This window comes from Durio zibethinus, chromosome 14 (genome assembly GCF_047325235.1).
Source record: "Durio zibethinus cultivar Kanyao isolate XHJ-2024 chromosome 14, ASM4732523v1, whole genome shotgun sequence".
Classification (NCBI taxonomy): Eukaryota; Viridiplantae; Streptophyta; class Magnoliopsida; order Malvales; family Malvaceae; genus Durio; species Durio zibethinus.
Window position 1 is genome coordinate 8861332 of NC_143175.1, and position 72089 is coordinate 8933420.

At 30.4% G+C, this 72089-nt stretch overlaps 3 protein-coding genes across 21 annotated transcripts; all 3 read right to left on the minus strand.

Moving 5' to 3' along the window:
- Positions 1-1245: 1245 nt before the first annotated feature.
- On the minus strand, positions 1246-6277 carry LOC111294754 (uncharacterized). The gene is made up of 8 exons (XM_089742890.1): positions 6003-6277; positions 5175-5741; positions 3725-5059; positions 3316-3640; positions 2893-3154; positions 2589-2805; positions 1825-2189; positions 1246-1607 (listed from the first exon to the last, which is right to left on the minus strand). The coding sequence occupies exons 1-8, from the start codon at positions 6114-6116 to the stop codon at positions 1394-1396; spliced, it is 3399 nt and encodes a 1132-aa protein (XP_089599016.1). The 5' UTR covers positions 6117-6277; the 3' UTR covers positions 1246-1393.
- A 2118-nt stretch (positions 6278-8395) lies between these two features.
- On the minus strand, positions 8396-18981 carry LOC111295747 (putative E3 ubiquitin-protein ligase ARI8). Of its 12 annotated transcripts, none has more exons than XM_022889440.2 (16): positions 18826-18977; positions 18538-18746; positions 16659-16783; positions 16293-16398; positions 16054-16144; positions 13759-13931; positions 12884-12988; positions 12664-12752; positions 11826-11933; positions 11379-11469; positions 11171-11260; positions 10914-10961; positions 10027-10098; positions 9855-9954; positions 9653-9779; positions 8396-9250 (listed from the first exon to the last, which is right to left on the minus strand). In XM_022889440.2, exons 1-16 carry the CDS (start codon positions 18938-18940, stop codon positions 8977-8979), a joined length of 1923 nt encoding a protein of 640 aa, XP_022745175.1. In that variant the 5' UTR covers positions 18941-18977; the 3' UTR covers positions 8396-8976. The 12 variants fall into 12 exon arrangements, 11 of the variants coding, with proteins under 11 accessions (XP_022745175.1, XP_022745177.1, XP_022745178.1 ...); XM_022889442.2 differs by having other exon boundaries at positions 18538-18736; positions 18826-18963; XM_022889443.2 differs by having other exon boundaries at positions 18538-18733; positions 18826-18956.
- Positions 18982-55295: 36314 nt separating this feature from the next.
- LOC111293609 (CMP-sialic acid transporter 4-like) lies at positions 55296-69158 on the minus strand. 8 transcript variants are annotated; one of them, XR_016327485.1, is made up of 17 exons: positions 69002-69155; positions 68670-68837; positions 68429-68545; positions 67113-67169; positions 65957-66034; positions 65690-65734; positions 65276-65335; positions 65012-65134; positions 62452-62529; positions 62114-62183; positions 61731-61838; positions 60350-60483; positions 60059-60138; positions 56721-56797; positions 56559-56607; positions 56378-56443; positions 55296-55639 (listed from the first exon to the last, which is right to left on the minus strand). XR_016327485.1 is itself a non-coding variant. In XM_022886405.2 (16 exons), exons 2-15 carry the CDS (start codon positions 68823-68825, stop codon positions 56393-56395), a joined length of 1206 nt encoding a protein of 401 aa, XP_022742140.1. In that variant the 5' UTR covers positions 68826-68837; positions 69002-69158; the 3' UTR covers positions 55296-55639; positions 56378-56392. The 8 variants fall into 8 exon arrangements, 6 of the variants coding, with proteins under 6 accessions (XP_022742140.1, XP_022742151.1, XP_022742146.1 ...); XR_016327484.1 differs by having other exon boundaries at positions 56559-56797; XM_022886405.2 differs by lacking the exon at positions 56721-56797 and having other exon boundaries at positions 69002-69158.
- Positions 69159-72089: the final 2931 nt, after the last annotated feature.

Consider the following 72089-nt stretch of genomic DNA (forward strand, 5'->3'; position numbering starts at 1 on the left):
TTTGTGTGATTCATTAATATAGTCGCATGATTAATATATTTATTTGTGTGATTTATTAATATATTTAATTACATAATTATTAATATATTTATTTGTATGATTATATTTAATTTGGTTGCATGATTATTAACATATTCAATTACTTGATTATTATCTATTTATTGGCATGATTTATTTAATTGCATGATTATTAATATGTTTAGTTATATGATTATATTTTTTTGCATGATTATTGATATATGATTATTAATATGTTTATTTGTGCGATTTGATTGCATGGTTATATATATTTGCATAAATAATTTTTATGGTAATATATTATTGCATGATTTTTACTTGGTATTATTTTATATTATTGCATGATTTTATTTCATGGAATGATTTAATATTTATTGCATGATTGTTTGATATTTTGATAAAATTTTTGCACTATCATGTTTTGTAAATAAATAAAAGAATTGAAATTGATTTATTTCCATAATAAAACTATTTTTGATTAAGGTTTAAGTAAAATAACATTTAATTAATTAATTACTAATTTTGAGCAATGAGTGCTAATACCTTCCTTGCACGTAACCAACTCCCAAACTTTTAATTCTGATGATGTAGACTATAACTTATTCTTTTTAAAAATTCTTAGTTTACACTTAGAATAAACTTAAAGAAAAAATATTCATATAAATGATTTATTACACCTAACTAAAAAAAATTAGTGGTAATTCTATAATTTTTGTATCTAATAGAAAAGTTCTCACAACCTCAACGTTATTACAAATGGAATTCATAGATGTATTCAATATATTAATGAATTAAAGTAATCTTAATTGAATTAATCGATTTGATTTATCAATTTTTTTAAACATTATAAATTTGTAATTTGTAATTTTTTATATTTTTAAGTTTATTTGTATAAATTTAAAAATAAAATATTAAATTTCTTTACATATAAATTATAAATCATAAAAATACACTTAAATTCAATTTTTATCTCATGAATAAAAACAGAACCGAATAGAAATATTTACTACCCTAACTAAATATAATAAAAATCGATTCGTGCTTGTTCGTATCAAACACTACAGTTCAAATCTACTTTCTATCTCCTCAATTTTTTTTAGCTTGGCCCTTGTGAGAGAGTTGAATGATACTCTTAATCTCTTTTGTTTACAAAATGTTATTGTTAAAATAAAAAGAATTGGTGTAAAATGATGTTTTAGAACTGAATTGAGAGGGCTTTAAAATGTTGAGACTAAACAACGTAAAATTTTTTAGTTGTTGAGAGTGCACAAAAATACAACTTGGAAGAAAAACACTTGAGAGTTTGAAGGAAGCTCTGTTTCAATTACAGGCCTTATAGGAAGAGGAATATGTAATATTTGAAGGAAGCTCCCTTTCAATTTTCTTTGAACATCAGAAACTTGAAAGCGATGACAACGATCACAACGCCTAAGAGATAAAAACTAAAGGAATTGATGTTGCCACTTGCATGCACATTCTCCACAAATTCAGGCACATATTTTGACGAGCTCTCCATGCTTTCATCTCCATGCCCAGTACCCTGAGTGCGGCTGTCCTCCACTTCCCATTTCATTGGAACAACCAAATTCCTGTGCAACCAAATTCATTTGTCACAGAAAATGTTAAATGGGATGCGTTTGATCATTCATTAATGAAAATTTATTAAGGTGTTAATAACTTAAATTGTGTGAAAAATCAAATGGCAACACAAAATACATTGACAAAAGTATCATGCTGTACTCATATTGTTAACACATGCTTAAAACAATCCACTTTCCAATGAGTTAAAAGAAGAATATGTCTTACCCTTCCAGACACTGATATTTGCAGCGACTAATCTTATTTTCTGTGTATTCTCCAAATAAGATCCGTAGATTCCTTTCAGCTTTTGGTATATCCATCAATGGCAAAATATCCCAAACCTTCAAAACTTGGATGAAGTTTGAATTTTCCTTAATGATGTCTACACTCCAAAGGAGATTCAAGGAATCATCGACTGGATACACTTCCAGCAGGCCAAAACAACCCCCAACCACAATGTGGTTTTTCTGCTGATCGGGAGTTTGACGCCAACCACTTGAAAGCTTTTCTAACAGGTTAAGCATTTGCTTATATGACTCTATGTTGTTGATGCTCGCCAAAGATTTCCAAAAGTCATTGCTGAAGCAAACCTGTTTTAATAAGATGACAGGACTCAGTTTTTTTTTTTTTGGTTCTTAAGAAGACAATAAGTGCTTGGTTATCAAAGAACTCTTTTTTGTTCTTGAAAAGACAGCAAGTGCTTAGTTATTAAAGAACTCAAAAGGGCAACTGTAATTACAATCTAGGTATTCATATAATATTTTACATAAAAATTTATTGATATAATTTTTGTTTATACGAAAATATGAAATACATTTTTTTATTTTTTTAAATTTAAATATGAATTTTATTAAAATTTTAAACCATATCACCTACATATTTTTTTGTATTATATTATCTTTTCATGTTTTAAATTGTCATATCTTATTGTCCTTTAGCCTAAAACACAAATAATTAAAACAAATGAGAAACAAAATAAACCACCATACCCTCCATCTAGCCTTCTTAAACAGTGGAGAATCCATGCTAAGCAGGGTATCAAATTGTTCAAGCTCAATCAAGGTAGTAACAATAGCTTCAGCCAAATGTTTGTCTTCATCAGCATTAAAGAAACAACCCCTTCTCTTTGCATCAGTAACTAGTTTCTTCCATACAGAATTACTTTTAACAAAAGTAGCTTCATTCCCCAATACCCAAAGGCAATGCCTACAGAACAGATAGATCAGGCAGCAAAGTTACTAAAAGGTCTCAACAAATAGGAATAATTTTCATGGTTGACCGATATATAATTACCTCGCACGTGTCAATGCAACATTTGCCCGTTGGCGATTGGACAGAAAACCGACTGATCCATTTATGTTACACCTGACAGTAGAGACGATAACCACATCCTTCTCATTCCCTTGAAATCCATCAACAGTGGCAATGCTAACAGCGAAGCCACTGTCAGCATAACCGGTGTATTTCTTTTCAAGCTTCTCTTGAATTGCAAGAACTTGAGCCTTGTAGGGCGATATAACACCAATACAAATTCTTTGTTTTGTGCCAGTGAACTCTGTTAAGGAAAGAAGATATATTAGCCCCAACACAATTATAGAAGAGTAAACTGAAATAATTCCACAAAGTATGTTCCATCTTGGTGTAAACTTTTTCAATGTCTTTTTCTTTCACTTCTTTAATGAATATGAAAACTATTGCTAGTTCATTAAACAATACCATTGAAGAGGCTAGCAACTATCTTACAAACCACAGCAACCTCAACCATATTTTTTCGACCAGGCAGATGATCTAGTTGCTCCTTTCCACTGGCTACATTGATAAACGAGTAGGCACCATACATGTTTCCATGAAGAAAACGCTTCTCATGGCTTCTGTGTTTTACTATTGCGGCATCCAAAATTTTCCCATCATAGAATTCGTTATTTGGAAATGAGCTTATAGCTGGATGCATCCTATACTGGACATTGAGTAATTGTTTCTTTTGTCCTAGTAAGACAAGCCTTTCAAACAAACTTCTTCCAAATTTAGCCTTACCAGAAATCTGTTGAAGGTACGAATTGATAACATCAGCATGTGAAAGACTTAACAAGTCGAAAGCAAGAGCAAGAAGGAAAGAATCCGAAACCTTGCTGTGGATCACTGCAGGAAGTTGGCGCTCATCTCCTATAAGAACAGCATGGCGGAGACCTGGAAGTTGAAAGGGAATTGTTGATTCACATTCTTTAAGTTGAGCAGCTTCATCGATAACCAACAAATCCAGTGGTCGTGTTCTTTCTGTACTTAATTTAGAAGAGCTTGATGCGGTACAGAAAAGCAGGCACGCATTATCCAAACAAAAATTATTTATGAGGAATTTTTGAGTAAACTCTGGAACTGAAAATGACAGAGGAAGCGATTTGAGTATCTGCAGGCAGTTTTGTCTTATGACTCCTAACTTTGCCATGTCACTAACTTCACTTCCTTTTTCAGTATCTGCAAGTGCCTCCCTAAAACCTTCATCACCAAAATTAAAACAATTAAACAAAGTTTCAAGGGATCTGAGCATATCCAGAGCCATCATCATGCTCTTCACCAGTTCTAATGAAATAAATTGAGTTGGTAAGTGAGTGTACAAGTTTACAGTACAAAACTTCAACCGCTCATTGAAGACCGAAAATCTCTCCTTGACAAATTCCTCTAAAGTTATAGAATCGTCCATACATGTTTCTGCTTCCTGTGCATTGGTTTTCTCCAGGGAAGCTCCATATCTATCCTCTTCTTTTTCAGGCTTTGAATGATTTTCATTTTCATGAGTTACCTGTTTTTTATTGGTTTCTTTCTGTTTCGAGGACTCCATGATAACTTTTTTCCAAGGATTCCTGCTCGTGTCTTTGAGGTTCTCATCACAGTTTTCATTTTCCATTTCATTGTTCGCATCACTGTTTCCCAGCCCTCTATTTGCTAAGTATCGACCGTACTGCTCTTGAGGATCTTCAAGCAAATTTATCATTGACACTAAACTTATTTTCCATCCAGAGAGTGGTGAAAAACACTTATCCAATATCTCAACACGATAATCGAGAAAAACATCAAGGAGATCCTCATGATCATTAATCCTCATCCTCTCTATATTCCCAAATAAAACTATATCTCCAAATCCGTAAGTGTCATATTCAAGTGTCCCTGCAACTAATCTCATAAGCCGAGATGTCACTTCCAACGCCGCAATGTTAGTTGGAGCACACGTAATTGTCCTGCATTTCATTCTAAGAAGAGACAACAACAACAAACCTGCTATTTTAGTTTTCCCTGTCCCTGGAGGACCCCATACGAGTTTAACAGTATTTTGATGATTGCAACACCAACTATTAATGCAACTTATAATTACAGCTTCTTGGGAGTCATTTAACCCGTAAGATTTAAATGAAGGAACTGTGACACAGTTCTTTTGATATAAGCACATGGCACAATCTTCTTCATCCTGCAAAGAAAGATAATGAAAGAGAGATTAGCCAAATAAAAAAGACTATAAGCATAATCACAGGATTCACAGCTAGAAATAATACACATCACCTTACAGAAATCAAATTACTTACAGCTCCATTCATTTCAATAACTTTGTTTATCATCTTCAGGTTCCCTCCTTTAAGGTCCGGATGCAAAGCCTTCCATATACGAATATTGGTAGTCATATTAATTAAAAAGACAAAAAAGAGAGTATGCTTCTGTTGAGATATATTTTGAGATCTTTGTCCCAACAGCGTCTTTTGTTCAGTCATGACTGGCTTTGATGATAATATGGATACATTATCACTGTCTACAGCTTGGACATATGCAAGAAGATAAGAAAATTTAGGCCCGTTCAAATCGCTGATGCAGTCTGGTCTTACATTTGTTAAAGCAACAAGATCTCCCGTCTGTGGCTGATATGTTACTAAATGATCACTCCCATTAGAGTCTCTCCTCAAAACAATCTTATAAAACAAGTCTCTGGGCGCTTTGTAATCCTTATCCCTTTCAACAGAAAACACTTCACGTGATGGTGCCCGAGCCAGCCTTGTCATGCTTGAGAACAAGTCTGCATGCGTTTCCTCAATAAGAGGAGCAAGAAAGGAGTTCAAGTACTCTGCAGTAGACTTGAATGTCTCAGGGATCTTCTTCACCTGCTCATTTCAATTATCACAAAAATGAAAAATCCAACAATGTCTCAGGAATACTTAATTAATAACAATTTAATTACCAAATCTATTGAACACAGCATTGCATATAACATACATAGTTTTAGGCAAAAGAAAAGAGGAAGTTCCGAGAGGAAATGAAGCACAACAAAAATAAAGAGAAAAAAAAAAAGAAAATGTTACTGTTTGTGTATCCTACAAAGATTAAACAAAATGATGAATTAGTTGGCAAGTGTATATGAATACCAGGGCTTTGTAAAGATTTGTATTGAGGACATCTTGAATGGACCATGAAAACACCAAATCTATCAAACTAATTGAGCTGCTACTGCCACCATCACTTCTTTCTTTCTTCTCCATCACTTTTAAGTTTCTGATGTTGTATGAAAACTGAAGCAGGGCTTCCTTCGATAATCTTTGAATTTGTTACCATAGGCTAAAGACTTTTCTGGTTTTCTCAATTGGCCGTCGTAGTCGTGGGGGAAGTATTCAGCAGCGAAGGAAGCAAAGCATATGGCATCAACTTTCCTTGCATCTATTGGCAAGTCGATATATTTGCATGGGGAGTTTTGAGTTTTCGGTCATTGCTGGCCTTTTTCTATATACTTGAAAGAGGAATATCCAATATTTGAAGGAATGATAATATTCGGTCATTGCTGGCAAGTCGAAGCTATATGCTTTGCTTGATTCAATGCTTACATTCTTAATCTTCCAACGACCACGACTGCCATCTTTCTTTTTCATTTATCATTAACTGATACTTGGAGTGATGATTGTGAGTTGTATTATAGGGGGAACGGAGGGACACTAAAGATTTGATTGGTAAGAAAGATGTAACAGGAGAGAATGAAAATTTTATTAATCTAATTAATTATTAGGTCTTTTAATCACCTTCTTGTTTTGTAATTTAATTATTGGATTAATAAATTTTTTATCTTTATTTTTTTTCATCTTTCCTATCAAGCAAAACTATAAGATGTCATTTCAATTCCTTTCTTTTTACTTGCATACGCTTCTTTAGTATATCTCTGCCATTTACAAATTACATTTCCATATTCCAAAAGTTGGAATTTCATTTCTTTTTAATTTTCAGTGCAAAATCACTATGTACAATGTACAAGTCAAGTTAGAGCATAGGTGACTATACGACACAACACTTTTCTTTAACTAGGGTTCAAATTTTGATTTTAACGGAATAAACTACTCAAATTGATATAATTTGATTAATTAGTTGATTATCGAATTAATTTTATTTTATTATTAAAAATAATTAAAATATTTTTTTGATTAATTTGATTCAAAAATTAAATTAATTGAAATTTTAACTAAGATCTAATAAAACTCAAATGTAAAAGTAAAACTATATAAAATAAATAAGTTTATTTTATAAGTTATTAGAGTTTTTAATTTAATACTTTTGTATTTAAATATTTTGTTAAATGATTTTATTTAATTTATTTTAAATATGATAAATTAAAATTTTAAAATATAATGTAACTTAAATATAATTTATTATTTGATTATTGAAAATATTAATTGAATCGATCAAGTTAAATTCGATCCGTTAATTTTTTAAATTAATAAATTTAATTTAATTAATAAAAATAAAATAAAATAATTTAATTTTTAATAATTTAATTTAAAATAAACCGAATGGAGCTAATTAACATTCTATTCTTAACTCTCAGCCCTTTCTCTTTTTACGAATAATATTTCATCCAATGTGAGCATTGGCCTACTGTTGGCTAATGTAATCTGCAAGCCGTGAAAATATTTAAATAAGAAAATCAAACTATTAAAAAAAGACACTGTTAAAAAACAACTATTATTAAAAAAAAATAAAAACACGTCATACTCATAGCCCTTGCGGGCTGGTATATAGATGTCTTTCAAAAAATAAAAATCTCAAAATGAGGAGAAAAGTTTCAAAAAAATTTTGTAATTTGATTATATAGAAGATTGTTTTGGAAGGCGTACCTCATCTTTTTGGGTCATATTTTATTTTCATTATCCAACTATCAGCAATAATTTAAAAGTTAAGAAAGGGCAAATATAAAATATCAGTAATAATTTAAGAGCTCAAAATAAAAGACGAATATAATTGTAGGGAAAGATCGCACTTTGACCGTAATGAAATGGGTCGCATTATAGTCATCACTGACAAACTGTTTCGTAAAATACTTGCACGATATCCAAGTATCTAAGCTTACTTAAATAGAAATTTGTCACGGATCATAATGGACACGGTAGCCTAACTGAATGATCATTGATGCTATTTGCCAGCGATTTATCACCTTTTCCATGAGGAGTCTATGATGATGTTATCCTGTGCAAAGGTTCTTTTTTTTTTTTATCTTTTTCTTTTCTGAGAAAATTATATAACGTCTGCTTTAAAGTTTTGGATTTTCTTTAAAATTCAGTTCTTCGTTTGGCATTTTCGGGAAGCCTTAGAACGCTCGCTGGAAAATGAAAAATGCGAATCAAAATCCACAAAATCACTCGAATAGACTCTGAGATTCATGAAAACTAAAGGTTTATAATGTTCACACGACAAAAGACCAACGACCAATCTGCAATCTTGCAAATATGCAAGTACCAAAGAAGAATACATAACCCAACAATGGGAAGCGACCAAAAAATATATATATATATATATATATTTATATATATTTGCTGATCTCTCACGAATCAAAAGATAATGACCATTGCATACATTCAAGCACGTGGGGAATTGGGTACCTAGATCAAGAGGTTACAACAATATATTTATTCTTGCAGAGGGCCAGAGCAGCCTATCTTCCGCAAGCAGTTTTGTTGCAATCCACCTAAAACCTCAACCTTGCTACAAATCTTTTTTCTTTTTATGGGTAAATTATAACCGTAGAAATTACTTATGAATACAATGGAAAGACGGCTACCACTTGGAACAAGTCAAGTTGAAGGGTTGGACCTAGAGACAAGTACTATATACAGCTCACACGTGGCAACAACAACATAAACATACAGTGAACTCTCTTTCCCCCTTCTCCCACCATCCGTTTCTCAATTCTGCAGCGCTGTATCATGGCAAATTTGATTTAAGAGATGGAAAGAGCAATGGAAAACATTTTTTCTCCCTTTGGCAATGCTCTAAAGGCCTATGCCTTGGCAACCAGACATCAAGAGGCAAAGCCGATGCCCGTTCATCCAGGCAGATAAATCTGGTGTAGGTCATGAAAATTTATCTACGCTGCTGGCACATTTGGCAAATGGTGGCTGACTTGACATTTGCAAAGGTGCAATATTCACAGGACCAATGGCCAGAATCGTCAATATTTCTGCTAGAGCCACTGGATTTGGAGGTTGAACCTTTGCCCTTCCCACTTCTTCCCCTACTGCTACCACCTCCCAAGTTCTTTGCGCTCCCCATCCTGCTGCAGGCTCCACGAGAATCGACATCTGATAGACCATTTTCTAGAGCTCGAACTAAATTCTCAAAGTAATTTCGTGTCACACTGTTGTCATGAAGTTCATATAATAATTAATTAGATAAAAAATGGCATGCCAAGTCTCCGAAAAAGCAAAGGATAGGATAAAACACTTATCTGAAAGGTTTAGTTAAAAGATAATCATCTCTTTCCAACACCATAGATTCTTTCCACAACAAACCAAGCTTTTGAACCGACAATCTCTTTAATAAAACTTCATAGATTATCAAGAGGATAGGATAAAACACTTTTCTAAAAGGTTTAATTAAAAGATAACCATCTCTTTCCTACACCATAGATTCTTTCCACAACAAACCAAGCTTTTGAACGGACAATCTCTTTAATAAAACTTCAGAGATTATCAAATTCTACTTCATATTGAGTTTCATAAAGAATTTAGATGGAAAATATATTTTAAATGAAAATTACCTTGTCAATCCAGCAAGTTTTGTGCGAAACTCATTAAAATCTTTTGAAGGGCCCTCTGCATTGAGATAAACCTGCAGCTCCTTCTCTGCACATTGATGAAGTCGTTCTAACCCAGACTCAGCCTCACCTGCAAGACATACAGGGCATTAGCGTAAAGTGAACAGCAATATAAAGCCATAGCTTATAGATGGAGAGATATTACCTTGCAAGTATTCAAAGAACTGTCTTTTAGCATGTTCGTGTTCTGGTAAATAATATCCATAAGCATATGTCCATTTCAAAACTCTCCTACATTCTACTATCTACACAAGTAGAGCAGCAACAATGAGCTAAAGCTGTATGTAGCTATCAACCCAAGCAAATTATGAAATTACCTGTAGCCATGCCTCAGTGATGAACTTCAGCTGTGACTCAGGTTGGCACTGTATGTCACTCAGCTTCTCAAGCTACATTGACACGTAATCATAAGCACTACCCATAAACTAAAAAACAAATGATAGTCTAAAGCAAGATAAAACACTATCAAGTTGGAGGGAACAAAAATATTCACCTTACTTCCTCTCCCTTCATCTTTCGCTCTTGTCTTCTCTATCTTGTAATTTTTTATATTATTAATATTATTTGGTATTTTTAATATTTGTGGCAGGGGGAATTGGTGATTTTGAGTCATTTTTCACCTTAAACCATGAAATGCTTCAATAATATCAGATTATCACCAAAATACAAAAATACTGTGCAACATAGTAACATCATGTTTACATGGAAGGCATTTAAAAATCCCAATAAATTTTCAACCAGGTACACTCGTCTTGAAAGTTTGAACTTGATGAGTGTTATTGCCACATTTCGCAGATTCGATAGATTTAGATATACTAACATGAAGGTTACTCTTTGAAGCAGATAAATTACTTTAGAAACATAATCATACAAGTAGGGTTCCTCATTCACTGCCATTAGTTATTTTCTTTTAATCTACATATCTTTTCTGGTATCATGTCCTTGGATGGTCTGCAACCAGCCCCTAGGGAATAGAAGTGCATAGCTGCTATATCATGAAAAAAGTTTGGAAGAAACATACTAACTCAGATGAAAAGAATATGTAAATGTCATGAACCAGCAGTAATAGATTATAAACTTATCCACAGTTTTTGATAGCCTTCAAACTCTATCTTCATGACATCCATGATAAATGGTGGAAAAATAATGGACTAGAACAGCATCATTAAATAGGAAGTCAGTAATTTTAATAAGTTTGGCTTACATGCACCGACTGCATTTGCTGTAGATCTGCCAGTGTCTTTTGCCTAGACTGCATGAAGTCAGGAAAAGTTTTAAGAAGTACGGACAAAATTTTTCTCATTTAAGCATACAGTGGCTATACATCTAGAAAATAGTTCCCGAAATAAATTTAAGCAGGTCAAAAGAAAGAGGGCGATAATGCATTACATGCATTCAAGCTTATATATGGTTGTTTGCTTCATGTCAGTTTCACTACAAATTCCTCAAACTAATACATACCGATTGGTTGGTTGCCCATCGCTCATAATAATGAGTATATCTCTCTAGAGAATTTTTAGCCATCTCTCTTCGTTTCTCAGCCTCATCATACTGTAAATAAACAGTACAGATTAGAAACACATAAATGGGCAGTTAAATCATGAAGCAAAATGACTTATGACAAGCATTGAGAAATGCTGACTGCCAGACTAAAGAATTATTTTCATACCACACCCTCTTGCTTTGCTGTCTCGTAACGGTTGCAAGCATAAAAACCACCAGTTCTCTCACCATGCTCTGACCATGCACCAAGGCAAAGCCTGAATGCATCTCCGGTCAACTGACAAATTTTTATAAAAGGAGCAAAACAAAACAGTACGCATACAGAAAGAGTAAAAAATGAATTTGTTTTTGGTACTAAAAAAAGTACAAAAATGAAATTGTTTTTCGTACAAAATCTTTTTAGTAAAGCCTTCATTTAGGAAAAATATCTCTCTTGTTGAGTAGACAATATAACTAAAGAAACTATAGGAAAACTTGAATTCATACAAATGAGTAGGAGAATTATTTATATATTTTTTCAATTAAAAAAAATAGAGAAACCCAAATAAGGCAGTAAGGTTAGAGTTTCGTCAAAATACAAGCAATGCATATGTAAGCAGAAGTATAAGCTCACCAGCAAAATTCAAATTTACAAGGTGGCGTGCATGTAATATGCATACACCCCTGGTTCTTCTCAATTGGGCGTTTGCATTTTGGACAAGGCTTGGAATTAGCCAATATCCTGAAGATTAAAACAGGCATAATGATTGCGAAACAGAATGTGATGAAAATATAGCATGATGGAATAATGTATAATGCTGAACAACTATTTAGTAATTGGACATTCCCTATATATAGTCACTTATAGACCCATTGGAAGAAGGGGAAAGAGAAAAGGAAACTTCATTTTAAAAACGAAAATTTCGAAGGAGACCCCCTTTTGTTCACTTTAAATGTTTACACATTTTGAAAAACGTCAAATGATTTGTAATTTAGAATATAAAATTGACATATTAGTATAGATGTATAAACAAAGGAATACTTTTTTCATTTCATGTTGTAGCAAAAATAGATCAATGCATTGAGCAAAAATGAGAATCTATAACCTCTAATGTATCATCTGACCCCCCATAACCCCACTTCACAACGCCCCAAGAATTCCTTTCTCCCTTTTTCTGATGTTCAGAACTATGATTTTTGGTTGGAAGGACCGAATCTGGACAAGCTACCAAATGCCCCAGTGGCAATACCCAAAATAATTGATACTCAGATAACAAAGCATCCAACACACGTACTGTTTAATTTTCAGGATGCAACCTTTGCACTCAAGCTAGCACAAAATGGTAAGGAAGCATAAGAAAATTGCTTCCTTTAGGTGAGCCATTCTGCACCAATTTAACCTCACTTTTTTGTACGAACTAAACAACCTCATGCATTGGAAAAAATCTAATTACTATAATCCTGTTCCCTACCAATTCATATTTTCAGACTCTGCACTGTTTTTTAGTATCCACTTGGCTACAGTGCCACAATCAACAGGACGGTGAGCTTCCTCAGTGCACTGCAAGGTCAAATCCACATTATGGGTCACAATTCATGTTTGCAATTTTAAAAGTAAAAAAGAATGAAGCAAAAAGCCACATGCATGAATTGTTAGGTACTACAACCAGAAAAGACGCCAAAGGGTCTTACATTCCAACAAAAGCTATATGAGCAGCGACAGGTAACATCATAACTTCCACTGCCCAAAATAAAGTCCACAGCATAATCACACCCTGGTGCAGGACACCATTTGGTCTACAAAATAACACATAAAAGAATAGAAGTTGTGTTATAATACCAAAGAGGTGAATAAGAAATAATGAAAAAGTTATGCCTCTATTCCTTTTAGTGATTCTGGTGCTGAATATATAAACTGCAGCAACTAAAACAAGGAACATATTGAAACAATAAATTAATGGGTCAGATACATGAAAAACTTAAGAATATCCCATTTATGAAGCTACAGTTGAGAAAGAAATATGACAAGTTTTTCATACACAAAAACACATCAAAAGTAAGATATACTTGGTTATTACACAAAATTCCATCTTTTGATCAAAAAGTAAATTTCAAACTTCAAAAACCCTTTGTAGAAAAGAAGAATTTTAAAATCCGTAAGCCAGGCGACAAATATGTTTTTTTTTTTAATATATATATATATATATATATATATATATAAATAAGCCATAGCACAAATAAGATATAAATGTGATTAATATCTTAGTTATGCAAAACTGCCGAAGCGTAGAACCAATTTTCAATTCATCGCCAATTAAATACTAACCATAAGGCACTGAAAAACACAATCAACAACCTCACAACACCAATACCTATGCAGTGGCACACCCATCCTTCAACCCAAATAAAGACATTAAAAAGAATATAATATATAATATAAGGATGCAATTCTGAGAAATCTTTTTGCAGTTCAACAAGTGAAGTAAAAATAAATGCACACGTCAAATGTTGCTCATGTACAATTAACCAATTAGTCAAAATGTTTTAAATGTTTTAAGTATTATCACCTTCCTATTGTCTTCAACATAAGATCTAACGAAATAACGAAAGTACTTTTCTCTGTCTTCATCAGAAGCCAATGCATTTATCATATCTTGATCAACAGCAGCAGCACAGGATGGATCAGGACATCGCAACATCAAGCATCCAGGACCATCATTGATGGCTGTGCTAATATAGCCTAATTAAGGACAAATAAGATTATGAGTGTATAAGAAAATTTCACAACAAAACATGGAAAGCTTGGTAAACACACAAAACCTCAAATATTTGCATATAAACTCAAAAGCATTTCTGTTGCCATTTTAAAAAAATACAGCTAGAATAGCTGAAGTATAACCAGGTCTACAATTGAGCTTAAAAACAGATGAAAATAAAGTACAATGTTGATAATCATGTAAAAAAGAACTTTTACACGTACAAAGCCAATATTTAACAGCTTGGAGTGTTCCACAATGTGGACTATTCATCATAATCAGATTAAATAGGACAAACAAAGAATTATCCTCAAACAATAAGCCCTTTACTTATTGCCAGCCAGCTTAAACATGTGAACCCAATGCTTTCACACAAAAACTTCCCGAATCTCACCCATAGCTTTTGAAACAACTCTGAAACTAAAAAAAAATGAAAAGTGGAGGGGCTAGTGGAGAACAAATCTAAATAACACATACTTTCCACATAGTGAAAACACATTGTTGATCTTTCTTATGAAGTTTCTAAAAAGTTCATTGGCCATGTATAAATTCTACATAATAGAAGAGCCACTGAAACCAGAAGTGTAATTATATCTGTGGATGCCAAATTTCCAAAAAGGTTGTAGATTCATGCACATTCCAAAATCAGTAAGGCACAAATATCTACTGTTACAATATTGACAATGGGCCTCTTTAAAGTCTTTTAATAATCTCTTGCAAGATTTTTCTTATCTTCCTTCTTCAAAATATTTTTAAAAGCTCCTCATGCCAATTATCAAATAGCCATGCCCATGTTACAAAGCCTGAATACAAGACAACCATCACATTCCTGGAAATGATTCCAATACCAAGCAAAGAGAATGAGCAGTAAAGGAGAAAAAAAAAATCATCGCACTTGCAGAAAACACCAAAGGAACCATGTCCACTTGTTTGGAACATGTTACCAACTTCCACTATCATAATAAGAACCAGGTTATCTGACAAGAAAATTTCCCAATTATCCAACTGACAACTTTCTAAGCATTTGAACACATGGGTTCTGGACCGCACATGACACCATTTAGCTCTGCAAACATCCTAGATCCAAAATCCTGAAATCGTTGGGAGGCTCAAAACAATAGTATCAACAGCTTCAACCAAAAAGTTTACCTATTTTATCAGCCAAATACCTAAAGTAGCATCTCTGATAGAAACAAAACCTGTTGACAAAGTCCCCCCCCCCTCTCTCTCTCTCTCTCTCTCTCTATCTCACATACACACACACACACACACACACACACACAAACTCAACAAAAAAAAAAGATAAAGGGACAAAGAAATTAGCTTTGAAATGGATAGAACAGCTGGACAATTTTCATCAACACCCAGATCTTAGAGATGCTAACAATAGAACTTAGAATTACATCCAACAAGAAAACTTCCAGACCTTACTTTTGCTAATTTAGCAGTCCATAGGGAGCTAAAAAAAAAAAGACAAAACCTAGAGTTACATTCAACTAGAAAAAATAAAAAAAATAAAAAAGGGAGATAAAACCATGAGGAACTTTTCCACCATCAACAAATCACCCAAACAATGAGCAGAATCAAAACATATGAAGTGAACTGAACCACCCAATTCAAGAAGATCAAATAGAGCCTTCTTTTCTCCCAGAATCTTGAAGTAGCTTCCTTGCCTTAACTTACTGATCTTTCCCCAATTTCATGCTTCTAATTTTAGAACAGCAAACTTTGTAAAAAAAAGGGGGGGTGGGGGAGGAGCCGGTGAACAGTAGAAGTGCATGGTCCATAGATAGTTAAACCTTTTACTTACCAAGAAATAATCCTTTCCTTTATCTACTTAGCAGAATATTCATGACAATACCAGTACCATCTGGTAATTTAGCTCTGGCCTTAAGTAGCCTGACAGGAAGAAACAATCATGCCACTGGTTTTGAAACCAATACTACTAAAAGTGCAGATTATTCACAGCAAAGGCATGTTGTTGGTTGCCATAAAACGAAATTAAACAACAGAAAAAATATTGAAACTCTAAGGATAACAGACATTAAAACCAAACAAACAGTAAACTTTACAAAAACATAAAAGTGTGGCTGCATCACAACAGACCTGCCCAACAAGAGTTACAAAAAGGATGACCACATGCAGCAGCGTGCGGCCGATCATAAAGATAGGTTTCAAAACATATCCCACAAGTCATCTGCCAAAATATGAGGTGTGAAGAAAAATGAAAGGAATAAGCTGTCAAAGATTGTGTAGCAAACAAGCACCGGAACTCCTAGCTCATAAAAATTTAAAAAAATAAAAGAAAAAGGTCAAAACTTTCAATTTAGTATAGCAAAACTTACTTCTCTACCATCCGGAAATGGGACTACGGGCTTCTCCAACAAGCCAACAGACCTGCGAACCTTTTCCTCATCTGCAAACCATTCATCATGTATTTTACTGACACTCCTGGAGTCCAAAATAAACATAAAATCATTTACAACATCAAGGCACAAAAATTCTGTCATTGCCAAGAGATCGCAAAATAGATGCATATTGACCAAAACAGTGAAAGACAAAATGCTAATTTTCACTCTGCATTTACATAGCTGCAGTTAAGGTCCATTAAAAATAAACTTTCAATAAGTGAAAATCTGTACGAAATATGGAACAAACAGAAGATAAGAGATAATTAAATAACAGAAATTCTACCAATAATAATCACTCACCAACTATAATAGCGTAGCAGGATACCTGCTTCAACATTTGAGATGGAAAGCACAGTAGATATCCTCATGATATCATCTTCTTGACGCTGACGAATATCTACTTCACTCAAAATGGTATAATTTTGCTAAGAAAAAAGAGACAAAGACTTAGGACAAACTGCTTTAAAAAATTCTGATTAATTAATAAAACAAGGGCTCAAAAACACAAACTTTTATTTACAGAAGGATGGGAAATGTTATAAGCTTGTAGGGTAAACCATGGTCTTAATAACCAGCCCTATAGCAAAAGGACTGAATGGATGCAGTGCAAGTGAAAAGAAGAAATTATGGCTTGTAAAACACGCTAACTACAAAATCCACAGAGAAAAGGTGTTTCAGTTTCAGACATTCAATTTGCACAAGTCATAACCATATAGCATTAGCAAAAGGCAAGGTTTTTCAGACATTCACTGTCGTATTACCATTGGTGCTAACGATAGAGCAGCATAAATAAAGTTAAAGAAAAAGGTCAGAGAGTTAACCAGCCAGTTTAACAAACAAATCAGGTAATGCGCAGCAGATTAAAAAAAGAAATTATGTCTTGTAAAACATGCCAATTATAAAATCCACAGAGAAAACGTGCCTCAGTTGTCATTCAAATTGCACAAGTAGTAACTATGTAGCATTAGCAAAAGGTACGGGCTTTCAGACATCACTCTGGTCTGTTAAGTATGTTACCATTGGTGCTAATGATAAAACAGCATAAATACAGTTAAAGAAAAAGGTCAGAGATTTAACCAGCCAGTTTAACAAACAAAGCAGGTGATGAGCAGCTGATAAATATTAGCAAAGGTGCAATGAATTGTGTGGGGAAAAAACAAATAAAGTTCCCTTTTCTTCTATCCGAAAAAGCATCTAATACCCATAAGCTAAAAGTACCCAAAAAAAAAAAAAATCATGTCATATAAGTTCATCCAAAAGAAAACTGATTTTGATGTAGAGCCTCAGCAGCATGGCTTTCACTTAGAACTTTGATATATTCATTCAATACCTAAAGAAACCAAAATTCAATAGGCTCATTAAAAAGGAAAAATAACACAGTATATTTTAGTGAACCAACCACTTAATCCAAATTCAAAAAAAAAAAAAGGAACCTAATATCCTCCTAACCTAATAATGGATCTAATGGAACAGTTATCGGATAGAGACTGCATTTCAGGTGAATATTTATCCAGGTGATACTTAAGATGTTTACTTGCTCCATCCATTGCAGGTCATGTTAATATTTTGTTGTTCTAAGTTAATTTCCTTTCCATAGAGTAACCCATATATACAATTTAATTATCCATTCCATCCACTAAGTCTCAATCTTAGTGCTGCACATAATCCGATGGTTCAATATCTAGTAAAAGCTTCGATTCACAAAAACAAAGCTTAAGTGAATTTCTTTTACAGGTAAGGTCTTCTTTCTAGTTTTTAGGGTACAGTGACACCACTTACATCAAACCAAATCCACCAAATGAACCAAAATACTTCAAAATCTAGTGTACATTGTTAAAATTTGAAAAACAAAGTAAAACCAAAATCAAGCATATTAATGGTAATCATAGCTTTGCAAGCACTATCCCATAAAGATATTACAATTTGTCCAAAAAAGGCAAGCGCAATTCACTTAATCACACACCAAAAAACAATTTTATTGAAATTAGAAAGCTTCAAATTTGTATGAAATAATTATACATTTGACAATCATGCTTAACCAAAAGTAACCCACATCATCATATAACAAATCCGCAAAATCAATACTGAAAAAGACATGGTAACAAGAGATTTAAATTCTAAAAAATTCAAAGCAAATAAAGCAAAATCCAAAGAAAAAAAGGAGAAAAAGAACAAATACCAGGGGTCGATGAGTGACAGGATCATCGGAATCATCAGAATCGTGGTCGATGAACTCGCAATCAGCGACATCGGCATCTGAATCATCGCAAGCAGCCATGGTTCCAGCATCATCGTCGCCGCCGCTGTAGAAATGGTCTTCCCCCGATTCGTTGTTAGCGTCGTGCATATCAATATCATCCTCCGATTCCATTTTCCTGCTGCTTTTTTCTTTTTTTCAATATATATAGCAATAACAAATTTAGTCAATAAATTTGAAGTTCAAAATATGGGAGGAAGCAAAGCATACCCTGGAAAGAATAATCGGATGGAATGAAATCAATGAACGATGAAATTGGGGAATGCGTGGCAGCGATGTAAATAAGGGGAGAGAAGAAGGGTGAAAATGGGGATGGGAGGTGCATTGTGGTGAAAAAAGATAGTTTCCATTTGCACGAATTGTAAATATTCCTTCCTTATAACCGTATGTACCCACTATTAAATATACCCTAGGAGTACTTCTATTTTCACCTTAGCTTCTTCCAAATACACGTCAACTTTTTAAGTTTTAATAAAATTATTTAAATATTCATTAATTAATTTTTTTTGTCTTTCATTTTTTTTTTTTTGAAAATCCATTTCAAATCACTTTTAAAGGTTTCTAAATATAAATATCTTTAAAAACTTCTAAAAAGCTTCCGCAGATCTATTTTTGAAAGTTTTTAAAAGCGAATATTTTCGAAAGCTTTTAAAAGTTTCAAAAAATTTATTTTCAGAAGTTTTGAATCACACATAATTATTTCAACATGAAATTTTACAAAACTAAACATGAAATTAAACAAAAAAATAGAAAAAATAAATGATTTGCCTTTGATTTTATGCCTTTTAACTTTAAAATTGATAAAAGTTTCCTTTGAATTTAGCTTGATTATGGCTTAAAATCCTTTAAGTTTTTAGTTAGGAAGAGAAAGAGAGGAGTTGGGATGCAAGAGAAAGAGGATGTAATGTTTGGGTTTTTGATAAATTTGTGTTTTGAGTATAAGGTGTGTTAAGTAAAAAATAAGGTGTTAAAAGTAGGGGATGTATTGAGTAATTGTCATAGTGCAAATAGCAACACTCTTTTACTAAATATACCATATCCCTCAACTTTTTAATTTTCCTTCCTACCCTTTTAAAGCTTCATTCTCTTTTTTCCTTTCTTCACTTTCAATCAAACCTAAACCCTAGATCTATCTAACTAACTTTAAAACCACTATTTTTTTTTTTAGTTTTCTACCATTTATGAGTAAGATTTCTAGTTTTTTTTATTGATTTGGTTGAAATGCATTTGGAAATAAGTTAGGGATTACGGTATGATTTTGTAAAATTCGAGCTTCTTAAAAATCCATTTTTGAGAAACCTTGAAGCCTTTCAAAAATTAAGGTTTTTCAAAAATGGATTTCTAAGAAACTTAAAAGCTTCTTTGTAATCCATTTCTGATAAACCTTTAAACTTCTCAAAATTCCATTTTTGAAAAGCCTTCAAGCTCTATATAAAGAGGCAAATCCATTTGCTTGTTTTATGTATAAAGAGGATCAATCCCTTATTCAAGGAATGTTAATCTCTTGTACAATGAGTTATTGTTTGTTAAATATATTATGTAAGCTTAATGGGTTTTTTTTTTTATAGATATTACACATATACGAGGTAGAGGTATTCCCAAGAGAGGTAGAGGCATTTGAGTTGATTTCGGTTCGAGTCGGAGACATCCAACTAACATCGAAAAAAGTCATCGAGTGAAAAAGAGTAAGCCAGATGACCGTACAATAAATGATTGTTAACTAGTGTTGTCATTTACTATTTATATTTATCGTTCCTATTTTATGCAGGTATTAAAGACATTATATAAATAATGTTCCTATTTTATGCAGGTGTTATTGAAGCCATTTTCATCAATACCGCCTATTGTATGCAACTGGCGTAAGATTTGATAGAATTATGCTCGAGGGTGAGAGATTCCATATGTACCCTATATTGAAGATTTCAAGTTCTTGTTTAGTTCAAATTCTAATATGGCCACTTAAGAAACATTTCGCATTAATTGATTTTTTTTTGTAATAATTGTTAACGGTTTATATTAATGTTTAAGGTTTATATAGTTATTTATGCTTTATATATTGAACATGTTATCCAATGGAAGATTGTTACCATAAACATGTTATTTAATGGGATGTGTCATATTGAACAAGTAATAATCTAACGAATATTTTATAAATACAAACTAAATATAAACATAACTAACTAAATATAGATCAGTATCTATATAAAGTATCAGTATATAGTAATAAATACATCAAGCCTTATCCCTTGGCCTTTTGACTCAAAGATATACAGATGGTAGACGAGTGGGTTCTGCTATTTGTTTGAAACTCTCTGTTACGGTGGATGCTATCATTTTCATGGAGGAAAAGAGCTAGACAAGGAGGATGCTATAGTCACTACTGGTGGTGGTGAAAATGGCACTAATGGTGAAGATGGCATGGGCACAAACAAGTTAGGAGGTACTTATATTGATGGGACTAGGGATGGAATGAGTATAAGAGAGTTCAGAGGTAAAAGTGTTGATCGGACTACAAATGAAGCGACCACAGGCGACCTAGCTGGTCTAGGTGGTCTAAATGCATGACTAATGGTGCAAGAGTTTATGCTGGTATAAACTGATTACTACTGCTAGCAACTTTAATGGTCAGACCCATATAATATGGCTTGTACTATGATAAATGCATCTTTACAATAATAAATACTATGGCCAAATCAGTCAGCCAATACATGATCAACAAAAGATAAAGCAGTTGAGCTCTGTAACAAAATATTAATAAAGTTATCAATATTGATATCATATAATTAAATTTAACAAATTAATAAAAAAATCATAAAATGATAAAATTTATAACTTACTGAATCATTGATATGTGTAGTATCTATTGGTTGAGGTTAGAATTCAAATTTATGCTTTCGATTTTGAATTTGACGATATTAAATAGCTGCGATTCAAGCATAATAGTCGGATAAACACTATCAGTATTTGACATCTTTAACCTCAATGCTCAGCCTACATAATATGCATATGCCATCTATCCCAGTACTAGTGTAGGAAATTATATGTAACATTGTATTGGTTAGACGATGCTCTTTGATCAATATGAAACATGGCCAGAAGGCTCAGAAGAATAGTTTGTACAAGTTGAACTATCATAGAACCCTTTTTGAATGATACAGTTCTATAATTGTCCTGCACTAGTGAAAAAGGCAATGTTGTGCAATGGATATGTCTCATGTCCATCGACATATAGATCCCAACACACGTCAAATACTATCAGCCTATAAGGCCTGCAACATATTAGCATAAGTACAAGCCTTTCATTGTTGAGCAGACAATAGATCGTTTGATTATATCAATATGACGATTGGGCCCAACGATGGAAAATGCTCGTAAATTCAAGCTTACATGAAATGTATAAGTAATATCTAATTAGATAATCACATATATGAGTAATAATAAATAAATCAAATAATTATAACATTTTTAACTAATTATAAATATATACCTAAAAAAGTGTTAGATATCCAATGATCTTATGCACATTTGCCTTGCTTGCAATGCCAAACTACCTATACAAATAAGTGAGGCAAGATGTCCCCTAATTATAGCTACTTATGGTAATAAGGTTGGTTAGTAAAGGTAAGCACATCACCAATACTCTTGAGGTGATCTTGTCAATGAATAACATACACCCTAACATATAGAGTAAAAAAGCTTAGGATGCACAAACAATTGCCTCATTATCAGATGTATCAGTGACATGCTTAAAGGTATCCGATAGCTAATGGAATCGAATAATAGATCTCTTAACTTGTTCAATCTCTACTCTAGCCTCCTCATAAAAGCTCCAAGTAACCTCATCAATACTGTGTTTACCTCAGTAATCGTTAAATAATTCACTGAAACCATGGTTCTAGTGATTGATATGTGTAGAAAGGCAAACACATCGTTCAACGTGATCATCATCTCTCCAAATGACATATAAAAGATGTTCGTCTTCGATTGCTATCTCTCAATAAATGCTAACACTATCGTGTTAATGATGATACAATAGGTGTAGTCGATGAGTGACAACAACCATGATTGGACAACATAATCTTAGATTCTTTTGTGTGCATCGTCTAAATACTATTACTATAACTTTGGCCCATGGTCAATCGATTTCAATATCTCTCAGTCCTGTAACAATAACAACAACAACAATAAAAATAAGATCAATAACAATATCATCAATATCAACAACATAAATAATAATATCAACAATAACAATCAACCAAGGCACTCTAAAAACTTAAAGTAACTTAATTTGTATAATATTATTCAAGTAATTACCTAACTATTCCGAATTTGAAATGTAACGTGAGATAGAAACTCAAAAGAATCGATGTATCAATCAAACCTTTGAGAAATGATTCCACTTGATGCTTGTGTGTGGCAGATGTAACATGCTTTTCATAATGCATGCTAAAAGCTCAACCTAAGGGAACTACACCACATGACAATCATTAACAAATCAAATCGTAATCAATTTGTGCTTTAATGGTATAGGTGGTACAAATCAATAGGGAGATATGTTAGGTATTATCTCAAACTAATGTGAACTATTACAATGTTATATTGGGAAGCAATCAAATAACTCATATCAGGTAAGGTCATCTACTTATCATATGAGGCAGAAATGTCAAAACATAATAAGGTTTGTAACAATTCCTCAACACACCCCATAGATCTATACAAAGTGACATAATTGCTTCGAAACCAATTAAGCTCTTCAATTAAAGTTTATCTCACATGTACCTAACCATCTAATCCCAATCTAAGTAACTTAGCAATAGAATGAAAACCACAATGCCTATCTACCTCAACATTAATGATGCTCTATATATATGAATGTAACCTTATTGGCAAACTATCCAAATATCACATTTTCTATTTACCATAAGACTATTGAATAGGAAGCTTAGCGATCTATGTCGTTGGTTTTACTGAGTTTGTAATAGTTGGTGGTGATGCACTATCCTAAGCTAATAACGTAATCTCTCAATGTGATGGGTCACATTTTGTAGAGGTATATGCTTTTATAACTTTGAGATTTTTTAGCTTAGCCATCTCTAACAGTGGTATCAAGGCAGTTGTGGACGAATCATCAAGTTATCATAACTTTATTTTCATGGCCAACTTACCAAACTTATCACATTTTTTAAAGCATTTTATGATTTGGTCAACCTTGAACTAAATGGTTAACTCTTTAAATATTTTATTATCTTTACTCTTTAATAAATCCAACTTCTTTTAATGTGGATGCACTTTAGATAAAAAAAATTAGGCTTCCCACCTTTATATGCTCTGCAACTTCATGAGCACAAGATAATCCATACACGCTTCTGATCATGCAACCATAAGCATTTGCATTAATCTTAACATAATTAGTTTACTTGACCTTTATCAATATCATATTCAATGTGATTTTAAGTATCAAACCTTGTAACTTTTTAAACAATGAAAGCTTAAAATTATGCTCGATAACGGTAACATTTGGCTCAAATAAAGCCTTAATCTCTGTAAGTTGGAGCTCAATATATGCATTGATTATCTTTCATGATAAGTCAAAATCCCCCTGAGATGATCTAATGTGCCTATTTAATTTTGAATGTACTTTTTAGCCCTAAATGAAATAATAAAGGTATATTAATGATTTACTATGAAACACTAAAAATCATAAATAATCTTAACAATGCAACATAAATCATACATTTTTGTTATAGCATTGTCAAAGTGTATTACTTTATCCATCCAAGCAATAATAAATATGTTCTTATACTTTACCAACCATTGAACTTTCACATGCTTTAATGTTTGTGGGTAAGTTTGGTAATCAATTTTTACTAAGCTTCGATGCCTTTCGTACTCATCAAAGGTAGATGAATACATTAGTATACTCCAACCAGGCATAAACGCCTCTTATTTCTCTTTTCGTTCAAAAAAATTCTTATAATTCACAAGCACATTACTATTAATATGCAATCTATGAAGAAGATTCTTTCGTTCTTGAAATCACTACCTCTACGACATTATCAATACCAACTCTCTATTAGTAACAATGACAGTAGGAAATTTACCATAAAGTGATTTGAATAATTCTGTAAGCACACAGATCATTCAAGTAATGATGGTGACCAAAGGTCAAGATATCCCCACACTCCCTCTAAAGTTGATTTAATTGAAAGGTGTATACAAGGCTAAGCTAACAAGAACAAATGAATAAAACCATAAGCAGTACATGTTTCTAATAAAAAGTAATTTTATAACATGTAAACTAGAAAAATTAACCATAACAATAGTTAAAGTAAATTGAATTGAATCTAACATGCTTTAAATATAATTCTAAAATAAAATACTAAAATTAGAAAGCTTAGATATTAACTAAATAGCAACTAACAACTAATAAACAAAATTAACTAACATGTAATCGAAAATAAATAACTACTAACTTTCAAAGGAAATGTGATCTAAAAACTTCCTAAAATTAATTCAAACAACTTCTAAATTGATAAAATAGTAAGTAAAGAAAGATCAAAATGCAATTGAAAGGAAATTAAAGAAGAAAAACAACAAGAACAATAAGAAAAACACAAACCGAAAATGAAATTTCAAATCTAGAAACTAGCCAAACTTGGAGAAAAAAAATTAGATCTATAATTTTATAGATCAAATGAACTGAAACTGAGCTAAAGTAACCTAGATCTACAAGTTTACTATCTAAATCAACAAAGAAATCATAAGAAAGAATGAAAAATCTAGTTCAATGAGCTAAATAAAAAATTGAGAACAATAAAGAACAAAATAGAGCATGTAATAGAAATTCATCCAAACGGAATTGAAAAAATGAAATTAAAGGCAAGGAATTGAATCTAAACAAGTAAACACATGTATTAACAAAAGCAAAGTGAGAAAAGAGTAAACCAATTGCCTAGTTATGAGGGAAGAGTCTTGAAATGCTACCACTCACTTAAGCTTCAACTTTACCACTATATCTAATTGAAAATTTGATATTTTTGGAATTTTGTAGAATGAATTTGAATGTGAATTTTTTTTTTTTTTTTAGATTTATAGATATATGAATGTAGAATTCATAGAAAAAATTTTGGCTCAAAACTTCCAAAAATTGATGGAGATTTGATGTAAAAAATGTAACTAGGTCAGATGCAGATTAGCCAAATAGATTTGAAATTCAAATGAAATTGCATGAAATTGAACAAAAAATCTTAAAGAACATGAACTTTTATTGATTGAATTTTAAATACATGTAAAATAAAGGCAAAAACAGTAAATTTTGTAGAAAATAAATGCAATTTTCTCTCAAATAACCTTATAAAAGAACAAAGAGAAAATTGTTTAGAGAGAAAAAAAAATGCAAGAAACTAAAAATTGAGAAAAATCTGAAAAAGTCTCTCCAAATGGCTGACCACTCACTCCCATTTATAGGAAAATATAAACTGGTTCAACCAATCAAAATGCAAAAAAAATTTTGCTCAACTACCACCTCTTTTAGATCTTTCTATCTCAACTAACTTGCATTCTTAGCTTAATTGTTTGCTTCTTCTTTCTTCTCTTCATTTGAAGCTTTCTTCTCTTGATCTTTTAAGCTCTAAAAAGTTAACATTATGTTCAATCAGAAGCCTTCAAATTACCAACTAAGCAACTCTAATTGGTTTTTCTTTGAATCTCTAAAATGGTGCCACAATCTTTTAATCACCTACCAAGTGCATCCAACGGCCTTGATTGAATTTTGCTTTCAATATTTGGTGCCAATTGTAACCAATTTATGCATGAAAAATTTGAAAAAATTCACAAGTCCAAAGATGGCTTCAAACTACATGAGTGCAATAGTCATCTTTCTACCACTTACAAAAATAATATAAAGGTAACAATGCTCTAATAAACTAAAAAGGATATTTTCAAATGAAAAATATGAGAATTAAGGCTTGAAATAAAGTTCAATTAAGTTTAAATAAGCTAAGAAAATCATAAAAGAAAATGGTGAGAAAAACTCTCATAAGTGGCATTATAACCCAAGCACACTAGTTTTGGCTTTTCATGGCTTTTTGCACCAAATTTCCTCCAAAATGAGTCCAAAAGCTTCTAATTTCCTCATTTTTCATATTTTCACCTACATATTGAATATTTATGCATTTGGGAGTATTTTTACCAATTTTCTCAAGGAACAAGCCAATATTTAAGAGAAATTACACAAAAAACATATGATAAAATGCTAGAATGTTAGTGCAATCAAACCCCTAAACTTAAGCTTTTACTTGTCTTCAAGTAAAATAAGATTAAGCAAGAATTATTACTAACTTCCAATGCTTCAATCAACATGAATGCCTAATAGATTGATTAATGGATATAACTTAAGTAAAATCATAAAAATGCGCTAATTTATAAAAATTAACCTAAGCTAGGTTCTTTCCTAACTATGGTTCCAAGTGCAAACAATACATCCCTTACATGAAATTTAATGATGTCATGTAAAACATGAAAATTTCAAAACAAAGATCAATAAAATATGATCAAGTTTCATATGTTTTGCCAATCATATCTCTCTCAATTAATGTAGATAAACACATGACTAAAGATAATTTAAGACTTTATAAGCTTGTAATATAAGTTAAGGTCAAAGTATAATAAAAATCATTTTAGGCTTAAGTATCTAACAATGTATTACTTTTATAGGATCATTCAATGAAGAGCTCTTAAGGAAAAAAAGTTAAAACTTATCCTAAAGAATCACCCACAAACTTAGTTTTTGCATACTTTTCTTTCTTTAATTTTTACCACTTTATTATTTTTCTTTTTTTCTTTCTTTTTCTTTTCCTTTTGCATGGTTTTTTTTTCTTTTTTTCTTTTACAAGCTAACTTGTTTTTTGTTTTATTTCTTTTCAATTTTTTTTTCTTTTTTTTTTCATGCTCCATCATTCCTCCTTAATAATGCATAGCTCAAAAATGATAGTAAGAGGCCAAAAAATAGGAAATATCAAATCAAGGCTTGGGTTTGTAATGTAGTTTCAAAACAAAAAAAAGATATCATTAGGCTCAAATGGGGTAACTATTGAAGAATTATATCAAGGTTGGCTTGAAAAGGTTCAAACGATCCAAAGATAGCTATATCATTTCTTTAATTATGTGTCCTCTAATATTTTACCTCAAGCAATGATCAAAATAAATTCTAGAATATGAAACACAACTTCAAAGACTAATAAAGAAAATATCTCATGCTTACATAATCAATCACTAAATAAAAAATGTAATTCAATAATCAAAATACTAATTCACAAATAAAAACTCATACTCAAGAAATCACTAAACCTAAGCATCATTTCATATTTCATATAGTATTCAATTTTTTTTTAAAATTATATTTATTCCCAATCTCTACCTATCATTGGCTTCATGAAGAACTAATCAAAGAAAGTATATTAATGATTCAAGCTATAACAAGTCATACTCAATTTCTTGGCCAAACTCAAAGAAAATTCAAAAAATTTTGTAAAAATTTTTAAAACAATTTTCTCATACCTCTAAACTTAAACAACACATTGTCATTAATGTGTAAGTAAAAAAAATAAATAAAAAAATAAGAACAAAGGAACCCTCTATCATCTTAAAAACATGGTGGCCAAATCTCTTATGTATGCTTTGGCTGAAACTAGTGCATTTTTTATTCAAGTTTTTATTCATCTTGCAAAATAAAAAAATAATATCAATATGTACAAGAAAATATAAGTAATAGCAAATGTGAACAAAAAGAAATAACATGAAAAGTAAAACTTGGGTTACCTTTCAAGAAACGCTTGTTTAAAGTCAAAAGCTTGCTTTTCATTAGTGTTAGAAAATCACACCATATTTCATTCCCAAATCTACCCATTTCATTCCCTTCTTAGCACCAAATATGTAATGGTAAACTTTGAATGACCCTAGTGCTTAAAAGTAAAATTATAGTATACTTTTATGATTACTTTAACAAATTACAATATGATCTAATAAAGGTGATCATTGGTTTCAATATCAATAAATTAAGTACCACCATGGAGAATATGGGTTTTAGCTTTAAAAGAAAGAATCTTTCATAGATGGTAGAAGTCAAATGAGCATAAAAGATAAGAAGTCAAAAGTATCAAGTTGAGAAATATAGATTGAAAAAAATTTTAAGCTAATAAAGAATCCCTCTATATCATCACCATCCAAATCATTTTTATTTTCAACTTTTAACATTTTTTTTAAAGTTTCCTCTATTGTATCCTTATTCTTTTCACTAGGCTCATCAAAGTTGTCAAAAAGTAAGTTTTCAACCATATGTATTTTCAAATTATCATATAGTGATTTTCAAAGCATAAAGAAAAATGCATGGGTATACTACGATGTTTTCTTGTTGATTAAGACCATGGCTAAAACCTTATTACAAATCAATGTAGGAAATTGAGCCATCCACTCTAAAATCTATATCATTTACTTTTTTCTCCATGGATGATATTTCTTAAGAATACATTAAGAATAAGGTATTTATAGCCTCGAGCACAATATCATGGAATGAAAAAGCTACTAAATAAGTAAGTTCTTTGTTAACAAATTCCTTATTATCCTTAAACTCAATACTAGATTTAAAAAAAAAAAAGGGCTTAGGTGATTTAGCTAATAAGCTTGTCTTATCAACACATCTATCTACCTTATGCCTTTTCATACAATCAGGTAAGTGTTTTTTAAGGAACTCGAGAAAAGGCATGAATGAAATAACAAGCTCAACTTCTTCTTGAATGCTATCTTATTTATTAACTTTCTTAAATAATCTATCATTATCAATTTTCCTATCCATATGCTTATCATCTACCTCTACATTTTTTCTTTCATAACTTATACAAATTTTGACAAATTTATCACAACAAACTCTTAATCATCATCAATCCACATCGGACCTTTTCTTCTCAAGGATTAATGTACGCTCATCTTTATTTACCTAATGAAGTATTGACTCAATAGTACTAGGCATGAACTATTGAGGACAAATAATTAAGGTACATGCATCATGGCCACATAGCCTAAAATTCTTATTAAATACCTATTGTTCATCTTGCTAGATTTTTACATAAGTTTAGAGCAATTTAACGATCATTTTATTAAGGGACGGTATCTTTTATCGTATAGGAGGTGGTGGTAAATATTGTGTGGATGAAAAGTATTGTGAAGATGAATGGTACTCTGATGAAAAAAAATGTTGTGGTCGAACATAATGTGGCACTAGAGATACTTGTACTGATGATGGAGAATATTGAAGTGATGAAAGATATTGTAGAAGTGAATACTTGGTAGGATAAGTTGGAGTGTACTTAGGTGGTGAACTAAAAAAAATCTTGAACTATTATCTCACATGGTTTTAGGATGACCCTCCTAAGTTTGAGTAGTGTTGGTGTTTCAGCAAGATTGGAATTATTGATTGTATGAACATTCAGCACTATGGTAATCTTCACCATGCACTTGATCATTCTCATATTGACTTGGAAAGTTATGGACTAGGTTAGGCTTAGAATCAATCTTACCTTTAAAAGCATTTATTTGATTTTTTAGAAAATCTATTTTTTCAAAGAAATCTTTAAGTGTCAACTCTCTTTTAGCTCTGTTTTCATCACTAGGCCATTGTACTATATAGCTATCGAAAGAATAGGCTCAAGTATGATCCACTTAATGCTTGACTACCTCCTAAAGATTAGGATCCCATATGAAAAGTAAACTAAAACCTAAACAAAAATATAATAATCATGTATGCTAAAACTATGTATCCTAACCTATTTATACCAAAGTTATGGAAACTAAAGGATTATAAATGTATTCTAAGTTAAGTATGCTTAAGCTATGTAAGCTAAGGGGTGAATCAATCTATAGATGAGCATGGTGAAGCACAATATTAGCCTAAGACTCTTTACACCTAATCTCCAGCAATGGCAGTAAAAAGTTGATTTGACAATTTTACAAACGCATAGATCGTTCAAGTAATAATAGTAACCAGAGGTTAAAATATTATCTCATAGGGATTAGCTAAAGAAGACTTAGTCTAAATACCTATTATCCCTACACTCCTTCTAAAGTTGATTCAATCGAAAGGTGTATACAAGGCTAAGCTAACAAGAACAAATGAATAAAATCATAAGCAGTACATGTTTTTAACAAAAGGTAAATCTATAACATGTAAATTAGAAAAATTAACCAAAACAATAGCTAAAGTAAATTGAATTGAACCTAAAATGTTTTGAATGTAATTTTAAACTGAAATACTGAAATTAGAAATCCCAAATATAAACTAAACAGCAACTAACAAGTAGTAACCAAAATTAACTAACATGTGACCAAAAATAACTAACTACTAACTTTCAAAGGAAATGTGATCTAAAAACTTCATAAAATTAATTCAACAAATTCTAAATTGATAGAATAGTAAGTAAACAAAGATCAAAACACAATTAAAAGGCAATTAAAGAAGAAAAATCACAAGAACAACAAGAAAAATACAAACTAAAAATGAAATTTTAAATTTGGAAACTAGCCAAACTTGGAGAAAAAATATATATCTATAATTCTATAGATCAAATAAATTGAAATTGAACTAATGTAACATAGATCTATAAGTTTACTATCTAAATCAATAAAGAAATAGCAAGAAGCAATGAAAAATTCAGCTCAAGGAACTAAATTAAAAATTAAGCACAATAAAGAACAAAATAGAGCATGTAATAGAAAATCTTCCAAACAAAATTGAAAACATGGAATTAAAGGCAAGGGATTGAATATAAACAAATAAACACATGGATAAGCAAGAAAAAAGTGAGAAAAGCGTAAACTAATTGCCCAGCTAGGAGAGAAGAATCTTGAAGTGTTGTCACTCACTCAAGCTTCAACTCTGCCACTAGATCTAACTGAAAGTTTGAAGAATTTTTGAATTTTGTAATAATTTGAATGTGAAAATTTCCAGATTTGTAGATATATGAAATCAAAATTCATCCAAAAACAACTGGCTCAAAACTCACAAAAATTGATGGAGATTTGATGTAAAAACTGTAACTAGGTTAGATGCATAATTAGCCAAACAAATTTGAGATTCAAATGAAATCGCATGAAATTGAATGAGAAATCTTAATGAACATGAACTTTTATTAATTGAATCTTAAAATGCATGTAAAATAAAGGCAAGAAAAGTAAATTTTGTTGAAAAATAAATGCAATTTTCTCCCAAACAGCCCTCTAAAAGAATAAGAAGGAAACTATTTGGAGAAAAAAAAAATAAAAATGCAAGAAACTGAAAATTAAAAAAACATGGAAAAGTCTTTCCAAATGGCTGGCCATTCCTTCCTATTTATAGGAAAGTTTTAGGTGGTTCAACCAATCAAATTACAAAAAAAATCCATCTCAATTACCACTTTTTCTAGATCATTCCATCTAAAATAACTTGAATCTGTAGCTCACTTATTTGCTTCTTCTTACTTCTCTTCACTTCAAGTTTTTTTCCTTGATCTTTTAAGCTCCAAAAAGTCAAAATTTTGTACAATTAGAACCCTTCAAATTTTCAACTAACCAGCTCCAATTGGTCCTTATTTGAATCTTGAAAATGGCGTCATAATCCTTTGATCAACTAGCAAGTGCATCCAACAACCTTAATTAAATTTTGCTTCCAATATTTGGTGCCAATTATAGCCAATTCTTTTTTCAATTTGCTATCAATATAGACCTATCAATATAGACCATTTAGTGGACAATTTATGCATGAAAAATTTTGGAAACTTTTGAAAAATTTACAAGTCCAAAGATGGCTTCAAACTACTTTAGTGTAATAATCATCTTTCTAACACTTGCAAAAATACTACAAAGGTAACAATGCACTAATGAACTAAAAAAGATATTTTCAAATGAAAGATATGACAATTAAAGATTGAAATAAAGTTCAATTAAGCTCAAATAAGTAAAGGAAATCATAATGGAAAAGGTTAAGAAAAACTCTTATAAGTGGCATTATAACACAAGCATACTAGTTTTCACTTTTCATGGCTTTTTGCAACAAATTTCCACCAAAATGAGTCCAAAAGCTTCCAATTTCCTCATTTTCGATATTTTCACCTACATATTGAATATTTATGTATTTAGAAGAACTTTGCCAATTTTTTCAAGAAACAAGCCAATATTCAAGAGAAATTGCATAAAAAAAATGATAAAACACTAAAATTTTAGTGCAATTAGCAAGTATTAAATCTTTTAACTTATCTAGTACCTAAATGTAATTCATAGAACTCTTGGCCTCCATGTATACAAATACAACAGAATCAATAAAAATTACACTAACAACTTCAAGTAACGACATACGGTACTTGTTCATTTTATAAGTGTAATCCAAAATCAAGACATTTAGGAAAGCTTGCAATAACTCTACACCAATTGGATGAGCCCAAAACATGTCTTTCACATAGTGTTTGACTCATCAGTCCTATACCACTCTAGGTATTTTCAATCAATCAATATCTTCATCAGTTATTGCATTTGTGATCAACCAGCTTTCTCAACATATTTGTGTCTTTGATATTTATTGGATATTGTCTTTATAGTATTGACATTCTTCTCATTATGTTGTTTTATGGTGAACAATATGTTTTTGGGTATGACTATATTGTTTGATATATCAGCTATTAATCTTTTTTCTTTTTTAGTTAATCGACTTACAAATAAATGTCCCTCTAATTGCTTTGTTGGTAGATAATTGTAAAATTCATAAAGTACTTTCACATCCCATTCATCATCCATTGCCAACTTAATCCCATGTAACTCAAATAGACAACCATACTTTTTCGTTCTTGTTCTCTTACATTGCATGCCTTTTACATTGCCTTTATTCTTTAGTTATATGTATTTTTCACTTCAATCACATGCCAATTTTTTAAATAAATTTTTTAGAATACAATATAATTCTAAAAAATTCATTTCTAAACTTTATAATGTATTTTGAAAATACATCATAAATTTTGAAAATGATTTTCTGAAATTATTTTATAAATTTCATAAATCCATTTTTGAAAATTATTTTATACTCTCGAAAATAAATTTTTGAAAACATAAAAAATCAAACTTGACTGGGTGAGATTTCATTACCTTGTCAAGTTCGTCTCCCATATTATTGTTTATTATTTTTGAAGTCATTTTTACATGGTTTGCAAAATTTAACAAAGGTTTCAAAATTTTTGTTTTAGTTTTAAAGATTTAGGGTTTAGTGTATGAAAAAGAAGGATGAAAGAGCAAAAAAAAAAGAAATGAGAAAAGGGAAAGACAAAAAAAAAGAAGAATAAGGTGAATAGGTGTATGAGAGTATGAAAGTATGAGGGTAGTTTTGTAATTTACTAAAACATAAAATTGGTATTTGCTATATGACTATTTTTGGAAGAAAATTTATAATGTGTAAAAAAAAAATTTGTAATGTATTTGGAACACTCTTTCATTTGCACCCATTTTTTAAAATCATTTTTAAATAAAATTACTTAATTAATTTTTTCTTAACACCCAATCTATTTCTAATGGGCATTTGCTTTAGGAAAATAATTTTTCCTCTCAGACTCTTACCTTTTTGTAATTTCATTTCTTAGTTTGGTTCATAGGATTGTGATTGTTGGGGTGTTTTACGATTTTTAACAATATCAAAACATAAGAAAGTAAAAAGAAACAAAAACTCTCATTTTTAAGACTTTTTAAGATTCTAGAGAAAAAGTAAAAATTTTTTCCATATAAACAATGCTATCTACCTTTAAAAAGTAGTATTTTTTGTATAAAATATTATGAAAATAATTTTTTTAAACAAAGATAACATTTTTAACATAGTGTATAGAAATCCCCAAAAAAATTATGATTAAAAACATAATTTTTTTAAAAAAAAATGAAAGAAATTTATTTTTTTATAATTCAACAAAAAGGCATTTTCTAAGATAAAAATGTGGTATTTGCTAAAAATATGGAAAAATTTTATTTTTTAAAATTTCACATAGACGATGTTTTTAGATTAAAAAACATAATTTTTATTGAAAAGAGATTATTTCTAAGATAAAAATGCAATTTTTATTGAAAACATAAAAAAAAATATTTTTTGAAATTCAATAAAAACAACGTTTCTAAGATAGAAAATGTAATATTTGTTAAAAAAATGACACTTCTTGGATAAAAACATAATTTTTATTGAAAATATGAAGAAATATATTGTTAGAATTCAATAAAGACAAATGTTCTAAGATAAAAGTGCAATTTTTATTAAAAAATGACTATTCTAAGATAAGAAATTCACTCTTTGTTAAAAATATATTAAAAAATATCTTTACTTAATACTATTATATATAAAATCTAAAATACATTTACTTAATATTATCGCACTAAATTTGTTTTGCTTATTTTTTCTACGTAAGGCTAATCAACGTTAGGATAGTAACTAGAATTGTAAGATTATATTTGTTGGAAATGTAAAAAATTATTTTCAAAATTATTTAGTTTCAACAAAGACAATATATTATTCACGTGTCACATGATATTTACATGTTAGTATTATGAATATCATGTGTTATTCACATGTTATCAAGGATAATATAGTAAAAAAATTTATTACATAATCTTATATTCTTATGAACCAAACACATAAATCTTATATTTCTAAGTCAACAAAATCCAAGAATCACTAATTCCCTTTCAATATAACTTTTCTCTAAATCACTTTTCTTCTTGAAATCTAAATGACTCCTTAAGTTTTCAGATTTGTAAATCCAAAAACTCTTAAAAGTTTTCAAATTTGTATATTCAGAAGTTAGAAATTTGCATAGGATATTTTTTCTCAACTTACTTGTTTTCTCAAACCTAAATGTAAGTTTTTTAAAGTTTCTAGATATGCATTTTTCGTAAGTTATACCTTACCAAAAATGTATATCTAGAAATTTTAAAATTGAGATAAGAAGGGTAATTAAGTAATAGACATAAAGATGTGTTCAGCCTCAATGATAAAATCTATGGTTGTAGCTTATTTAAAAATTTTCAACCAATTACTCCACCATTGAATGGAATACATATCTATTTTAAGATTTGATTTCATCCTTGTCAAATTAAAAGAAAGCAACACAAAAACCCTCAATAGACCATAAAAAGGATGTTGAAATTTCTCTTCCAATAACCTTTATTTCCATAATAGTGATTGCACCTTTGGCTTTGTCCATTTTGATGTCACCAATTGGTTTTGTAGCTTTAATGAATTAGCTTTATTTACACTCTTATTTTTTTTCTTTTTCTTGACTTTTTTTCTTAGTTTTAGCAGAATAAACTAGAAGTGTAATAAATTTATAAATTTATCTTTTATTTTGGATTTTTGTACGATATCAAAGATATTCATCGATGATGGAAAATAACATTTCTAATTAATTCATGTTGAATTTTATCACAAACTAAGAAAAGCTATTATGTAGAGATGAAATGATCAAATCAACACATAATTCATGATTCTTTGCAAACCCAATTACTCAAGTTTCTCAATCCAATTGATACTTTTGACATAATACACTCTAAAAGAAAAACCTTCAAACATCTAACTATTAAACAATTGTTTTAAGGTGTCAAATCTCTCAATTCAACTATGCTTGTTAAACAACTCTTTTAGATGTAAAATTATAATTGGTGGATCCATATTTTCATGTTGTCTTTGCAACATAGGAGTCATAGTTGCTACCATGATACATATTGCTTAAGTTGCATTATTTCGTGGGTCTCATATGCTTTCTAAACCTCTTCCCTAACATCAGCAATAGGTTTTTCAGGAATTGGTTCATAAAGAATGTAAAACATTTTTCTTGCTTAAGGACAAGCTTAAGATTGCAATATCAATCATTGATGTTTGGCCTAATGAGTTTATTAGAATTAAGTATGCTACAAAGTGATAAGTTATTACTTATTTTTCTAACAACCTGTGTGAATGAGTATAAGTCATATTGTTTGAAACCAATAAGGCTACATTTAAAATTGGTTACTACCACTAATATTTTGGAAAAAAAATTAATTTTTTTAGTGAACTAGGATCCCATTTAGTTTACCATAACCTTGAGTTTATCAACAAGTTATGATATGTAAATTAGGTAGATAACTTTTTTTATCAATCATATTCTTATGTAGTTCTAGGCCAATTAGGTGACAACTTTTTATCCAATTACATCATACGTATTTCACACATTATTGCCTTTAACATTATATGATCAAGTGTATACACATCTAAATTATAGAAGTTAGTTAAGTAAGACCTTTTGATTATAACAAATACACATTTCAGTTATAAGACCTTGAGTTTACTTAATAAATTTTAAAATAAAAAATCCCATTTGTTATATCACATAAAGGGCAACTTAATCATATTTAATATTGATGAATTTACTCATTAAATTTATTTAGTTTTAACCATATGCATAGTATTATGAGCTAACTTAATATAAGGTTAGAACCGAACATAAAATGTTATGAGCCACACTTGTATAGTATCATGATTGGGTAAAGTGCCATGAAAAGGGTAAATCTTATGTAGTAGAAAAAAATGATCCCATTTCAAACAATATAATGCTTCTTGGTAGCATACTGTTAAAAACTCTGTAGCTCTTTAAAGGGGGTGAACAGTCGACAGATTGTTAAACCACCTCAAAGGTTAAAATTAGTGTTAGACCACCCATCTAAGACTATCCCTTTAACCTCGACGATAGTAAGAAACTCAATACTCCTTTTATAATTGTTGTAAACCTATTGATATTAATAAAATATTTTTTCTTTTAGAGGTACTAGGAGTCAAGATGGTGTGCACCCATTATGCTCTAATATATCATTATATATCATTTTTATTAACTTGTGGCTTGCTTGTTGCTTACTTAAACTTCAAGCTATCTTGGCTGACTTGTGTGAAAAGTATATATTCAAGTGTCGTACAGGCTATTACTTCATCAAGAGAAAATTTTTATTGACATGTAGTATCATAGCATAATTAAGAAGTGTTATAGTGAAAGTAAATATGGTTACAACAAGTAGTGGATTAAAGGATCAACAAAAAATTGAAGAGCTTGAGGTTACAGTGATTTTCTTAAAAGCTCATGTGGTAACTTACAATCAATTGAACGAGATTGAGGTAAGCCAATAAAAGCTACTCGATACTTTGAATGGCTTTGATGAGAAAACAAGATAGGCTCTAAACATCTTTCAAAGAGAGTTTGAAGAGTTTAAAACTCAAGTTAGTGTGCTATAATTGGTTGTAATAAAATTCGATTCTAGTTCAATGAAGAAAGAAAAGAGGGCCAAAGTGTCAAAACATTGACAATATGAAGGGATAAAAGTTACCAAAGAGTTTGAAAATTTCTTGTTTGACATGGAACAATACCTTCAAGCCATACACATAGAATCAAAGAAAGATAATATCTCAATGACCATAATGTATCTTACTAGGTATGCCAAGTTACGGTGGCATTTAAAATTTATGAATGAATAAGTGCCCTACAGAACTTGGGTGGACATTAAACAAGAGCTAAAAAATCAATTCTTTCTTGAGAATGTAGAGTACATGGCTCGACAAAAGTTTCAAAAATTATTGCAAATAGGATCGGTTCGTGAGTTTGTCAAGAGCTTTTCTACCTTTGATGTTGGATATTGGGGACATGTTTGAAAATGATAAGTTGTTTTATTTCTTTGAATGCCTCAAGCTGTGGGCTAGGATGGAGCTTCAAAGATAAAAAGGTGCAAAATGTAGCCATTGCCATGGCCATTACCAAAATTTTTAATGATTATGACGATGGCCCATCGAAGTGAAAAAACCTTCCATTAGGTGGCTGTAACTCCATTTTGGAAATGAATACACTTTTTTCTACTACACAAAATCTATTTCCCATGGCACCTCTACTTAGTCATGGTCCTATATAAGGGTGGCTTATGACATCTTATACTCAATCATGGCTTTATATAAGATTGACTCATAAAATATATCATTTATCATATATCACATATGTAAAATTCCTATCATGGTTGTTATATAGATATGTTTGACATTTATCAATCACACTCACACACACACACACATATATATCCTACCATGCATACTATATAGGTATGCTAAAAATTATCTTATGTTACATATATAAATCCTAGCATGCATGCTATATTTAGATAATTATGACTTTTACTAAGCTAGTTTCCTTTGGCCCATTAGAATGAGCTTGATGATTAAACATAAGGTGTATTAATCTTTTAAAGTTTATTATGTCAAATCACTTTAATGTCTTTATGACATCATAAATCTTTATTCTAGGGTTTGCTACTTGTATTCACTTCTAACCTATGTGACTATTACATCATTTCAAAAAAAAGATAAAATGATTTCAAAATAATAACTATTAGGCTAAGCATGCATGATTTATTTCATAAATATCATAAAGCAAATAACTAGAATCGGATCCACATTCAAAAGTAAGGTGTCAATGACATTCCCAAAAATTGAAAACCAATAAATTTTAAAGGAAAATTTTTCATTGAACACCCCTAAAATTTTTCTTTAGATACCCTTTCCATCAACAAAATTGTAAATCTGATGATAGTTTATGTATGTGTGTGTGTGTGTATATATGTATATATTATATAAATAAACACCTCGAATAAAAAATCTTTTTCCATTTATTCAAGATGGGCATTATAGTCTATACTTAACTAATCATAAACCCATGGTCAAAACATGAAAGTAAACATGTTCAATTCTAGTTCATGATTTTAAAAGCCTTTTGAATTAATATCAATATCATATACTAATCATACTACTGGTCTTCAGCCCAAAAAAAATAAAGAGGGTAGTGATAAGTTGACAGCCAATATAAAATATAGTCAAATCATGATAAAATAGTAAAATAAGAATTTTTGTTTGGCTCATTGCCTCCCAGCAGCATGCTACATTAGAGCCTAGGTGTAGTGTTAAATGGTCAAGGATTGTTAGGTTGTCACCTATAAGCGACATGCCATATTTTCACCTAGGTGTGGTGTCAAATAGGCAAGGGTTCTTGTGTTTTAATGGACAAGCACAATTAAAAAAGCTAGTACATAACAATAAGTTACGCTTAGTTGTTTAGAGTATAAGATTGTTAACTGGTAAGCTAGTTGAGATAGGAAAGCTAATGACAAGGAGAAAAATTAATATTATATGTCTTCAAGAAACTAAATTGGTAAGGGAAAAGGCTAAAGAGATAGAAACATGAGGCTCTAAACTTTGGAACATAGGTAAAGAAAATTGTAAAAACGGAGTGGAGATAATAATAGAAAATAATTTAAAGGATGATGTGGTTGAGGTTAAAAAAAAGAAAAATAGAATTTTACATGTTAAACTTATATCAGAAAGGAAACTATTAATGTCATTAGTGTTTACACCCCACAAATAGGTTTAGATTAAACAAGTAAGCAAAATTTTGAGAAAATTTAGACAAGGTGGTGCAAGCCATATCAAACAAAGAAAAGTTGTTTATTGGATGAGTCATGAAAGGGCACGTAGGTAAGGATTGTAGTGACTTTGAGAAAGTGTATAGAGGATAAGGCTTTGAAGAAAGAAATGATAGTGGAAATAATATTTTAGAGTTTGTTACTGCATTTGACCTAACTATATTAAATATGTGTTTTAGGAAAAGAGAATCACATTTGGTGACTTTTAGGGGGTGTTAGGTTCAGAGAAAAGTTAGATTATCCTTTGAAATCTTGCTTTTCAAAATATGACTTCAGATTTGGTTCATTGTATCTGATTCTTGGGGATATTTTAAGATTTTCAACAGTGCATAAATAGCACGAAATAAAAAACACACCTCTACCTAAGGTTTTTTATGATTCCTAGAGAAAAGTTAATTTTCACTTTTAACCTCAATAATAAATTTTTTGATATATTTTATTCTTGAAAATCAATGTAATTGCATGATAAATTGAAGTCTGTTATGACAAGGAAAGCTATATTCATAGCTACAGAATTGGGCAAAACTACACAATTAGGCACCTAGCAACAATTGGACATGTAGTAGAATAAAAACAACATTTTTAAAAGAAAAAAAAATAGGTTACTACAAATTTAAGATTTTGAATTTTTTAATTTCCAAAAGCAGTACTTTTTTTTTACATATAAAACATAGTTGGTTAATTAAAATAATAACATAATAAATTAGATATTTTCAATATGAACGACATTTTTTAATATTGAAACTTAGTAATAGATATAATATTTATGATAGAATATTTAAGAAATTTTTAATTATAGACACCCATTTGTGTCCAAGGTCAATTAGGTTGATTTTATTTGTATTTTTAGTATTATTGTTGTCATTATGGTTACTAGTATTATAATATTATAGTATAGTTTAATGTATTGTTATAGCATAGTATAACATATTACATTATAGTATTATTATTATATTATAGTAGGGTATATTATTACTTTATTGTAGTAAATTGTTGTTTCTATTATTATTATTATTATTATTATTATTATTATTATTATTATTATTATATAACATATTACATTATAGTATTATTATTATATTATAGTAGGGTATATTATTACTTTATTGTAGTAAATTGTTGTTTCTATTATTATTATTATTATTATTATTATTATTATTATTATTATTATTATTATTTATTATTTTTTTTATTTTTTTTTCTTAACTGCCAATTGAATGGAAAAATTGAAATCTAGGATTCAATGTAGTCAAAAAGAGGATTTTTGAGATCAATCCAAAAAATCAGCAAAGAATTTAGATCTAATTAAAGTTTGGGCAAAATCCAATCCTAGGATTTTAGCTTGGGATTAATTCTATCTGTTTCCTAAAGATCCTCTTAAGAATGCCTGTAAATCAAACATTTCTCAAAGGACACAGGACACGATTAATCTGGGGAAGAGGAAAATTGGTGAAAAGTTCGGCGGTTACAACTCTAGCAAAATTTTTTGGGCAATACTGGGTTTCTAGGATTTTTGGTTTTGGGATTCTATGATTGATTTGAAGTTTCTGGGTGTGATTTAAAGATTCTGGGTTTAAATTTAGGTTTTTAGGATTAAGTTTATACTTCAGAGAGGTTTCTGAAGGGATCTGGGCAAAATTTTGGAAAGTTTGAAAAAAACTTGGTTTCTGTATGAATTTTTGAAATTTTCTGGCGAAGGTTGAATTTTTCAATATGATTCTAGTGGCTTTTTTAGAAATTGATGGGTTTTCTAGTTTTTGGTTGAATATTCTAGCTACTTTTCCAAAAACTGATGGATTTTTTTAGTTTTTGGTTGAAGTTTTGACGGTACTCTTAGGTTTTTTAGAGGGAAGAGAGAGTGTTTTCAGGGTAGAGAGAGAGAGAGAGCAGAAGCTTTTGAGGCCTAAAACGTAGAAAATGACTTTTATAGGGTCCTAAAATGGTATTGTTTTGGAGAACCCAGATCCACAGTAACTCGACCAGGATTCGCGTGCTGACTAGACCTGAATTGCAAGTTTTTCTTTTTTCATTTTCATTTTATTTTTCAATTTTATTATTTGATTATTTTAAGCTTTTATTTTATTTTATTTCTCTAGTTTTTATTTATTTATTTGCATTTAGTAATTCAATATCTATTAAAAAAAGGAATCTTTTCTTTCTAAAAAAATATAATAATAATAAAAACTATAAAAAAAAAAAACCTTTTCAAATAAGTTTAAAAGACAAAAAAAATCTTTTTCAAATAAATTTATGGAATTCACCAAACTATTAAGAAATCTCATAAATCAGTTTTAGAAAAAAGCAAAAAAAATGTTTTTATCCTCCAAACAATTGGAGAATCGCTTTTTAAATTAAGTCTTACCAAACTATTAAGAGACTTAATTAAATTCTAAAAAATCTTTACAAATCTATTTGCAATAAAATCTCACAAAACTATTGTGAGATTTACATCAAAGTAAGTCTTACCAAACTATTGAAAAACTTTACTAATTTTTTTGAATAAAAAACCTTAATATATTTGATGACGAAGCCTCTTTAAGGTAGAACACTAGTCCCATGAATACTCTTGAAGTAAAAGAATTATCTTAAATTGCTACCAAATTATTAGGATAATTTTAAGACTGATTTTTAATATTTAATATTTTGGTAAAAGCATAAACATATTTTTAAGGCTTGAATAATTTGACATCAAACTGGTACCATTTTTGGATGGGTGCTGTGGAGGTGCTATAACCTTTTTCACGTGTAATTGTACTCCTGAATCTAAATCTGATTTCATGGATTAGATTTAATCAAGTGCTCAATCACACCTTAACAAGAAAAATTGGTGGCAACTCCTCTAATCTATGTCTAACCATAGGTCCATGGATCTATACGTTAAGATAGTTTAGCGACTCCACTAGAGACATAAAAAGTCAAGCCAGTAAATGATTTCTTATTATCCAAGCCTTGCCTAATAAATTTGAAATTTATTTTCTTTTTATTTTTTTTCATTACTTATGATTGTTTTAGTTATTTATTTATTTATTGTATATATTTGTCATTCATTTGCATGTGCATAACATTAAGCTCTTAACCTGAGTTATACCCTTAAGAGGGAGTGAAGTACCTATCCCTTATGAGATTTCATATCTCCGTATGGGCTTGCAAAACACTCCTACTCAAAATTGAATCATTTTCGCTTAAAGCCTATGATGGGCGAGGATTGGCATGCTTTACTAGTCTGTGATACACAATGATGTAAGAAACAATTTGAAAACCTTCAAAAAGTAATCCAAGCCACATATAATTAATGTAAGGGTCTGAAACTAGATAAAGTGATGCCTTTCTCTTGTGTTAGAAAATCTTAAATAAGACACATGATTGGATGTTTATTTTACTTGTAAGACTCTGTATTGTGTATATTTGTATACTAAATCTGTATGTTGGTCTTTGTATATTATTTTTTTTCTAACCCTTTTCCTTTATCTTGCATTCACATAATTAGATTTATCATAAGAAAAATTTACCATGAAAATTTTTTAACAAGGAAAATGTTAGTTATGTCCATAAAAAGCCTAATTAAGTCCTCTACTGGCCTAAAAAGGGAGTTTGAAGAGTTAAAGCTTGCACATGAAATGCTAAAAAAGGAAGTCTAAACACTGGAACAAAAGAAAAATCAATGGAGAAGTTTGTGCATTGACCTTAATGCTATGTTTGGATAAATATTAATAAAGGAAAGGAAAGGAAAGGAAATGAATGGAAATGAAAGTTTTTTAAAGGAAAATGATACATGTAACCTTTGTTTGGATAATTAAAATTAATAAAGGAAAGGAAAGAAAAGAAACTCTAACAACCATTGTTTGGATAAATAGTAAAAAAGAAAGGAAATGATTCATTATAATAATTTTTTTCAATTATAACCTTTCATTGCCTGTGATGTTAAAGCACTACTAAACCATGATATATTTGCTATATTGTTTGGCCTCACAATTGCTGCTATATCAATGATTTTTAATCAAGTGAAATAAGAAGATACTTTACAAATATGCATTGATGGATTTTGAGCTAGTCTATCATCTCATAAACCTAAAAAATATATCTATTTATATTCAACCATTCATCAAAATCAAATCATCAAAAAATTATAAAAAATTTTTATATTGGAAGAGATATGTGAAACTTACTAGAAAAAAAGATGGCTTTGAAAAAATTAAAGGATGATTATGATCTGCTTAGGTTTTTTTATTAGGTTTTTAGTATTAATAAAAAGATAGACATAATAGTCTTTTATAAAAAAAAATATTTTTCAACTTTTCTTTCCCTAGCTTTTCCTCCAAATTAAAGTATTAAAAAAATTAGGTTTACAAAGGAAATCAAAGGTTATTTAGTTTTCACCTCTTTCCCTTTTTTTAAATTAAAAATTTATCCAAATAAAGGAATGGGGGTTTTGTTTCCTTTACTTTCCTTTACTTTACTTTACTTTCCTTTCCTTCCTCTCCCCTCAATCCAAACACACTATAATGTAACATGATCATTCACTAATCAAGAATTGACCCAACTTTTGCAATAAAATAGACAATTGCAAGCAAAACTACAAAAAAGGGACGCAATACTCTTTGAAGTACAAAAGCACATCCAGATGCTAAATGAAGTGGTGGTGGGAACTAAAGCACAAATAAAGGCTGTGACTGAAGAATGTGAGCAAATGAAAGAAGCATATGTGAAGAAACATAACAAGTTGAAGTCTTTGCTTGACCAAATCATTATAGCTGTATATAAAGCCAAGGTCATAGTAGAAAAGATTGAAAAATGAAAGGCAAATGTGCTACTAGTTGGAGCACATGGTTAGAAATTAATAGATTTCCTTAATGAAGTGCAAAACCAATATAGACTAGCCATGGGTTTATTTTCCCAATAGTCCTAGACTTTTCATGGATGCAATGTTCAGTTTGGTTAAAAATGACTTTTTAATTCAATAAAGATTTTCTTTGATAACAATTGTTATGTGGTAAATTCTCCTTATTGCATTCTTGTATTATATTTTTACATTCATTCTCATACCTAATTTAAGGGTTTTATAAGCATTATTTTAAATTTACACATTGTGAAAATCAAGGTTTAAGAATAGCTCAACATCAGTATTACACTTGCGCTAGAGCTAAGAAGATGGATCAAGATAATGCAAGCCATTTTGAAAGGCTAAAAAAAGCTCAAGAGATAATAGAGAAAAAGTTAAGTAAGATCCTTAAAGCTCTACAAAAGATGAACAAAAAAAAAAGTAGAAGAAGATACCTTACATGAAAATATCAAATCACTATACCCTCTAGGCTTTAGTCCACAGTAGACCCAAACTGCTCCAAATATTTAGCCACAGTAGACCACGTTCTCGAATTACAAAATGCCTTATGCACCCGATCAAGGGAATGTTCAGAGTTATACTAATATTGTCTTCATTGAAAAAATAGATGAGCCCATCAAAATTTCTAAAATAAATCAGACAAAAAAAGAAGTGAAGTTACAAACAGATGTATCTTTAAAAGACTCCGAGACTGATCGAGTTATAAGCATGATTAAGGAAAGATTATGAGCTATAGAAGGCATTAATTTTTATGGATCCATGAATGTTGCCAGCCTTTGTTTGGTGCTAGATGTTGTAATTTCTCCAAAATTTAAAGTACTAGAATTTGATAAGTACGATGGTATCAAGTGTCCCATTACACACATTACAATGTATTGTCATAAGATGACAACACACACTAGTAACGAAAAACTACTTATGCTTATATTCCAAGATAACTTGATCGAGTCTGCTGCGAGATGATATGTTCAGTTGGATAGGACTCGCATTAAATCATTGAAGGATTTAACACGATCTTTCATTAACCAATATTGTTATATCATAGATATGACTTATAATCACCTTTCATTGTAAGAAATGGAGAAAAAAGTATATAAATCTTTCAAGGAGTATGCCCAAAGGTGGCGAGTTGTCACTGCTCAGGTATAACCTCTCATAATAGAGAAAAAATAATAATGCTATTTGTAAACACTTTAAAATCTCTGTATTATGAGAAAATGATAGGGAATGTGACTAAAAATTTTACCGATATGGTGATTTCAAAAGAGATCATTGAAAATGTAATCAAGTGCAATAAATTGGAATAATGAGAGTCATCAGCTACTAAAAAGATGTATAAAAAAAATGAGACTCAAGTTATGAATTTTGAAAGGCAGTAATTTAGAAATTACCCTTAGTCAATATATCCCACATATCATCCTATTATGAGTCATGCTTTTATTACACTCTACAATCAACCACATGACCTTCTTATCCATTCATAGCTAGGCCCTTTATTCGTCTAACTACCCCAACAAGTGGTGTGCGAGAATCACAAAATAGGGAAAAGCCCACATTTGACCCTATTTCCATAAGCTATACAAAATTGTATGAACAGCTTTACAAAAACCATTTGATTGCTTTCGTTCTTGCAAAATAACTTGAACCTTTCTATCCCAAATGGTATGATCCCGCTGCTCATTATGACTATCATTATGGAATGGCTAGCCACTCTACTAAAAATTGTATCCCTTTAAAACATATGGTACAAAGTTTGATTAAAGAAGGGCTAATAAATTTTAACACCGATAGAAACACTGCATCTAATGTTAGTAGTAACCCATTACCTAATCATCCAAGGGCATGATTTTAAAGAGGCTGATTGGAACTTCTTATCCTCTTAAGATTTCTTGATAATAAGGGTTTCTTTTATGTAGTTGGATTTCATCTTATTTTTCATCATTTTAATAAAGTAATATGTTTGATACATTTTCATTAATTACTTTTACTTTCTCATACCTTTTTTCTATATCCATTCTATGATTCCAAATAATGAATGTTCAGATAGTCATTATGATAATTCAAGATTCGATTTTGAAAATATCATTAGATGATTTGATTGATAGATATAAATTATTAATTCATTGAGACTACTAAATAAAAGGATAAATCTAGGAAAGAATTTGAAAAGTGATACAACACATGATATTAGCAATTATTCATAAGTCTGCTCTTAGTTAATGAATGTTTTTCATTGAGAGCATTTATGTTCGAGATAAAAAATTATCATCATTCTTCTATCCTAAAAAAAAGAAGTAAATTAATCTTTTACTACTTTATTTGAGCTAGTTGAAAATTTTTTTCGAAGAATTCTAACTAAGGATCACCCTTACACGTGGGTCAAGTCAAAAAGTTTATAATTTCAAGGGCAAAGCCCTTTTGTGTTCAAATTTTCATGAAAAATGATTAAAAAAATAAAGGAGAAATTGATGAAACAAAACACCAATATGCTCCACATGAAGAAATGATCCTTGATTTAATTACCTTTCAAATACAATTTGGGCCTATTTCATCCATTTCTTTCATAACCCTTTACCCTAACCTATGTTACATCCCGTAAAACTTTGTTTTGATTGAATGTGAATACTTGAATTGAAAAATTATGAATTGAATTAAGGTAAATTTGCTACTGGATTAGTTGAAACTTTGATCAAAGTGTCACTGATGGACCACAAAAAAAAGAATAATAAGAAGAAAAGACAAGCAAAAGGTGTCAAAAAAAGAGAAAAAAGCCAAAAAAAAAAAAAAGCAAAAATGGGGAAAGAAAGAAAGAAAGAGAAAAAGAAAAAAAAAGAAAGAAGATAAAAGAAAATGAGAAAAAAGGAAGACTTAAACTGAAAACGTAAAAGGATAGTTTAAGTAAAAATGAAAACTCAAAAAAATAACTTCATGTGAGGGTCTCAAGAGTGAGATAATTGGCTTAAAGATCAAGGATATTCATAAAATGTGTTTTTAAAAGAGAATTTTAGGTTAAAGTTCAAAATTATCTGAACAATCATTATTTTGGATATTGATATCCCATTTGAACAGTCAAGATATTTTGCCTTGGTTCACTTTTAACCACATTTCTTTTTATAAAGACCCATTTTTCTTATACTTTACCAAATGAATATCCTTTGAATGAATCAAAAAAATATATCATGTCTATCACTAATTTGAATGATGATAAATAAATGAATGATAATGTTCGTAAAGAGTTTTTCATTGTTTTGAAGCAAATCCAAGATGAAATAAACAAAAAAAACTTGAGAAAATACTTTTAAAAGGGGTAAATAAAGTGATACAAATGACCCAATGATGAATCCAGTGATAGATTGATTGACACGACCTGTAAGTCATGACTAGATGAAAAGAAAGACATAGATCAATTGATAGAATTTATCTTAAGATTATTAATACTGAGAAGCTAAGAAAGATGGGTGGAGTCTTGAAAACTTTGTCACCACAATCGAAATTTCAAGACATGGCATTACCTATATTGTATTTACATTTATATCCTAGATAAGACATGCATTTGCATCATTGCATTGTCACTTATCACTCATTCGATCTTAACTTAGTCTAGATTATTTTTTTGACTTGTGGTTTCATCTTGATCATTCATCTTCGACCTCGACTAGGTCTTGGTCACTTTATCTCTTAAACTTATGGTTTCATCCCAATCATCTGATCTCGACTTAGTCCAAATCATTTTTTGACTCGTGGTTTCATCTCGATCATTCATCTTTAACCTTAACTCGATCCTGATCACTTTATCTCTTAAACTCATGATTTTATCCCAATCATTCGATTTCAACTTAGTTTAAATCATTTTTTTAACTCGTGATTTCATCTTGGTCATTCAACTTTGACCTCGACTCAGTCTTAATCGCTTTATCTCTTAGACTCATGATTTCATCTCGATCATCCGATCTACACGTATTCTAGATCATTTTTTTTTACTTATGATTTCATCCTGATCATTTATCTTCGATCTTGACTCGGTCCTGATCGTTTTATCTCTTAGACTCACCATTTCATCTTGGTTATTCGATTTTAACTTAGTCTGATCATTTTTCTGACTCATGGTTTTGTCTTGGTAATTCATCTTTGACCACTACTCGATCCTGGTCACTTTATCTTTTAGACTTATGATTTTATCCTGATCATCCAATCTTGGCTCAGTTCGGATTATTTTTTTGACTTGTGTCTTGGTCCCTGTCATTTCTACTTACTGATTTAACTCTGGTTTTTGGAGTGAAACAGAGTGAGTGTCTATGTTTTTGCATCATCTCTGTCTAACAGGAATATGAAAAGAGAGGCAGCCGTAGACACCCATTTGTGTTCAGGGTTAATTAGGTTGATTTTATTTATGTTTTTAGTATTATTGTTATCATTATGGTTACTAGTATTATAATATTATAATATAGTATAATGTATTGTTATAGTATAGTATAAAATATCACATTATAGTATTATTATTGTTATATTATAGTTAAGTATATTATTACTTTATTGTAGTATACTATATTTTTATTTTTATTTTATTTTATTATTATTATTTTATTTTTTATTTTTTATTTTCTTTCTTAACTACCGATTGAATAAAGAAACTAAAATCTAGGATTCAATGCAATCAAAGAGAGGATTTTCAAGATCAATTCAAAAAATCAACAAAAAACCTAGACCTAATTGAGGTTTGGGCAAAATTCAATCTCAGGATTCTAGCTTGGGATTGATTCTATCCATTTCTAAAGATCCTCCTAAGAATGCCTATAAATTGAACATTTCTCAAAGGACACAAGACACAATTAATCTATGGAAGAGAAATTTTGGTAAAAAGTTTGGCAATTGTAACTCTAGCCAAATTTTTAAGCAATACTGGGTTTATGGAATTTTTTATCTTGGGATTCTAGGATTGATTTGAAGTTTCTAGGTGTGATTTAAAGATTCTAGGTTTAGATTTAGGTTTTTGGGATTATGTTTAAGCTTCAAAAAGGTTTTTGAATGGATATGGGCAAAATTTTGGAAAATCTAAAAAAAACTAGGTTTTTGCGTGAATTTTTAAATTTTTTAGTGAAATTTTTTAGTAAAGGTTAAATTTTTCGATACGGTTCTGATGACTTTTTAAAAAATCGATGGATTTTTTAGTTTTTGGTTGAATATTTTGGCTACTTTTCCAAAAATCAATAGGTTTTTCCAATTTTCGATTGAAGTTTCAATGGTGTTCTTAGATTTTTTAGAAAGAAAGAAGAGTGTTTTCGAGGTAGAGAAAGAGAGCAAGAGCTTTTAAGGCTTAAAACGTAAAAAGTGACTTTTATAAGGTCTTAAAATGGCATCATTTTGGAGAATCTAGATCTGTGATAACTTGACCAGAATCCATGTGTTGACTTGTATGCTGACCCGACCCGAATCGTAGGTTTTCCTTTTTTCATTGTCATTTTAATTTTTTGATTTCATTATTTCAAGCTTTCTATTTTATTTTATTTCTCTGGTTTTTATTTATTTATTTACATTTAGTAATTCAATATCTATTTAAAAAAGAATCTTTTCTTTCTAGAAAAAATATAATAATAATAAAAACAATAAAAAAAAACCTTTTCAAATAAGTTTAAAACACAAAAAAAATATATCTTTTTCAAATAAATTTATGGAATTCACCAAACTATTGAAAATTTTCATAAATCAGTTTTTAAAAAAATAAAAACAAAAAAAATATTTTTATCCTCCAAATGATTGGAAGATCGCTTTCTAAATTAAGTCTTACTAAACTATTGAAAGACTTAATGAAATTTTTAAAAATTTTTACAAATCTATTTGCAATACAATCTTACAAAACTATTAGGAGATCTGCATCAAAGTAAGTTCTACCAAATTATTGAAAAACTTTACTGATTTTTTCAAATAAAAAACCTTAATAAATTTGATGACGGAGCTTCTTTAAAGTAAGACACTAGTCCTCATGAATACTCTTGATGTGAGAGAATTATCTTAAATTGCTACCAAATTATTGAGACAATTTTAAGACTAATTTTCAATATTTAATATTTTGGTAAAAGCATAAACATATTTTTAATGCTTAGATAATTTGAAATCAAACTAGTACCATCTTTAGGTGGACACTATAAGAGTGCTATAACCTTTCTCACGCGTAATCATACTCTCAAACCTAAATCTGATTTCATGAATCAGATTCAATCAAGTGACCAATCACGTCTTAACAAAAAAGATTGATGGTAACTCCTCTAATTCATATGTAGCGGTAGATCTATGGATTTATACATTAAGACATTAAATACATTTTTTTATGCAAAAGAAACATAGTATTTGATAAATATAAAATTTCCTCTATATTAAAAACAATGTTTCTTGTTATAAAAAGCACTATGTTTTCTATTATATAAAATTTTTAACTATGTTTTTTATGTAAAAAACGTAATGTTTGATACCAAGCATTACATTTCCTTTTTTTTCAATGGCCAATATAACTTTTAACCTTGCTAAACTAGCTAGTTAATTTTATAATGCTTGCCTATCTATAACTACATTTGTACATGGATTGCGTTTATAGCTTCAAAATGTTGTACTTGATTAATTGTCAAACACTGCATTTATAACTCCACAAACATCATGTTTGATCAAAAGACTACATTTATAAAACCTAAAAATGATGCTTATGTGCTTATTTATAAACTAAAATGTATTGCTTGATTCTTTATCAAAATTGCATTTATAGTGATAGAAACATCGTGTTTGTTATTTATTACGACATTTATGTAACAAGAACGTTGTTCTTGTTTATAATGAATTTTTTTATTTGTTAAAGACTACATTTATAATAAAAAAAATTCATTGTCTTTGAACTTTATCATATATATATTTTTGTTCGTAATATACCACATTATTTTTAACTTAATGAAAATGAAAACTTTCTTTATTTTTGTTATTTATAGTTGTCACATGTTTAATTTTGATAACATAATTGGCAGTTGAAATGTTTGTCATATGTTATTCACATATAATGAAGGATATTATAATAAAAAGCATTTATTATGTAATCTGAGATTTCGCAAACCAAACACTAGAATTTAACATTCTTATGATAAGAAGAATCACCCTTTTCAAAGAATTTACACTTTTCCAAGGATCACTTTCCCTCTTAGAATCTAAGATTTCACGAACCAAACACCCCTTTAAGAATGGGTTAAATGCTAGTCAAATTGATTTCTTTTTTACGAGGAAAGAGGATAGAAGTAGCTATAAAGATTGTAATATTATATCGAGTAAAAGTGTGACAACACAATATAAACTAGTAATTCTAGATTTTTTTTTTACCTTTGAGGATCAAAGAGGATATATTAGAGTCATGAACCATGTATTAAGTAGTGAAATTTGAAAAAGACCAAATGTTAGCTTTTAGGGATAGACTGGTAAAATTGGTTGATTAAAAGCCTGATGAGGATATAGAAGTAATGTGAGAAAATATCTCTACAAGAATTCAAAGGGTTGTTAAAGAGACACTTAGCAAATTTAAAGATCGTGTATCACTAGGAAAAGAATCTTGGTGGTAGAATGAAGATGTGAAAATGGTAATTAAAGCTAAGTGAGAGTGTTATATAAATTTAAGGAATAATAAAGATGAGATGAGTTATTTGAAGTATAAAACAGCAAAAAAAGAAGCCAAAAAGGCTATTTAAGATTCAAATATTAGGATATATGATAAATTATATAAAAAATTTAGAGACAAGAGATGAAGAAAAAGAGTTATTCAAAATTTCTAAAATGAGGGATAAGAAGAGTATGGATCTTAATGGCATAAAATGCATAAAAAACTATGAAAAAAGAGTTTTAATGAAGGATAAAGAGATTAAGAAGAGATGATGAGATTAGTTTAATAATCTCTTTGATGGCAATTTGTAGCATGATATAGGTAGGGTTATCACACCTTTTAAAGATATAAATAGTATGTTTAAACTAATTATTGAAAGGTATGAGGTTAAACAAGCTTTGAGAATGATGAAAGCAAAGAAAACTGTAGGACTAGACGGAATCCTAATTAAAGTTTGAAAATGCTTAGGTTAAATAAGGATATGATGGTTGACAGATTTTTTCAACAAAATTTGGCGTGCTTAAAAGATGCTAAAAGAATTAAGGAAGAGTATTCTAGTACATTTTTACAAGAATAAACATGAAATACAAAATTGTTCAAACTATCGAGGAATAAAGCTTATAAGTCATACTGTGAAATTTTGAGAGAGAGTAACTGAATATAAGTTACAACATGAGGTTGCTATTTTCGAAAACCAATTTGGGTTTATGCGAGGACGCTCCACAACAGAGGCAATTCAATTATTAAGGCTTTATTGGATGATTTTTAGGCGAGAAAAAAGTATCTACATATGATATTTATCGGTTTGGAGAAAGCATACCCCAAAAAATGCTTTGATGGGCTTGAATGAAGAAAAAAGTTCCTTTAAAGTACGTTAACATAGTTAAAGATATGTATGAATGAGTTGTTACGAATGTGAAAATGTTTGGGGTTGTGATTGATAGCTTTCCATTACCTCAAGATCACATCAAGACTCAACACTTAAGTCTATTTCTTTTTACATTAGTTATGGACGAGCTCACTGGACATATCCAATACAAGAAGTCATGCGTATGTTATTTATCGATGATATAGTCTTCGTTACTTAAACTAGTGATAATTTTAATGTGAAATTATAATTATAGAGGCATACACTAGAGTCTCTAGGCTTTAAATTGAGTAAATCTAAAATTGAATATATAAAATATAAGTTTAGTAGTTATAGGGAAACAAGTACTGGTGTAATTAAGTTGGATGGTGAAGCAATACCAAAGAATAATCTTTTCAATATTTGAGATCAATTATTCAAAATGATACTAAGATAGAAAGGGATGTATATCATATGATTTAAGTAGGATGAATGTGATGGCAAAGTGCATCAGTTTTGTTGTATGATCGCTACATACCTTAAAGTTAAAGCCAAAATTGTATAAAACAATTGTAAGGCCTATATTATTATATGAAATTGAGTGTTGGGCCATTAAGAAACAATATGAGAAGAAAATGAGTGTAACTAAAATGATGATACTTAGATGGATGTGTTGTAAGACTAGAAGAGATAAAATCATAAATGAAAAAATTTTAAAAAAATTAGAAGTAGTCCAAATTAAAGAAAGGATGAGGAATGGTTGTTTAAGATTGTTTGGACATGTGAAACGTAAACCTATCTGTATACTAGTTAAGAGAAATGAGTTTCTAGATTTATAAAAGACCAAAACTTTTAAAGATAGACCATGAAATATGAGAATACAAATAATAAAAAATGATACGAAAGTTAAGGAGGTAAATGATTTTTTTTTTATAAAATTGAGTGGCGCAAGAAAATTCAAAACCGTGAGTTGATATAATTTATTTTTTGGCTTTTCATACAATCGATCTCAGAATTATGAGATATAAAATCTAATTTAATGTTGTTGTTGTACCATATATTAACCATATTAAATCAAAATTGTTATGTTAGACTCTATTTGATCTAAATAACTCGTTACTATTTTCCAAACTAATCTTACGATTCATAACCAGTTATGTCACCTTGGATTACTTGTTTATGCAATTAGTAATCCCAGACCCTTTTAATTATTAATTCAATTTGAATTCATTATTTAATTTGGGGTATTCTATATCTTAGTGTTGGCTTGGAAAAAAATTGATAGAAAAACAATAATCAACAAATCTAATATGAGAAAGAGAGTATTGTATATCTTGCCCTCGTTTACAAATAATAAAAGAAAAAGCTAGCACAAGGGAACATTATCGCTCTCTGCAGTTGTTACCTCTGTGGTAGTATGGGCAATTTCTAGTATAGAATTAAGCAATGATGTAATAGTCTAACCCAAACATCATTGACCTAACAATATTGAAGGATGAGAAAATTTGGGCTGCTCATGCTCGTGCAAAGTGCAGATATTATAAAATGAAATTGATTGATCATGTGGGTGTGCAATAGAAAAATATACTCATGAAGTCGGAATTTCAACAAAGGTGGATGAAAAGATACGGTTAGCCAACAGCAGCTTATCATTTGCTCATGTTTGGGAGTGGAAATTGTACTCGTCATTTTGGGAAAACAACAAAATTAGAGCCGCAATTTTTTGGGGAAAAGCGCAAAAGGGGAAGAGACTCTGTCTTTTCTCCCCTTTACCACTCAACAAATCTAAACTCAATTCCTTGCGTATATGCAAGGTTTTCATTGGATGTCAAAAATTTCGAGGTAAAACTGCATAAAATTCATTCCATGTTCATAAATGATCACTGAGTTTAAAGCGAAATGATTAAGCTCAGCATGTAGTACACATGAAGAAAATAATAATTATCCATTTACTCGATGAAGAAGGAAGAAAAAGAAGAATTCTGTAATCCAGTATATCTAACTTTTCTTCTATAGCAGATCTTCATACATGTCGATGAGCTAGCCCACTCGTTTCATAGACCATGCTGTGGTATAGTGGGTAACTGATCCAACCATGAGATGAAGTAATGAATTGTGAATCATTAGATGCCATTTATTCTGTTCAGTTACTAAAAGAATGTATACTCCAAAACTGTTCCTGAAATCAAACCATTTACAAGAATTATATACGTCAGGAGGAAATAAAAAACAAAATCACTTAAATGATCATATCCTCTAATAAAACTTGGCCCGACCAATAAAAACCACCCAACCTACTCAAACCCTGGTGCAGTCTAAAAGCCAATTTCACACTCAAAGATATCAACCAAACCTGACCTAACCCAAACCTGACTCAACTTGAACTCAAAGTGACCAGAACTTGAAACTTAAATTAAGCATAAGTTAAATTCTTTTCTCATTTAGCATCTTAATTTAATTAAAAATGACATAGATGATATAAATTATTGTAAAAGATGGCCTGAACTCAACAATCAACTCAACTTGAATTTATTGAAAAAGTCGATGACCCGAGCAATGGTAATTGGAAAACCAAAGTGAGTTGAATCTGAGCACAAAACAACTCGAACCTGAAGTCAAACCAAAATTTTATGAACCTAACTAACCCATGCACAGAATAACCCAACCTGAATCCTACACGCCCAATTGCTACCTCTATCTTATAATATTAGTGAAATCCTGAGTTTTGAATATCTTCAAGTTCCGTGGAGGTACAAACAGAATTTATATTATGAGCGCCGGTTTCTTTTATTTGAAACCTCATGTTAGTTTTCAAAAGCCAAAAACGAATGATAAGCTCTAGACAGTGAAAAAAGAACAGAAAATTAAGACATTCTACTTATCAGCGAAGCCAATATTGCGCATCCATTATCCATACCCGATACATGTGAACCTAAACTGGAAGAAGTGGTCTTTTTCCCTCTTCATTAACATGATAACTAGCCTGGAAAAAAATTTTTAAAAAAATGCATTAGGAAACATCATTGTCAATCAAAATTCAAGAGGAACAAAAGAAAGTCAGCATATTTCAATAGAAAACAGCTGGTGAAAGCTCTCACATCTTCATTTGCTCCAGCAATCGTATTTAGGAAGGATGCATCCCTAGACCTGATAAGATATGGGCAAGTTAGTATCTTTAGTTTGCAGTGAATCAAACAGCCACAATATTGGGAGAAGTTAAGGTCACACAAAATGCCATGGTGCACTGACAGATACATAACCTGCTTGCATTAGAAAAGAATGCAATGAGCTTAAACTGGAGGCCTCTCTTTACTCTTTTTTTTGTTTTTCCTTGCACCTATTCCACATAAATATGCCAATACAAATGCCAACAAATGAACTGCATGAGATTTTTTGAGAAAATAGGGCAGTATATAGTCAGAGATTTGGCCAACTCGGCACAGCCCAGTGTTTGGCACAACATTATAGCTGGCCGTGCCAGCCAACCACAAAAATAAATATGGGTCTTGCCAGGCACAGTCCTCACTGAAAAATCCTTGGCCCATCCATTGGCCACAAAATATATATATATTCCTTTTTGTAAAAAATATAATTGATTTGCAATTTGCATACCAATTTTAATAAGTGGAGATGCTTATTTATATAGTCTTCCTTCCTTGCATTGGTTTTCTAAACAATGTGGGATACAAAGACCATGAACAAAAACTCTCCTCTATAACTTATTTATTGTCCATTTTTTAGGCAATTAAAATTATATATAATATTTTTTAAAATATTATAAAAGATTTTAATATATGTTAAGTATAATTTTCAATGTATTAATATTAAATTATGATTAAAATCTTATTAAAAAGATATTTAATCATAAAATAGTTTTCTTAGAAGGAATAAAGACAAAATACAAACAAGTATTTATTGAACATAGTTTGGCTTAAAATGGCTACTTCCATGGAAAAAGATGAAGCATTTCACTATGAATAAATAAATTTTACAAAGACTAATTAACTAAAAAACAATAAATTTTACAAGTTTAAATAAATTATTATTTTCTTCTAAAGATACAATTTCTTATGAGCGATATTCAACAATCAACCAATTTTTAAGGATACCACATGTTGTATGTATTCCAAAGAATAATGTTTTCCTAAACTTAACAAAGTGAGAACATTGTTTTTGAATCATATGGCATGCATGAGTGTGTAAAAATCATATTTTGGAAGTATGGAGAAGATGTTAATGAATGAAGTAAAGAAGGAGCAGTTGACTGCCTCATCAACCAATAAGCAGGCACAGCTAACTGCCCTAGCAACTGCCCATGTACAAATTGTCACAAACTCTCGGATGACATTTTGATAGAAAATTAGGCATGGGAAGTCGACTACTCTTGAGGGGCAATCGACTTCCCTATCCTAGAATGATAAAAATTGAAAGTTGGAAAGCAAGCATTCTAATGCCTTATATTGGGCATCCTATCAAAATCAAAATCAGTTTGCCTCTCCCTCAGTCTATTTTCTGATTTATGATTTGTGTTCAAGAAGTGAAGTGCCTTGTAATGCATATAAGTTCCTTAGTAAAACTATCTTCTTGTTCTTCTTAAAATTCATTTAAATTCTTACAATCATACAAAGTATACATAGAATAGAGATAAATTTTCTTTAATAAATTCTTTTACCTTGTTCGTATCAATATCAATTTACATATTAGAATAATAAGATTCAAGTTGAAATTTAACTACATTTCCCACTATGTGGCCAATTAGTTCTTTTAAAACTTATCATTTTTATAAATTTCATGTTATTATCAATTAAATATCTCGTCACACATAAATATCCATCTCCTTGATTAATGATATTTTATATTGTAATTTGTAAGTGATATTTTATAAAATTATTAGGCAATTTGATACACAAACCATTATATAAAATCTATATCATAAAAAATTACACATTACATAGATTTAAATAACTTTTTTAAATTATTTTTATAAAATAATTCTTTTACGTGCTTAAAAATTGATACTTAATAACTTTGAATATAAAAGTTTGAAAGAATAGATAACTTGTTTATATCAATCCCACTTTGGCTAAACAAGCCAAGAGAGGGGTGGTAAAGTCTAAATAAGAAATCCCACATTGGCTAGACAAGCCAAGAGATGGGGTGGTAAAATCTATAAATAAGTAATCCCACATTGGCTAAATAAGTCAAGAGAGGGGCGACAGTCTATAAATAAGCCCTCCCTTCCAAGCACTTAAGAATAAATTTTGATGTAAAAAATTTAGAAACCAATAAGTCAATGGTTTTTGAAAAATATGGGCAAAACATGGGGTGGGCTAAGTTGGGCTATGGGTCCTACATTGATAGGCTGTGCCATGGGCCAGCCCATGGCCCATCTATATGACCCATGCTGTATTGGCCCATGATCCACAAAATGCTCAGCCCAATACAGCACAAATATAAGGACCGTGCCTGGCCCAGCATGGGCACTGAAGCAAAATGGGCTGTGTCAGCACAGACCATAATGGTTTGAGCTGTGCCATGCCATGGGCCACCTGCCCATTTGGCTCTTCTAATATAGTGTCTATCGATCATCATAATCATTGGCACTTCAAAATAGTTGTTCCTTAAATGACCATCCAACCAACACTCTGAATAAGTTCCTCACAATTGTGCTGAACCACAGGACATACTTTTTAACTTAAGAAATGATAGTAAAAGCTTGATGCACCCCATAAAGCAGGAACAAAACTCAGTAACAAACGTTTTTATGCTTGATACCTTAGCTCCACTCTAAATACTAGACTAAAATCTGTTGTTTCAGACAGTAGGCATGCATTATAATCAAACAAATTTGACAATGTTTTTAGTCAGAATATGATCATTGACTCAAAGTAGGTATACCACTTATACGGTAATGTAAGACAGAGATGAAGCGCCATACAGTTCACCTCATCACAACAACATGGCTAGTTATGGTTATCTTAATGGTTTATATATCACAAATTGAAAATCCAAGAATAGGAAAAGATTATAGGACCCAAAAAGAAGAATGCTGAAAAAAATCTAACATTGTCAGCCAGGGTATTGGCATCTTATGATAACTATTGCACAAGATATTAAAATGATGCTTAGAATAAAGAAGGAAAATAAAGAAATAAAAGCATAACCATTTAACAAAGAAGGGGGGGGGGGGGAGAAAGACACAATTTCGTGATAAGCCCTTTGTTGACCCAGTGGTTGTTTGTATATGGAAAATTTATTTTTAGATGCAAGACAGAAGTCAATCTGATATGTGCACATCAGCAAGGTATAACAAGGCAACAAAGTCAGATGTTTGAGTCGCTTTGAGACAAGTCTTAACTCTTAAGAGCACTCATTATTCCAAGGTATCTTAGACCCAAAATTATCTGTTCATATTAACCCTCCTTTTCAAATTGCTCAAGATCAGAAATAGAAATAAACCACAGTTTTATCTCACTTGTGAACAATAAAAGAAAAAAAACGAACCTCTTGAAATCATAGATCCAGTTAATGCCATAATCAATATGAGTATAGAACAGTTTACTCATGGTCCACAAAGCATAAAGGAAAAATTGCATACCTCTGGCTGTTTTGGCTATCAACCATTTCCAAACTACTACTCTGTTGTTCATCTTTAACCTTTGAAAGTACTGAAAAAAACTGAAGGGAAGAAAATATATAACACAATTATATGCAGTCTCTCCCTATCGTCAAAGTGGCAGACAAAGAAAGCATAATAGTGTAGGAAATATAGACAATATATAGGTCAAGGTTACTGTGTGTACGTCACTGGACACAAACAGAAATGGTAAACAAAAGGAAAACCGCGTCAACAAGAGCATATATGAGCACCTATATAAGCTAAAATTACCTGATGCATGGAGATAATCACAACTGAGATTCCTAAAACAAAGTTCATAGTCAGGGTGTGACCAAACAAAATAGCAGATGCTATGCCAGTAAAAATTGTGGCAATAGTTGAGGAGTACTTTTTCAAGATTGTATCTGCAAGAACAAGATACCATTTTTAGAGAAGACAAAATACAAAAAATATGAGAAGCCTATTAGACAGTAAAAGAAAATAATAAATCACAATGCCACTAAGAATGCAAAGGTCAATGAGAAAAGAAGAAGCCTTTAAGCCAAACAAAAAAAAAAAGAGAAATTTAGTGAAAAATACTAAAATATGGGAAACTGGTTTGACAAAATTTCAGCAAGATAATCAACGGATAATGGTGTATGATAAAGTTATGGGTCTTAATTATTTAGCATAGCATCGTTCTCACATGAATTGCCCAATAGGGGGACTGTGAGTGTAGTCATAAAAAGTGGTCCAGATGTTATGCTTGACTAAAGAAAAAACTTTTATTCCTTTTCCTTTAACCTGAAAATAAAAAGAAAATGATTCACCGAGTATTCTCTGAAGTTCGTTTTCATATACCAATGATTCTTGACAATCGTGATCATCATCAGCTAAAACTTAATCAAGCCATCATGTAAAAGGCAAGGACATCATGCCTAATTTGCAGAATAGCTTAAAAGTTAGTCAAACGAGATATTAGCTACAGAACAGTTTAACATTTTACCAAAAAGGTTTTTTTCTTCCTGAAAATAACTTGCATACTAGTAATTTCCAGGTGTTTTCTTTAACTAAGGGCAGTAAGTGCTAAAAGGTTTAGATGCCTTACGGGAACTCTTTCCTTTTTCTTCTTTTAATCCATTGGCCAGTTCAGAGAGGTACCCTTTCCTATCCCTCTACTCCCTGACTATAACCTTGAATCTCTAACTTCCTCAAGGAAATGTTTTTTTTTTTTTTTGGTAAAAGCTTCCTTAAGGAGACTACCACCTGATGCCCATATCTCTTTACACATTTCCATGGCATCTACAACAGACACAATTGATGGTTGTGAAGTTTCCCATAAAATTTTCCATCAATGATGGCATATATTTAGGGGGTATGATACCAGCAGGACTTACTCTCTCTACAAACAACCTGGGAACCAAAAGCAGTTCAAATTAGAGTATGATTTAGTTTGTGGCACATGATCATGAAGGCATGAATGTAACCACGCCTTAAACTTAATGTTGTGTCCTTTTCATTGCTTTCGAACCAATGCAACCAATATAGATATGCACTAACTCAGGTATTTTTGCAAGGTCTTATTAAATTCAGTCCAGCAATCCCTTCATCTTCTTTGCCTCTTTTTCTATCACCTTACGGTCACAAAAATAACATATGCAGTGAAATTTACCTGCATATTTGAAGAAGAAAGATGATAGGATCCCTTGGGCTGCATTGTTGCATATTAAAAGCACGGTAGCCTTTGAATGTCCCTGCAGGATATCCAAGCTACTGGGACCTAAAAGCAAGATCAAGGAATTACAGCAGCTAGTCAACAAAAGGATTATGAGTGTGCTTAGAGCAATTTATATTGCCTTTAAATGGAATAATATCAGTACAAATATATAAAAATATAAAGGAATTTGTGAGATAATCAAGAAATAGCAACCAAACGAGAACAATCAAGCTCTGTTGATAATCATATCATAATTTCCACCAAATATTCAGAACTTATCATCAGCTTCATGCCACCGGCACCAACAGTAAATTCCATGCTTAGAGTCTAAGTCCTACCTTTAAAAATTGCAGTTCCAAGAATGGCTAGGAAATTGAACATGGCACCATATCCATAAAGAAATAAGTTCTGTGAAACACATAAAGCAACCACAAATAAATGGATGATTTAAACTAAAGGTCAAAGGCCAGAATTGTTAAACCGTTTAGCTATCCTTCAGCAAATTATTTTAATTCTCCCACAATCTATGCTATGTAAGACTACTTCAGAAATTTTCTTTTCCCTTTCCCCTAGTTGTTATTAAGAATCAATGCTAAGCCCATGACATATGTGCCATCCATTGCCCCACCAGACTAGTTCATCATTTGTACAACAAATAACACCATTATAAACTCACCTGATGGTAAATGCTTGTCTCAAACTGGCTCTTTAAAGCATACTCGTTAAAGACTGATGCCAGGGATGGAACAGTAACCTGCATTAATGTCTTGGAGTTAGGTTTCATTGTTTCACATTCTCCAGCATATTAGATACATTCTCTTATACATATAGCTAAAGATTATTAACACTGTTGTAGATACATTCTATTATACATATAGCTAAAGATTATTAACACTGTTGTGACAACAGTGTCTTTGTAAGAAGGCACAATTACCACAATAGTGCACACTTTATGATTAGTTTTCCCAGTTTGCATTTTCTAAATCTTTAGGATCATATGCAGGTTTCCTTCACCAGGTTTTTTTGGCGTGCTCTAGCAATTCCTGTAGCACTTGTATATTAACAGATGTCTTTAATAGTTAGTAACTTTTTTCCCTGAACTCCTAAACTATCTCTTGACTCCAGAATCCCAACCCTCAATAATTTTATTAGTCATTTATCAATTTATTCTTTTTTTTATTTTTTATTGATATATTAACATACTAGGGAGTAGGGATAATTATGACACCATCATAGTATTTGAACATGCTTAATAACTTGATTTGATTGTATTTGCTTCAAGTGTTTTACAAGACATGTATTTGAAAGTTTGCATTATATATTATAAGAATTTATTTGTAAATTTAGTTGAGTTCACACCTTATTAACTGGATTAATTATCTAATAATTTCTAAAAGATTGTCATTGATTTGTAAATTTCAGAGTGTTTTTAATGATTTATAAATTTGATCAAACAAACACCTTAATGAGTGCAATGGTTAACAAATAGTTTAAAAGCTGTAAACTTAAAAATTGCTTTTATCAATTTATTTGTATGTTTATATTATAGCTAAAGTTACAACAACAACAACAACAAACTAAGTCTTATATCTCATAACTCTAGGGTTGGCTATATGAAAGGCCAAAAAAAAGGAATCATGTTAGGTTGTAGTTTTGAATCTTCTTGCGCCACTCATTTCTATTAAAAATAACCTTTTCATGTACTTCCTTAACCCTCGTATCATATTTTATTACTTGCATCCACATAGAGGTGTAAATGAACAGAGCTTTCAATGAACCGTTCGTGAACATGTTCAATTTCTGTTCATTTATATTCGTTCATTAAGCTTAACAAACGTTCATGAATACCATTTTTATGTTCGTTTATTAAACAAACTGAACATGAACAAAAGTCTATTTGGTTTGTTTATATTCATGAACAAGTTCATTTAATGTTCATGAACAAATTTGATTATAATTTGTTTAAAACATTAAAAGTTGATTATCTTAAGATTTAATTTTTTTTTTATCAATCTACAAATTATCACATAAAATTTATATCATTAAAAAATTACATATGACAAATTAAAAATAACTTTTTAACTTTTTAAAAATATTATTACAAAATAACTCTTTTTATATGCTTAAAAACTAGATAATAACTTTGAATATAAAAGTTTGAAAGCATTGAAACCTATTGTTATCAATCCCACAAAAGCGTAAGAGCCAAAACAAAGTATGGGTAAAGTCTATAAATTCCCATCCTTTGCTGCTCATCTGTGCATATATCAATGGTAAAATTTGGAAGCCCGCAAGCCAATCCATCAATTGGTTGTGGGCTACACTTACAGGTTATAGTTGTGGGCTACAGTAAGCATTAAGTCTATTTATTGGGATTTAAAACAAGAGCTCGTTTGTGTTCGGTTAAAGTTCATAAAAAATAATTGAATCGTGTGCGAACACATGTTGTCAAATTCATTAAGAGCTCGTTCATTTATAAGCTTGTTTATTTTTAACCAAACTGAGCCTGAACAAGGGAGAACTCAGCTTGGCTTGGTTCATTTACAGCTCTAAATCCACCTTTTTCGTAGTCTACCTCTAGAAGCTTTGGTCTCTCCCAAATCTAAGAGCTCAATTCTCCCAACTGGTGCACAAATAGGCCTACGTTTCACATGTCCAAACCATCTCAAATGGCCTTTTCTCATCTTTTCCTCAATTCAAACTACCTCTAATTTTCCTCAAATCTCTTTATTTTTATTTTGTCTCTTCTAGTCTTACCACCCATTCATCTAAGCATCCTCATCCCGCTACGCTCATTTTCTTCTCAGCTAAAGTTAATTTTGTTAATTCACTTTTAATTTCTTCGAAAGACCAAAGGTTCAAGACAACCATTTTATATATAGTTTTATCTCAACAAATCATAAACATTCCTTAGTTATCCTCCATTTCATTACTATATTAATTTTTTAATTTTGATAAATATTCAAAAATCCCTCTCCCAAACATACTATTACCTGCTGCAACATGCAGGCACCCCTGCCGGCTAATTGCTAAAAAGCTGCTTAAGATATGTTTAGCTAAACTACAATCAGTAAAAAGCAATTTCTAGCTTTCTATGTAAGATCAAGGTGGGAAAAACATGCATCTTTGCAGTCCTACTGTACGAATAAGATCATTGCAGATATAATCCTTTGTGATAGAGACAGATCAAAGAGTTGCCATATCAATCGAGTGATGCAACTGTTTTAACAACTTACAAAAATTAGTGTGTACAAGTATGCGTCTGTTGCAATCGGAAGACCAAATGAAGTAGTGCCCTCCGGTAAAGACTGCAATTGGTTTATACTAATTCCGATAAGCAACAAAGCAAGAGCCTCCCACTGTTACAAATATGGACCAACACCACACGTGGATCAATTATAACCAAATAGTCATCACAAAAGCCCACATATTCTCCTTCAGTTTTTGGAGAATTGACTGTGATACAGTGCAATGAGAAAAATCTTTTTGTTCAAACTAACCTGAATAATAGAAAACCGCCGTTTCATGATCATCTTTAACAAGATAGCTATTACTAAAACCTGCATATGTTGGACAGCAGTGAAACAGACTCACCAACAATTCTCCCAGAAAAACCAAAAGAAACAGCAGGATTGTGTGCATGATACTTAATCTTTCCATGGAGGACAGCAGCATAAACTTTGTTTTCACCAATGTGTTTAACTTTTAGATAGAATGATAGTCATAAACTAATGGTAATCAGGATTCATCATACTCATTGATTGTTGTGGTAACAACTGTGATGAATACCCAAAAAAAGGAAATGAAGTTTTAAAGCATAAAACTCACCAAAAAATGCATTTTTTAGAGCATAAAGGAGATTGATTAGAACCTATTATATTTAAATAATCATTAAACATAATGTGATATGCTACCTTCAGGTTGCTAAGCATCTTCACTGTTGCAGGATTGAAATAAAGCTGCAATGGAATAACAGCATAATTGTTAGTAAGCAACTACCATTAAGAAACAACAAGCCAAAGAATATTAATAAGAAATTTTAACTGTGGATAAATTTTTAACAGACATACATCACATAGTTAAATGGTGTTTCTCAAAATTCTATAGAATTAGGTAATGCTTAAGTAATTCAAAATTTAGGTGACATGAAGAAAGCAGAAAGATCAGTAAGAAAACACCACCTGCATTACAAACTTTAGGTAATTATTAATAGCATAAAGTAGAGCTGGAACTGCAAGAAGCACATTACTTCGAGCAGCCTGTAAAAGTTGAGAACAAAGACAAAAGCACCTGAAGGTCAGAAAAATGATGTGGATGAATTACTACGGCTCGTATCATTTCAGAGAAGTGGAATCTAAGCAAAAACAATAAATTATCGATACAAAGGAGAATAACAAGCTTAAAAGGTTCAAAAGGACTTAATGTCACATGAAGACAGCTGCCTAGACCAAAATGACACTGCATTAATAGTAGTACAAATATTTTAGTTCATAGAATGCAATCCAAAGACACTTTAATCAAAAAATAAGATGACATAAACGGCAACATATTTTTCAGAAAACCCATAATAAAAATAAAGAGGTAAAAACATATCACCTATTTAGAAACCAAAGGAAGAAAATTTTGATGGTTCAAAGGAGCACAAAGACACCCACATGCCAGAAGATGCAAAAGTAAAGCATAAAGAAAACTGCCACTCAAAAACAAAGGAATGTCAACAACGTATCATTCACTCTAAAGAAAAATAAAACAGAATCCATGGCTCATCTACCATTACTCTCAATAAAACAAAATTCATGGCTCATCTACCATTAGTCTCATTAAAGACGCACGTTGCGTAACACTGTCTCACCAATTTTACCGCACAAAACCAAGAAAATTGATAAAACAAAAAAAGGCAAAATCCATGTGGGCAACTAAAAACATTTGGCTGACTTGCCGCATCTCTAGTTTCAGCATGGCCTCTTAACAACTGAAATTCTTCTAATGTCTTCTCCACCTTGACTGCCCAAAAATCTTAAAAGTGTCAACTAAGATCACAGTGAACAATCATGTTGGTATCTTAATTGCCTTTGTTATCAACCAGAAGGCATATATGGTTAAGGCAATTTCTTAATCAGTTTCACAGTTCTAGCCCTCAATACAATAGCATCCCATATCATTAGAACGAACTTCAAGAATTAACATTTAAACGACCAAAAAGGCCAACAGTTGGTCCTTAGTGTAAAACCATTGAGATTATTAATGTTACTAAAAATCAGTAGTGAAATTAGTGACACAGAAACTAATGATACAATTGCAATCAGAATCACAGATTTGAAGAAGTAAATTTCTTACCTGCACTAATGTAGAAATTGAGAGAAGAGATTTCTCCCCAACTTTCTTATGCTGAGCCTTTAAACAGAGAGAGAGAGTTAAATAGGAACAATAATTAAATCCAATGGATGTAATGAAAGAATTTAACAAAAAGAATCCCCAATAACATGTAGTAAAAAATAATTTATGGACTTGGAGTTCCATTAATCATTTGAAACGCAACTGTCCCTATTCCTATTGGATACTAATAGCAAGCCCGTTGAGCTCATACAGGCTAGGTTTAGTAACTTTTCCTAACACTGTAGGTCACTGAGCACAGCCACTTTTATTTTAGCAATCCCTCTAAGTTCCAGAGAGCGATCTCTTTCCATCCCTGCCACCTCTAGATTATCAGATAATAATTGGAAATGAACATAATCTATTTGTTCCTGCATGTCAGACAGTTTCTAGAAAAAGAAACAATAGTCAAGATGACATCTCCACTAAAAATAATTTCTATTCGTTTGTAGGCTATGAGAATTTCTGAATCAGATATAAAACAGCTTATAAAAATAATTGATAAATTTTGTAACTCCCCCCCCCCCCCTCTTTAGGACTTCTCAAGTTTCATGCACAGAACAGAGCTATTTTAAACACAGATTTCATGCATTAAGCAACTTTGATTGAACTGTTAAATGGTGGACCTCAAATTTAGTGGGATATGTTCATCATCTTATGGTGCTTCTGATACCTTTACATCATATGTGCATTTTCCTTTGTTCATGCCAACCAAGTTCAACTATTGCCCTATAAAAGGGCAAGTTATATTGAACGCACTCAGCTCTGTTTTCCCAAATTATTTCGATAAGTTGTAATAGAAAGACCTTTAAGTTTTCTTCGGCTTATTTAACCTAGTATAGAAAACAAATATAAATGAACCTTAAAATTCAACAGTTGCAACTAAGATTCAATTGAGAATACAATTCCATAAGGACAAGAGAGTTCATGCGGTGGATACTGAACTTGATTTAATGGAAAATACGGCTTTGCTAGGAAAAAATGGTACATGCCTCACAAAATTTATGATAATTAAAGCAGGAAAAGAAAGAATAAATGGCAGTAATACTCAGTAAAAAAGATTAAAAACTTCACAAGCGGGTTTACATGAATGCCACGAGTCCAATTAACTGCATATGTTAATTCAATCATTCAATGTTGACTTATTTATTTATAGTTCAATGAACACCTGACTAGCGTATAAAACAGTTTGTGGAGTTCTTAAACTCCACTGCCAGTATGTACAATAAAAGTCCCTCCTTATATTCTAGAGTTGCTGATTGAGAAAAAGCTAAAAGTACCTGGAACAAGAGCATAATAATGGCGAAAATAACTTTGGTCACCTCAGTGAGAAAGTTAACGCTAATGGGACTAAACTTGAAACCCCCATCCACCTTTGACATATAAACCAATATAGGCTGCAATAATTATATATATATATATATATATATATATAGTGTTAGAATGCATAGAAACCATCTACCCATATTGGTGGTTTAGGCAAAGTATGGTTTGTTTGATGGTTAAAAGAAAAGAACTGACCTGAAAACCAACTAAAATGCAGTCCCCACCGACCAAAAGAACATTGAGGAAACGAGTTTTGGAGGAGACATGGCTGCGGTGCCTGTCGTAAGCCCTCGAAATGGTTTTGCTATTCGTTGATGCTATTTTTGAATGGCAAACACTGCACTCTATCATCCCCACCTACACCTGCCCAACCAAAACAATAATAGATCAACTGCATTTTATATAAACCTATAAAATCAAATTTCATTTTTCAAAAGAAAAAAAAAAACCTAGAAAAGATAATTTGAAGCGGGAATTTCAGAATTTGGAGTGAAATTGGGAGGAAAGCAAAAGGAGAAAAAAATTACCTGAGTAGAATTAAGGGAATCGAAAGGCGAGAATGGCAGCAGATCTTGAGAGAAATGAAGCCCCCGATCAGAATTTGATAAAACAAAGAAAAAAAAGGAAACCTGAAAATTAAAAGGACAACAGAAACTTTGGATGTATGAAAATAAAGAGTTGGGAGGTACGATGTAACGTCACTCGCTGACTGCTTTTTTTCTTTTAGGACACGTAGGTTGGGAGAAAGTTAGATTATTATTTGTCATAATCTAATTTTTTGTAATTTAACTTTTTATTTTGATTTATAAATTTGATTTTTGAGATATTTTAAAATTTTAAATAATATAAAAAAATAAAGATGATAGTCCTAATCATAAATTTATCTCTCTCTAAAGCTTTTTAATATAATAAAAGAATATAAATTTATATCTCAATAATAATTTTTTATAATGTATTTTACCTTTAAAAATTAACATAATTACATGACAAATTAATATTAATTCTGACATGTAAAATTATATTTCAAATTACACGATTAGGTAAAACTATATTCTTAATCACACGATTGCATTTCTAATAATGATTTTGTGTATTTAAAATTTTATAAATTTAAGTATTTGTTTTCGATTGATAAAATTTTAGAAAAATAATATTTTTTTAATTATAAACGTAGTTGATTTTGTATAAAATAAAATCTTAATAAATTAAATTTTTTTCATTTACACAATATTATTATGTTAGACATGTAATCATATATTATATAATATGTTATAAAAAATTAATTATAATAAAAATAATATTTTTAAAAGAAAAACATAATAAATTATTTCAAAATTAAAATTTTAAGTTTTTTTTTAGTTTCATAAATGTTATGTTTTTAACATATAAAACATAATTGATCATAAAAACAATAATAAAAACATATAAAATGCAATTTATTATAAAAAATAATAATAAAATAAAATTTATATTTTTAATGTCAACAATGTTTCTTAGTATGAAAATATAATGATCGATAAAACATAATGTTTTTATATAAAAATATAGTTGTTGTTAGTAGAGTCAATATAATATAATATTTATTTTACTTTTAACTGTGTTTTGTATGTAAAAAAACATAGTAATTAATAAAACTAAATTTTGATTTATATTTCTCTAGATTAATGACTACGTTTCTTGTTATGAAAATGTAGTCATTGATAAACCATAATAATTGATCACTTGAAACTGATTACGTTTCTAAGATAAAAAAATATAGCTTTTGATGAAAATGTGAAAACAAAATATTTTTTAGAATTCAATAAAGACAAATTTTTAAAATAGAAAATACAATTTTTGTTGAAAAAATGAAAAAAAAATATTTTTTAAAATTCAAGAAAAACAACATTTTCAAGATAGAAAAATACAATATTTGTGGGTTGGGAATTTACACATCTAAATATTCCCATATTATTTCTCATATTTTCGTCTATTATAGACTAATAAGACATCCTAGTCCTCACTCATTATAGGCTACAAATGAAAATGATTCAATCTGAGTGAAAATGTTTCGCTAGCAAATACGGAAGTTATCACCTTATGAGAGCGTAACTACTTAACTTCCTCCTAATAAGGATAGAGCTCGGGTCTAGAGCTTATGCATTTGTATGTGCCTATGCAAAATGTGTAAGAAAATATACATGGCAAAATGAAAGTATGGATGTAACTAACATGCACTATTTTTTAAAACAATTAAAATTAAATATAAATTAAACCATTAAATCCAAAACAAGGGATAATACATGATTAATTTTTTGCCTAACTCTCAAAATTTTTTTTAGCTAAGTCACTAAGCTATTATAATTGTTTTTGGACCGTTAGATGAAAAGAATATAAAAACGAGAAAAACAGGAAGTCACTACTAATCTTTTTTGTTAAGTGTAATTGGCTACTTAAAAAGTTTATATTTTTAATAAAATAATAAAATGGGTTTAAAATTCATCAAAAAGCTAATTTTTGGTTTATGAAAACAAAATTGGGTTCAAGAGTACGGTTATGCATGGTGAAAGATTAACACCTTTATAGTACCCGTTTAAAAACAGTATCAATTAATTAGACATTATTTTTTATTTTGATAAAAAAATATTTTAATTTGAAATTTAATAATAAGTTCCTTCATTTTTTACAGAAGAAAATCAATTTTAATATAAGTTTTTGTTTAGGAATATTGTGAAAATTTTTAAGTTAAAGAATTACCATATAATCTTCAAACATTTAGATAGAATTTTAAAGAAAAATTTGTTCACCTAAGATTCACCATGACATTCCTTGAAAATGAAAATAACATTCTTTGCAAATAATAATTGTTGGTATCTCTCAAACATCTAAGTAGAATACCAAAAATTATTTCACTCAGAATGCTATTTTAGTTTTATTTCAAAATTCATATTTTCGAATAAGATTTTTCATAACAAATTTTATGTAGAAAAGTAATGGTATTGCAATTAACAAACAATCGACAGTGATAATCAAAAGATATAAATATGTAAAAATGAATACAAACAATTGTTTAAAGATAAATAGATGCGAATGGATGCTATGCTTGATAATGAGATGCGATTTCAGGATAATGAGACCACTCGGACTCCCTAACCTTTATGCAGAGTTTAGGTATGATTGTTTATATTTAAAATCATGTTTTTTATTTCTATTACGTTGTTTAATCTTATTATTATTGGATTATGGAATTGTACGAAAAGCTTGATGAAATAAGATTTCCTAAATACCCCATACTTTATGTGATATTCAAAAACAGATTACTTCATATGAGATTTTCATATGAGTCTTTTGATTTTTTGGGATGGTTTCAAGTGTTTTAGTTGGATTTAGGATTTGGATTAAATTTAAGGTTTCATGGTTAGGGTTTTAAGGTTTTAAGATTTTGGGGTTTTAAGATTTTAAGGTTTTAGGATTTTAGAGTTTTAAGGTTTTAGGATTTTGGGGTTTTAAGGTTTAAGATTTTATGGTTTTAGGATTTAAAGCTTCAGAATTTAGGGTTTCATCATTTTAGCATTTTAGGAAAAAATAGGAATTATTGATAATCTGAATATCTTTAATCATCCCCAAAAAATAGGC

What these genes read in the sequence shown, in the direction of transcription:
- LOC111294754 (XM_089742890.1), bottom strand. Translation starts at nt 6,116, where the DNA reads ATGGAGAAGAAAGAAAGAAGTGATGGTGGCAGTAGCAGCTCAATTAGT. An exon ending in CTGCAGTGATCCACAGCAAG is followed by an intron (nt 3,641 to 3,724) that starts GTTTCGGATTCT and finishes TACCTTCAACAG; the next exon opens with ATTTCTGGTAAGGCTAAATT. An exon ending in TTAAGAAGGCTAGATGGAGG is followed by an intron (nt 2,190 to 2,588) that starts GTATGGTGGTTT and finishes TTATTAAAACAG; the next exon opens with GTTTGCTTCAGCAATGACTT.
- LOC111295747 (XM_022889440.2), bottom strand. Translation starts at nt 18,940, where the DNA reads ATGCACCTCCCATCCCCATTTTCACCCTTCTTCTCTCCCCTTATTTAC. An exon ending in ATCCGATTATTCTTTCCAGG is followed by an intron (nt 18,747 to 18,825) that starts GTATGCTTTGCT and finishes ATTGAAAAAAAG; the next exon opens with AAAAAAGCAGCAGGAAAATG. An exon ending in TTGTAACTCTTGTTGGGCAG is followed by an intron (nt 13,932 to 16,053) that starts GTCTGTTGTGAT and finishes GTCCTTAATTAG; the next exon opens with GCTATATTAGCACAGCCATC.
- LOC111293609 (XM_022886405.2), bottom strand. Translation starts at nt 68,825, where the DNA reads ATGATAGAGTGCAGTGTTTGCCATTCAAAAATAGCATCAACGAATAGC. An exon ending in AGATGCTTAGCAACCTGAAG is followed by an intron (nt 65,336 to 65,689) that starts GTAGCATATCAC and finishes CAACATATGCAG; the next exon opens with GTTTTAGTAATAGCTATCTT. An exon ending in TTTCTTCTTCAAATATGCAG is followed by an intron (nt 60,484 to 61,730) that starts GTAAATTTCACT and finishes TTGTTCTTGCAG; the next exon opens with ATACAATCTTGAAAAAGTAC.